Here is a 71,834-nt window from a genome sequence, read left to right on the forward strand (position 1 = left end):
CATTTAATGGGTGGCTAGGGTCTTTTTGTGGTACTTGTTGACAAGAGAAAACACAGATTAACACAAGATTTAATCATTGTCTCTTTTAATCCATATCTTATTTGTTTTTTTAACACAAATGTCCCTTTGAGTGTCTTTCAGTTAGTCTTAGCTACGGCAATTGATGTCATCAGAAATGTGACTTACCTATTCATAATGTTGCACTAATCCAGTGGTTCTCAAACTTTTTCTGTCAGGCCCCCCCTTTGGAGAAAACATTTTTTTGGGCCCCCCCAACACAAATAGTTCGGCTCAGTGGCGGCCAGAGATTTCTTTTGGGGGTGCAGTGGGGTAGCTTGACGTTTCATAGAGGGTGCTCAAACATTTAGGGTTTCCCATTAATGTACCGGTCGCTACAGTGGAATTTTTTACTGTTACAATGAAGGCTCGATAATCAGCTCACGGCATATAGGTGTAAGCAGGGGTAAAGTGCTATTTTTATAGGACCTCACATAGGGGGGGTCCGGGGGCAAGCTCCCCCCCGGGAAGATTTATTTTTAAATATTGAAGTTAAATGCATCAATCTGGTTGCACTTGAGAGCACAATTAAGAGATCTATGGATACATTTCTCAACACGTAATAGTACTGTACTGCATCATATTATTTTTGAATCAATAATTTGTCAAATTATGATTTTTTTTTTTTTAACCATTTTTCCTCCTGGTCTCTCGCGCCCCCCCTGGCATGCCTCTGCGCCCCCCAGGGGTGGCGCGCCCCCACTTTGAGAACCACTGCACTAATCGAACAAATAATGCCAGTGAGGAATGTCAGCTCAGAAAGATATAGGCACTTTCCCACTGGTTATGGCTGTCCAGGGGTTTAAAGTAACTAAGTACAATTACTCAAGTACAATTTTGAGATACTCGACTAGTACTTTACTTGAATATATTTATTTGTGGCTACTTTGTACTTCTACCCCACTCCAATTCAGAGATAAATAATGTAATTTTACTTACTTATTTATTTAATACCTTTAGTTACTTCACGGATTTGGATGAATGATGTGAAATATAATCAAGTGTTAAATCAGACTTTAGTTCCACCTGGAGTAAATTCACAAGCTACCCTGCAGTATACAAAGTCATTCAAACTAGCTGCACCTTTAACAGCTTTGAGAACACTTTAATGCATCAATAATTATATTTAAAACATTTACTATATATTATAATAAAATGGTCCAATCTGCATAATGAGTACTTTCACTTTTGGTAATTTATGTATGTTTGGCTGATAACACTTTTACCGAAGTAACATTTACAATGCAGGAATTTTAATTGAAATAGAGTATTCCTACACTGCAGTATTTCTCCCTTTACTTAAGTACAAGAAACGAGTACTTCTTCCACCTCTGTGGCTTTCCCATAAACCATAATATGAGTGTGAACAGTGAGTTAGCAACACAGTGCTGGAAAATCAGACCCTCATCGGGACTGACTGTATGACACTGTTCTTGCACGCTAGCTAGCTGGCTAGCCAACCAACACAAACACTACAAACTGTGGCCTCAAAAAAAGCCAGACCACTGACAGTTTTATGAAAAACAGGACATTATTGTGTTATTTCAACGTAAAACGTTTTCCAGCAGCAGGTAGCCTAATATAATGTACATAAGCCATGTATGTTATGTTGTTTTGTCTACCCCCTGTCCAAGCCCACGCACAACATTCCGCCTTTAGCATATATTCAGATGTTGAGCTAAGCTAGCTGGCTGCGAGCTGGATGCTAGCTGTTATTGTAAAGCTGTTTGGCAGGAGACGTTTCCTCACCGTCTTTTGAACTGGGGACTGGTTTCATCTCTGCCTCCACACACTGGCGGCTCCCTTGGCGGCTCGCTGGGCTCGGCCTCCGAGTCCACTGCTCCGTGCCACCTTCGCCTCGGCACGTCCGACGCTTTGTTGGTGCAGGAGCTGGCCCAGCGCTTCAGCTGCTCCCGCCGCTTGCTCCTCGCCGAGTCCCCCATTATTTATCCGAGGAGGACTATGTTTTTAAAAATAAAACATTTGCTAACAGGGAACGACACACCCTCCATGTGTACACTTTCACTTCCTGGTTCTTGCTCTCTGGATGTGGAGGAAGGAAGCCTCGGCTCGTGCTCGTGGGGGTCGGGAGCGCGCAAAGCTGCTGATCAGGCCTGTATGCCTGACGTCACCACTTCTGTCCTGCAGTAGAGTAGACCCCAGAGGGGAAACCAACCAAAACAGCTCCGTGCCTTGGCACTGTGCACATACAGTTAACACTGAACTTCCTGTTATTGTGCTTCTTGTGGAATTGTGGTCACTTGTAGATTACAATAATATCTAAACTAAAGGAAAGAGAGCAACCAAAACAAACTGATAACAAGGCAAGGCAAAGCAAGTTCATATAGCACATTTCAGCAACACTTATTTTCAAAGTGCTCTAAACAAAATATCAGATGCATCAAGACAATGCCCAGAGAAACACACTAAAGGACATTGAACAAAGAGCAAAGCAAACACATCTCTTAACGCTGGCATATCCACCCTGATCACATGACACATCCTCTGTTCCTATTGATTATATTGTCTTGTTATATAAATAAATAACATGTATTATTAGGGCCCGAGCACGGAGCGCTAGGACCCAACGACGTCCTAGCACGAAGTGCGAGGAACCTATTGTTCTCCGTGGTATTATTATTAGGGCCTGAGCACGGAGCGCTAGGACCAAACGGCGTCCTAGCACGAAGTGCGAGGAACCTATTGCTCTCCGTGGTATTATTATCATTATTATAAGGAATCATATTTCCTGTTTTTGAGGGCTTTAGGATGCTGAGAAAGTTGTATAATTGTGCAGGGGCGCCAGGATCGGTAAAAATTGCAACATTCTGGAGTCAATGGGTTAAAATATTACAACGTGCTCGCTAGCGCCACCTATCAAAATCCCATTTCGGAAAAGATTTACAAAGTCGCACCGTAACTCCGAATGACCTGACATTTTGCACACATATCCGGGTGGACCTGCTCTACAAATAATCCTCTTGGAACCCTAAGCTCCGCCTACATTTTTTTAAAATTTAAATTAGCATAATGTTCAAAACAGTTAAATATTCACTTAAATTTAAATTTTCAGTTTTTCTACACCAAACTTCGTATACAGCATCGGTGGAGGGTCAGACACATTAGCGTAGAAAATGAGCATGTTAGAATGATAAATATTGTCGCCGTCAATCAAAACGTACTCGCAAAAAGGCGAGGCTTAGAAAGAAATGCTCATAACTCATCAACCATGTATCCAAACATCATAGATTTTGGTAAATAGGTTTAGTCTGTCTTGGGGAATAGGCACACCAAAGCATTTTCATTTTGGACTATAGGGGGCGCCAAAAACACCACCAATTTATAACTCAAGAGCGGATGGACTAATCTTTTTTTATTTTTTTTACACATACTCTCGGGGTGACTATGAACTCAGATTTAAAGTGTCGCAACAAATTCAGAATGTGGGCGTGGCCTATACATTTTTTTAAAATTGCGATAGCATAAAATGAGCTGAACTTGGGACACATGGCCCATGACCTTTTCGAGAATGTAGAAAAAAATGTAATTTTTCAAAAAAACTGCTCACTAGCGCCCCCTATTGTGTGGTAGTCACATATAGTTTCTCAGAACTTCACAAATGTTGGCAAAGACATTCCTCATGGAATTGCGGACATATTTGTATATAGATTCCATTAGCCCCGCCCCCCAGGAAGTCGGCCATTTTGAAAGATGTGCGTTTTTCATGCATTTTAAGCACATTCTTGCGAACTCCTCCTAGGGGAATGATCGGAAAAATTCTAGTCCAGGACACGTTCAGCCCCTATCCAATATGATGCTAAATTGAGAAGGACATTTTTGATAGCTCAATAGTGGAGGTCGTAAGCTAACAGCGAATACACCATTTTTCGCGATTTACATGTCGCAAATTACTCCAAACTACTTGGATATAGTTATTCCGATATTCACGAAACGCTGCATACATATTTCTATTATGATTGCACACATATTTCAAATTGCCTTCCATTAGCCCCGCCCCCCAGAAAGTCGGCCATTTTGAAAGATGTGCGTTTTTCAGCCATTTTAAGCACATTCTTGCGAACTCCTCCTAGGGGAATGATCGTAAAAATTCCAATGCAGGACAAGTTCAGCCCAGATCCAATGTGATGCTAAATTGCGAAGAAATAGTTGATCGTTCAAACGAGGACTTCGTAAGCGAACGGAGAATTTTCCATTTTTGACGATTTACATGTCACAAACTACTCTCGTATAGTTTTTCCAATATTCACGAAACGCTGTATACACATTTCTCTTATGATTGCGGACATATTTCAAATTGGCTTTTATAAGCCCCGCCCCTGACAAAGTCGGCCATTTTCAAAAATGTTTGTTTTTCATGCATTTTAAGCACATTCTTGCCAACTGCTCCTAGGGGAATGATCGGAACAATTTCAATCGAGGACACCTTCAGCCCCTATCCAATATGATGCTAAATTGAGAAGAACATTTTTGATAGCTCAATCGTGGAGGTCGTAAGCTAACAGCGAGTACACCATTTTTGACGATTTACATGTCGCAAATTACTCCAAACAACTCGCATATAGTTTTTCTGATATTCACAAAACGCTGTATACACATTGCTCTTAGGATTGCGGACATATTCCAAATTGCTTTCCATTAGCCCCGCCCCCGAAATAGCTGGCCATTTTGAAAAATGTGCGTTTTTCATGCATTTTAAGGACATTTCTGCGGACTCCTCCTAGGGGTATGATCGGAAAAAGTCCAATCCAGGACAAATTCAACCCCTATCCAATATGATGCTAAATTGCGAAGAAAATAGTTGCTAGCTCAAACGGGGAGCTCGTAAGCTAACGGAGAATGTACCATTTTTGACAATTTATATGTCAGAAAACCTACTGACACCTGCCTGTCTGCCTGCAACATCAACTCACACACACACACACACACACACACACACACACAAACACACACACACACACACACACACACACACACGCACGCACGCACGCACGCACGCACGCACACACACACACACACGCACACACACACACACACACACACACACACACTGTTAGTCAAACAACGCCCTTTGCTGGGGGCATATTCATTACAACAGACACCTATACACTCCCTAACCCTAACCCTAACCCTACTGTTTATTTGTAGATATCTCCTAAAGCCTACAAATAAAGTGTGAAATGTGGGCTGCCTGTTACATATATTATTGAGCGATATATATTATACACACTGTTCTGTTTCTGCACTGACCTCAGCAGCTGTTCTCACTGTAAATATCGCGTCACAATGAAAGCAGTTGTATTAAAAAAAGAAATAGCCTAACATCCAGGGGAGATGTAATTAGTGAGTAAACAAACGGTAAAGGGCAGAAAGTCTGATGCACATTTGATCATCTCAAATAACTTATAATCACAACGGGAACAGTTTGCAGAGCTGTGCTTCGTTGACATAAGTCCAGCCATGCGTCACGCCTCTTTTAAACATAATTGTTGAAATCGACTCCGGAGGATACATCCCTCGGTTATAGCTCCTCCAGAGAGACTCCTCTCTCCTCTCTCCTCTACATCGTTGTACCCTCGGTTATAGCTCCTCAAGAGAGACTCCTCTCTCCTCTAAATCAGTGTATCCTCGGTTACGGCACCTCCAGACAGCCTCCTGGAAAATTGATCCTCGACGAGCCTTTAGAGAAATTTGTTTTCCTTCGAGACGGCGCGCCAACATCCGTTTCCGGGTCGCTGCCGGAGGACCTGGGACGCGAAAATTAGAGAAATGACAAACGGCTCATTTCCGAGGACTCGCGCGCGTCTGCTTGACGCCGGGACGACCGGCTGCCCTCCCCGACAGGCGCACAGACGCGAAGGCCCGCTCATCACTGCGCGCACAAGTGCGACCGCAGTTTTAATTATTGTTGTTATTAAAGCCAATACTCAATTAAAATCAATCTATAACATTTAGAAAAAGATAAGAAATGTATTTCATTGGTCTTTATCCTACATACTATGTTAAAAACAATTATTCGGCAGACAGGAAGCCAGTGTATTGAACTCAAAACTGGTCTTACCGAGGAATCAAGCAGCATTGTTTTGAATCAGCTGCAGTTATCTTATTGACTTTTACGCAGAATTGCAAAGAGGCTGCTACAGTATTGGAGTCTAGTATAGATAAATGCTTGAACCCATGTTTCTAAATCCTGCTGAGACAGGGCTAACAAGGCCATAGAAGCCACTACCTACATGTAACCTTTATAAAGGGTGCCATACTAAAAAGTGAGACTTAAGAATAACTCGTCATCTGACTGTCTGGTGGGAAGCTGAGGATATTGAGCAAGCATGTACAGAAGTGTACAGAACTTTGCTTCCCCATATGGAGACAAAGGGGCCAGTTTATTGAGATGACAGTAAGCAGCATATAATGTTTTCCCATTCAGTTTAAATGGTAAAATATACAACCTCCTGCCTAATGGCAGATAAGTTAAGTCCTCCCACTTTTTGGGAATGTCTCCATTTACAACTGCTCCTCCTGATCCATGCAGTGGCTGCTAGCCTGAGGGAGAGATAACCCGTGCTAATAACAAGTGTTTCAAAGAATGCAGTTACGACTGTTACAATGAAGGCTCGATAATCAGCTCACGGCGTATTATAGGCAGGGGTAAAGTGCTATTTTTTATGAGTGGGGGGTGGGGAAACGGGGTTCAGGGGGAGTGGCTGTACGGCTGTACCCGCTGCCCATAGGATAGAAAAGGGGGAAGTGACGTCTGACTCAGAGGTCGCGCGGCTGTGGAGAAGAACGTGTTGCCCACATTCTGTTACTGAGTTTAGGCTAGTTAGCTAGCAGGTTTATTGTTTTGGGTGCCTCCACTTGCTGTTCAAATAAATGTTGAAAGAAAAAGTAAATCTGTTTACAGTTCTGTTTTATATGGGTGTTGAAGAAGAAGAAGAAGAAGAAGAAGAAGAAGAAGAAGAAGAAGAAGAAGAAGAAGAAGAAGAAGAAGAAGAAGAAGAATTGGAAGGGATGAAACCCTCTTTAATGGTCACACATGCAGAGCAAACAGCACACACAGGGAAATGTGTTCTCTGCTTTTAACCCATCCTAGTACCAGGAGTCTAGTACTAGGAGCAGTGGGCAGCTATTTTACAGCGCCCGGGGAGCAATGGGAGTGAGGGGGGAAGGGGGATGTCCGGTGCCTTGCTCAAGGGCACCACGGCAGGGCAGGAGGCGAACTGGGACCTCTCCAAGTAGAAGTCCACACTCCAAATATCTGGTCGGGGACTTGAACCGGCGACCCTACGGCTCACAGTCCAAGCCCGTACTGACTGACATAGATTTAATCCCTAATTTAGCTCTCAAAGTGAACCAGATTGATGCATTTAACTTCAACATTTAAAAAGAAATCTTCCCGGGGGACCTTGCCCCCGGACCCCCCTAGAGGAGGTGAGGTCCACCACCTAACCACACCCCCTGTTAAATTGTCTCACCCACATTGAGGATGCTTCCTATGCCCATGTTTTATTCCATGTGTCAAGTCAGGCAAATTGGGTCAAAATGTTATTGCATCAATGATCTGTTAACATTAAAATCACTAAATATATGCTGTTATATGCAAAATATTTTGCTAGGCAACTCAAGGGCTCAGGTAATGTGATTACTATATGAATAATTGTCCAAAATAACATAAAATGCATAGTGTTTTTTGTTAAGTAACATACTTTCGTCGCCGGCTGGCCGATACATGCCGCGCATTGAGTGGGCCTGTCTGTCAATTAATCCCCGGGCCACTTTTTCCCCCCAGTCCGCCCCTGTCCTCTGGCACTTGCGGGCCGCCGAGGGGTGGCGGCGGTGTTTGGGACAACAACGAACTCCGTGGGCGAGGAGGACGTGAGTGTCCACGACAGTGGCCGCGGTTAACGTAATGTCCCCATGATCTGAACTGTTATTACCTGCAGTAGATGCAGTGTTACTGCTGGCGATAAGGGCTGGTTGTTTTAACCATTTTCTGATGTCCATCATTGACTGCTGTGTAAGCACTTTGCAAATGACGAACACGCATGGGGCACAGGTCACGCGCACCTGACATAATAACGTTATTTACCATTTAAATTGACCAAATAAATGCAGCAGACAATGTTATTTAACCACAATTACAATGTATTTTATTTCAACTATATTCTTCTCATTATTATTATTATTACTACTATTGTTATTATTGTTATTATATGTAATATCTTTCATTTTTTATATTTTTTTTTTCACTTTCATTTTTTTTTTTTACTTTTCCTTTTTCAAATGAGGGTGCATAACAACTCAACTGAGGGTGCAATGCACCCTTATGCACCCCCGTAGAACCGGGCCTGGGTTACCCCACCTATAACATATTGAGTAACAAGTTTACCACAAATCCTTGCACAATGGTACCAAATGACAAGCTTCTGAATTTACTAGAAAATGGTCAACAAAATAGACCAGCTAGCATTGAATAAATGGAGGTAGAAGATATGTTAGCAAGGCCATATAAAACAATGTCAGGCACCCTTAACCATACACATGACAGGTGAAAAAAGGGGAAGCAAAACAAAATGGCAGCAAATCCCTACATGGCTTCCTTAAAGTTACCAGGGCTGCAAAAAATGATGTACTCTTATTTAAACGAATACATGCACAAAGTCTCACCAATAACAAACCCAACAGCAGCACCAGCCTAACAAACAGCTGAGTGGCAGGACACAGTGATTTCTTGATCTGGCTAGCGATCAATGTTGGACCTACAGAATGCTGAGATAGCTTGTAAACATTCCAACATGGTTAGGGTCAAATTCCATGTCACATTTCCCTGTGGCTCTGTGTGACCAGCTGAACAACTCGACAGCCTGTGACCAACAGAGAAAGCAGAGCCATTGCAAGAAGTAAGTAAATGTCTCGTTTTTATTGTTTCATTTTCTATTAATGTTCTCATTTTGTACCAGATATTTACATCTGGAATATTTGTCGTACAGATTAGGATGCAGAACTGACTAGTGGAAGCAGACGTTTAAACAATTCCTTACTGCAGCTCACAGAAGGATTGATGAAAGTAAAGCATATACATTAGGAATAATAGGTTTCTCATCGGTGCTCACTGGAGTTTACTGGGGACTGTGAAGGCCATAACATCATTTTGATATTGATCAAACCATTTAATGAGCCCTTTTAGCCACGTATGGAAACATCTACATTTGTTATGTCTCCCACTTCACGTAGGTTTTTACTTAGAGGGTTCCTATTATGCATTTGAGGGTTTCCCTTTCCTGCAGTGTGTTATATAGGTTTTATATGCATGTAAATGGTCAGCAAAGGCTAACATCCGAGTGAGAGTTTATCTCCAACACACTCCCCCCGAGCCTGAAACGCCTCCATTGGACTCCTGAGTTTAATTCCATAACATAGTGACATCACTATTTAACACTCACACTTCTGGCTCGCGGTCCAACCAATTGTACGTGATAGGCTAAGCGGCAGGACATTTCCGACAAATCGGTTCACCAATTACAGAGGAGCTGCTCAGCTAACCAATCAGAGCAGACTGGGCTCTGGTTTCAGACAGAGGGTGAAAAGAGGTGCTGCAGCACAGGCAGTATGAGAAAAATAAAGAGCTTTTTAAACAACAAAAAAATAGGAATTTGGTGGGTGGGGTGCTTAGAAACTGATATGTTGAATGTACTCTCGATTTGTAGATGTTTGTTCTCTTTTTGTTGCTTTTGTCAGTAATTGTGAGATAAGAAAGCACGTTGAGAGTTGTTTCACTTCATTATCGGGGTTAAGTTTTCTGTCACCAAGTTTCCTTATTAGTTATAATAAATAGTTATTTTCCACAGAATGACCATGCCCTCACACAAAGCAGCACACTGCATCCCGCCTCACACCCTGACCCGGCTGGCACGAGAATGGCTGGCGGAGGACACACCGAACTTTGACCCAGCAGGAGCTTGTGTGGGGTCACAGGAGGTGGAGGCCAGGCTGCTGTGTAAGACCCCGAACAGCGTCCTGGCAGGGAGCCCCTTCTTCACAGCAGTGTTCACGGAGGTCGGCTGCACCGTGGACTGGGTTTACCAGGAGGGAGAGGATATTGGTAGGCATTACACAGTGTCTTCCAAAGCAGCAATATATTAGAATAGATGTAATTAAAAATCCCTCGCAAAGTCTCCAATAACAAAAGACGCTCCAATAACAAAAGACGCACCAGTAACGGCTCACTACAGACCATTATTACGATCCCGCCCCTAAACCTTTCACGGAAACAAAAAGTAGGGCCTCTCTTATATCTTATTTATACACCACTGTATTTATATTATGTATTTTAATATACAGCTTATAGTACAATGTGCACACTTTTACTTCTTAATTGTAAAAAAATATTCTATATTATAGAATTTATCTTTCTTTTATTGTATATTTGATTGTAGTATAATTATTTCATTTAATGTTTTTCTGACACATCTCATTTCCTATGTAAGTATTTATATGTATATGTTTTCTTTCTTTCTTTAATTCTAAATAGGGCAACCGTCCCAAAAACAATCCCACCCGGATAGATAAAGAGTTCTATTTTTGATTCTGATAAAAATCTTATGAAGTTACGGATTGCATTTTAAAGGCCTTTTTAAGAAGGAGCATTGCAAATAGGCTATAAATGCTGTGGTTTGTTGCATCGGTTTAAGCAACAAACTCCCTAAAACAATATGCACTGTCAATCCTCCATGACTCTCTCTACCCCCTTGCAGGCCCAGGTGCCATCACGCTGACTGCTGTTGTGAAAGGCCCAGCCAGGTGCCTCCTCTTGGGGGAGCGGTCTGCTCTGAACTGCCTGGCCCGGGCCTCTGGGATCGCCACACGCTGCTCTCAGCTCCAGGCAGCAGCAGCAGCAGAGAGAGGCTGGCATGGAGAAGTGGCTGGCACACGCAAGACCACCCCGGGCTTCCGTCTGGTGGAAAAGTACGCCATGCTGGTTGGCAGTGTGTCCATGCACAGACAGGACCTGAGTGGAATGGTGATGCTGAAGGACAACCATGTGTGGGCATCAGGAAGTATCACACAGGTGGGCAGCTGCACCACAGATACAGTTATCACTCTGAGACTGTATGTTCCTACAAATCATTACAAAATATCCACCACAAAATATTAAGCTGTTGAAGAAAAAGCTACATTTCCTTGCAATGGTATCACTTAACGCCAGTGGTGGAAGAAGCACTCAGAGATTTTATTTAAGTAAAAGTAGCTATACTACAGTATAAAAAATACTCTGTTACAAGTAAAAGTCCTTTAATCAAAAGTACAAAAGTATTGGCATCAAAATATACTTAAAGATGTTCTTATACATTCCAACACTTGCTTGAGGCAACATGAAAATCAGGCCAGGGTTAAGTGGTGGGGGACAACCTTCCCCACTTAGTTCCCAACTTCTTCCGGCAAAGTTACTAAATCTTTCAGCTCAGACTTCATTTTGACAAATCTATAATGTTTCATTGTCCCATCTTGCGGTTATCACACTAACAAAATCTGACCACAGACAGATATACCGTAAATACACAAAGAACCAAAGACACTAACACCTCCTTGGTAGTTCCCTCTACAGCAGGTGTCTCCAGGAACACATTTTGACAAGATGACATGCACATACATATTCACAAGCTGGCAACAATCCCTATGTAGCTGATGTGGCTGACATTTTTTATTTGTATATATATAAATACCATTCTTTATGTATCTAGTTTAATTGATGTAGTTACAGTTCCTAATCCATAAAGACATTGCAGCCAGTAGGTCTACCTATAATATAACAATCTTTATTGTATATGTATTGTAACATTGTAATCCTTCTAGTGAGCCCCACTGTTTTTTAAATGTACCAGTAATCTGATTACGCCTCTTTTTAATTTAATTGTAAAGGGAATACTCCCTCAGCCTGAATCTAATGTAAGGTTATCTTGGATAAAGTGTCAACCACACGTAGAACTGTAAAATGTCCCAAAATGGAATGGCTATTGCGAAATTGTAACAAGAATAAGAGGAAATGTGTCCGTTTATGGCTTCCTGCATGAGGCCCAATGACACCGGTGACCCGAGTCGTGAAGTCGGGTATGCTCACAAGACGTTCAACACAACAGATGTGTGTGTGTGCAGGCTGTGAGAGAGGCCCGCTCAGTGTGTGGCTTCAGCTCTAAGGTGGAGGTGGAGTGCCAATCGGCAGACGAGGGCCGAGAGGCGGCCGCAGCAGGAGCAGACATTGTGATGCTGGACAACTTTCAACCTCAGGTGAAGAATACTAAACTCACATAAGCCTTCGTCACTTTGCATTTTCATTGGCTGGTTTCCACTCACTCTGCCACTTCATTCCACCCCCCTTCCCCTCCCTCCTTCTCCTCTTAGGAGCTCCATGTTGCAGCTCATGTTCTGAAGGAGGAGTTCCCAGCCCTGTTGATCGAGGCGAGTGGAGGAGTGACTCCAGAGAACTTAGCTATGTATTTCTCCCCACATGTGGACATCATTTCTCTGGGCTGCATAACACAGGGCTGCCCAGTTGTGGATTTTTCTCTCAAGGTTCAGAAGCCTGCTACACCCCAAGCCTTCTAGAAAGATAAACACAACAAGTGTACAAACAGTCCCACGATGATTCAATTAGAAAATGTGAGTGGGAACTTTTTTAACATGTTCATTTATTTCCTTTCACACCTGCAATATCAGTGGTTTACTGTTGCTGAAACTTTAGAACTGACATCCTGTTTGCTCACTGTGTACTAGATAAGCATCAAATCTTCTTTGCAGCACGATGACTAGGTTTTCTCAAACTTGAAAAGCTAAAAAATGGAAAAATGCATTCCGATAAAGGAGCACGTTTGTTTTATTGATGAGCAGAGACATATAAAAGGGTATTTAAGGTCAATTGATCTGTATTATTATAATTTACCTATAATATGGAAACAGAAAATGCTACAGCAACTTTTCTCTTGTAGAATAAATAATGCCCTCATTGTTATTTTCCTGATTTTGTTACAGAGGTAAAAAAAAAACACATTACATTTATTTAAAAAAGGTGAGGCTTATATATTTTTTAAAACAAGTTATTTCTTTATCAACTGATTACATGTTGCCAAATTATCCACTGAAATAAATAGTATTTTGTAATATTTATAATATTAGTTACTAAGGTTTCAAAGTAAAAACAAAAAAGAGGACTTATAAACAGGATAAGAACTAACTGATTAAATAGTGCAGAGGCAAATCTGATTGAAAGAGTATTTCTTTCTTATTCTTAAACTGGCGCATTGCTTAGTCTTACCATTCAAATGAACCATTCCTATTTTACAAAATGTTTGAGATTTTCAAGAATCAGAGCACACTGTTCTCGCAGCTTTCTCCAAAATGTATTGAGCCAGATGTGTTTACTCAAGTGTCCAATGACTTCTAACATTAAAGATCCTGTTGTGAATCAGTGTTTTTCAATGAACCCCTCTATCTTTATTCTGGGGTGCCTTTTTTCTGAAAAGCACAACAAAAAAAATATTTGCAAAACAATGGCTTTAGGAATGACTAAAGAAAGAGGAAGCACAAGGGAATAGAAACATTTAGCTTAGAAGCTGTTAGAGCAGAAGTGTCACAACCATCTGTTACGGAAACGCCCTCCTTCAAAAAGCACACAGGAAGTATGATCACATGTCTCAGGAAACACCAGCAGCACACAGCAGACAGAGGGTGAAGGATGCTTGGGCGACGTCGCATCTTCCTCACCTTCATGGTGGCTGCTGGTAAGATCTAAAATGTTGCTTTTTATTAAAGAGACTGTATTAGTTCAGAAAAGGACAGATAAGGTTTCCTTTCCGTGTGGGGAAAAACAGAAGTTCATTTTGAGACTAAAAACCTTGAGAATGTTGCTTGATCTTCTTATTTTGGGAGAAGAACAAGTATTGCAATTTTTTTTACAATTATTTTACTTTATTATTATTTAGTATTATTGAATGTTAACTATACAGATGTATTTGATTACATTTTATATATCATAATATAATTTTCTCAGTTGCTATCCTCAGTTTGATATACAGAAACAGTGCTGAGTGCAAAAGCACAAAAAACTCACGGTTTGACCACAAACTCATGCCAGGTGCAGTTCAAATCTTTCACTGCAGCTTCAGGCCTTACAGCTTCAAGATTAGACATTTGCAACATAATCTCAAACTGTTTTAACACAAACAAAACATGTATTACCCATAGAAACATTGACTATTAAAGAAATGCATTTCTCAGCACTGGTTATTTCCCTTAGCTGTAAGGGCGGGAGTTGGATATTTCAAAACTTTAGCAAAAATACATTTCAAACTATCAATATGTACAAGTAATTGTGGGATTTGTTCTAAGAAATAACCAGCACATATCTCCACAAAGTAATTAGGCATTTGATTGATGTGGGATGGATTTGAAGCAAATTTGGCACACAGTTTGAGGAGATTCATGGGGTGGAGTTTTTAGTTATGTAAGCTAATTGTTACCCTGGGGAACTATGTGAAGTCGGATAAATTGCCTTAATTCCTGCCACTTGAGTTGGTCGGATCTGAATTAAAAAAAAAAAATAATCTTGGGGAGGGGCGAATAATTGAGTTTAATTCTTTAGCCAACTGCATTCCTGCGACGTGCACAGACATTTGGAGGGGCTATTGCTCTAAACTGGAAAAAGGGCCTCCCCCCGATAAAAATAACTTTGGAAAATTGTAACTTGTTTTTAATGTAAAAGAAACCAAACTATTATTACATCAACTAAATTGAACAGTAATTCACATCTCATAAAAAAATAAGCTAAGGCAACTACTTGCATTCGGTAACTTGTTTTTAAAAATGAAAACCAGGGACATTTTTTGTTTTGCGGTCCATATCTCATTAAAATATCTAATGTTAGTAACTATTAAAGACAAAATGGGGACAATTCTGTTCTAATGTAGTTTGACCATAGTAACTGCTGTGCAGTCCAGACATACTGATAAAATACGGCCTCTAACTAATTACCTTAAATAAACTCACTAATTAATGAAACCAGTTCAATACTCATTATTCTTATTCTTATCATTCTCTATGAGCGCAGACAGTAACGGTAAGGTATCTAATTACTTATTTAGCCTATTTAGTATTCCATAACTTAGTAACAGAGATGGTCAAAGTGGTACATTGGACATGGACATTGAACTGTTCACCCGTGAGAGGGCGATCAAGAAAAGAGAGCGAGCGGCCCCGTTGAGGGAGCTTACAGATGAAAAGACACAGAAAGACAGAAGCACAATAACAACAAGTAGGCTATATTTAGGTGTTTTTTTGTAAATAACCGACGGTATCAAGAGGAAGTAAAGTCCCCTGGTTAGTCCCTTATACCCTAACTGCCATGAGAGAACTCAAAAGCAAGTTTCCAAAATCCGACACTGAGGTGGTCTTAACGCACCGGCAGATGACAGCGCTGACAAAGTGTGTTTCCCGCAGCGAGACGCTACAATACTAATTGTGAGCTCATCATGTTGATTCGGCCACAACAGAAAAAAGAAAAACAAACTCTCGCTCTCTCCAGAGGGGCAGGTCAACCAAAAAGGCCAAACGGGCCGTTACCCGGGCAACATTAGCCCGTACCTGTGCACGTCCCTGGGTTCAGGCTACATTAGCTGCTACCTATGGCGCTGGCTGCTACTAGAATGGATGTATCAGAATCAGAATACCTTTATTAGTCCCACAGAGCGGAAATTTTCAATATAGAAAACTGGATACAGCCTTGGAGGCGGGGCCATGTTCATTGCTATGGAAGTTGTTCAGTAGCACAGGTAGCCAAAATGAAGTCACTGTATATTCAAAAAGTACCCAGGTCATCTGAAGGAAATATACTCTGGATTCGGCTTTTAGCGCATTTACAACTTTAAGACACTAATCATTTAAATAAGGGCTATAAAAGTGTTTATACTGGGGAGTTTATTTGGCAAAACTGCGCTGATTTAAAGACTTCTTTTTTTCCTGTCAATAGGAAAAAGTATTTTCAGGCCAAATGACATCACAGACTAGAACAGAAGTCAAGTACCACCGTTCGGCCACTACGAACAGTTGTTTTAATGTCCGGTGAATTAAGGGCTTATGTGTAATGCACGCAGATTTTCCAACACACTGTTGCAAACAAATTATATTTTGGTTACCGAAAAGGCTAGAAAGCACAGATTTGTTCAATGTCCACCCCGTTTGACAATGTTATAGTTTGACATATTTGCCTCGATTTAATTGACAATGAGACACAATATAGCCTGCAAATATATCCACCAATGCTTTTCCATGTTTCTTTAACCAAAAATTCACCAAGGACATTTGCCCATGAAGCAATTTAAATCATTTTTTCCCGCCACATTTTCAGTGTATGAGTTGAGGCTCTTTTGAAATATCTGCCAAATAACCGCATCTTTTAGATATTACATATATGCTATTTCATATTTTTGATTTATTTACCACTGATAACTTATTTGGCAACTCTTTTTATTAAGGTTCATGATATTTTTTTATCTCTTAATTTCCCTTCTAAGATTGACGTTTTTGTATCATATCTTATTATATGTTATAACACCTCTACTAATATGGTATACTTTTTTCTTTTTACAAATTGCAGCCACCTATGTTTCTTTGGCTTTCAATATTGACATGACAAAACCTGTTGTCTATGTTGGTGAACAAAAGGATTTCTTTGGATATAAAGTACTTCAATATTCGTCTGGCACAAACAAAGGGTAAGTTTGCATTTGCTTGGTGGTCCTGATGGTATTTAGTGTCGCGATAGATGTCAAATAACTGATAAGTTAAATTGCTCAATACTTTTATTTATTTTTTCCAGCGTGGTTTCCTTTTGCATAGAACTTAAAGATAATTCTGGTTTATCAATAAGGAGCTTCTGAGAAAAGCTCTTGTGGTTTAACACTATGAATGACATTGCAGCCTAAGACTTATCTTCCTGTTGCATTACAAAAGATGCGTCTAACGCCCTGCTTGCAACTGCAAAAGCATTGTTTCACTTTAGTTCAAACTGTGCTAATGATGTCAGCCTGGTCCCTAAAATGGTACCACATCTACAGGATAATCGCAACAGCACCACTGCGGCAAAACGGATCTGGAGCAATATGCAAATCCCACCAAAACCAAACTTTTCGGTGCACCAACCCTCAAGGTATTTATTTCAATATTACACTTTAAATCACACCAAAAACAAAGAAATATGAAAGGTTAAAAGTAAACATAATAGCTGATAAATGTTATGTGTCTTCTAAAGAAAACTGAATTAAATGCTACTGTTTGCAGATATTTCTCTAACAAACACATCCGTCAAACACCTTGGCCTCTCGTTAGCGAAAGACTCCAAACGATCCCAATTCACAGTAAGAAAATCCGCTTATTGCGCAATAAAAAAATCAATATGAGGAATATGAAATTGATTTGACTTCATGTGCTGACCTAGGTCTGCAGTCCAAGTGTAGTCCATGAGTGTTATGAGAACTCCTATATGAACAGCGTGTGCTTCAACATCGCAGATAATCTTCAGCAAACCTCCTCTTTCACATCTGCTTTCCAAGGTAAAATCATTAGAAAGGAAACTTCTCCAACTCTTCAAGTAAAAAAATATTCTCATAACTTTTTTCCTAAATGAATGTTCTTTCAATGTTAACATTGCGTATTTTTTTCAGACTGCACAAAAAAGACAGTGGATCTTGTCTTTCTGTTTGATGGATCCGGGAGTATGACCGAAGGAGAATTCAACAAAAATAAAGATTTCATAGTGGATATAATAAACAGCCTTAAGAACTCATCGATCAAGGTCGCTGTGCTACAGCTACATTAGGGCGTTCATGGCATTTATTTAAGAAATTTCCCAGACATAATGTTGAATAACGTATGATCTTGTCTGCTTATTTTCAGTTTGCGGCGGTTCAGTTCTCCTTTACTAACAGGAACGTGTTTGACTTCAATGACTACCAAGCTGGTAGTTATCTGGAAAAACTCATGAAAGAACCCCATATGAGAAAACTCACCAACACACACAACGCTCTGACATATGTGCTGTAGGTTCAGTAACATTACACAAGCCGTTCTCCAACTCTAAACACATTAAATAACAGCTTTTGTTGCATGGCAATCAATAGCTATAATTTCACAGTACAGCTGTAATATTATGAAAGTTTTATTTTTTGAAGTAATTAATCATAGTTTAGAAGACTTTTTCTTTTTTTCAAGGATAGTTTCACATTTGTTTCAGGGACGACATTTTGAAAAACCCAAAAGCAGGCGCCTCTCCTGATGCAACTAAAGTGGTGGTACTAATAACGGATGGAGATCCCAGTGATAGAGACAGAGGGATTATTAAAAGATATGATGATCAAAACATCATTCGCTTTGTCATTGGGGTAAGTTATGATGTTCTAAACATGTCTCATCATTTTGTCTGTCTGAGAAATGTATATATTTATCTAAAACAGCAACACCAGGGATCATTTTCTTCTAATGGAAAGTTCATCACTATGCAGATGATACACACTACTACTTTTCAGAAAAAAACTATAGTTTAGACTAGAGCTGTCAATCAATGAGAAAATGTCATGTTAATCATAATTGTATTCTGTGATTGATTATAACTCTGAAGTTTAAAATACTAGTATTCCCCTGTAGTTCTGGAGGAGATAAACCAACGTGTGGTGTTGTAATAAAGAAATGCATGACAAACTTGTGGGACAAATCAGAGAGTTTTTTACTTTATTATAACATGATTTCTGAATTATTGGCATCATGTCCGAACATTTTCTAACACTTAGCTAAGCATCGACAAAGCTGCTGTCACAGAGAGCCGTTGTGATTCCCCACTGTAAAATGTCCACTACACAGGGCATATGCTCTTATGTTAGTATTTTGATTCCCCTTTCTACAATGCGTGCTACACATTATGCTTGTATGGTAGTATTCTTGGTGTTGCTACAGTATACTGTCAGGACCATGTATTCCTACATTCCTAGATGTCTAGTGCAACCTGGACTGATTCAAGTTTTGAATTCAAGATTGTACAACTTTGTGTCTCTGGAGGAATTCTTAATTTCAAGCTTTGGTTTCAGGTCAAAGATGCTAAACTGGAGAAATTCAGAGCCATTGCTTCAGAACCGAAAGACAAAAATGCCTTCAAAATTGAGAACTATGACGGACTCAAAGGAGTACTGGAAAGCTTTCAAAAAAAGATCTTTCAAATGGAAGGTGAGTTTCAATTGTGTTTTTTTCTTACGTTTGTACAATATTGTTTTTACAATGAAGAGCTAATGTATTTTATGTTTAGGCTCCAAAGTGTCTCGGGCTGGAGAATTGACCAATGAAATGTCTCAGAGTGGATTCAGTGCTGCCTTCTTCAACGTGAGTCAAGTCAAAAAGATAAAATCTAAACGCAATTTAAAAATCTACATCTTTTATCCAAGCTAAACCATGACATTGCTAGCTAACCATTCATGTATAGGTCAAAACACAAGACGTTTAGATCAATAATTAGATCAAGCTCATAAAACTAAAATAAATTACTACCGTGGCCCTGAAGGTCAAAACACAAAATGAAAAAAAACAATGACATTTTACAAAATACAACATTTCAAAACATTTAATTACAGCAAAAATTAGTTTTTTGATCTTCAATCCATTTATTTTCTTTTAAAAAAAACATGTTCACGTGAATGTAAATTTAAAAGTATTACACATTGATTTTGTGTAAAATAAAAAAGTGTAACCACCACTCCTTAATGGAAGTAATCATGCAGATTAAGCCTCCATAGCACTATCTAACACTTCTATTGGATAGTGCTCCAACTCATCGTATGTGATTTGCTTAGGGCCTGGACATTTCCACCACATCATTAAGCAGTTGACCAATCACAACAGAGCCGGCCAGCTAACCAATCAGAGCAGAGTGGGCTCTGGTTTCAGACAGAGGGTGAAAAGAGGTGCTGCAGCACAGGCAGTATGAGAAAAATAAAGGGCTTTTTGAACATTAAAACATGTCCCAGTAGAGAGACACTACATACTAATGTGAAGCTGAAAACATAATTCGCCTCTTTGACAACCTAATCCTGCTTTTATGATATCTTTGATTTTTGGACCAACCAGCCAAAGTCAAAACAGTCTTCCTGCCGCGATTGATCTGTCTACTTCCAACATACCTAGTGTTGGTAACTCTACTCCTCTCTGAGCTGCACATTTCTGTCTACAGGATACCCTGATTCTGGGCTCAGTGGGATCAAACAGCTGGCGTGGTTCTCTCCAAGATCGCCGTGGAGAAATAGAAACACAAATTGAAGATCCACACATGCTGGATGACTCCTACCTGGGTACTGAACATAAAGCTGTTTCTTTCTTTGCATCACTCTATTGAGATATTGTTTTATATTGGCTTAAGATGTTGATGTTCAGGTTTCTTTTAATCGAAAAACCATTTGACTCAGTAAATGATTCCTATCAGTTTCCAATCTGCAATATGGGTGATAATGGTCTTTGTATATAAAATGTAAAAAAAAAAGCCAGGATGGAAAAGACACAAAATCAGTGGGATTCTGAAAAAGGAAATTATTTTAGAAACATCCTCCTATTAAACCTCTTACATACGATAATAACCTTTTCAATGTGAATGAACTTTTAGCAGATAATGTCATAATGTGGCTGGCTTTGTTGCAGGATACTCTATTTCTGTTGGAAAGAAGAATAATGCTCCAATTTATTTCGCGGGGGCACCAAGATTTAATCACACAGGACAGGTCGTACTTTTCAGACATGAAGGCAAAAACTGGACGGCATCCCAAAGAGTTAACGGGGAACAGGTTGGTATATGTCTTGAGTTTAGTTTTAAATAAAATCTGATTCATCATATGTATTCCAGACTACATTTTTTTAAACCTCAATCTACTACCATTGCCTTTTTGTTGTTCCATCATTCATTCATTCACATGTACCTACTTTAAACTTGAAAATGGGAACCTGTGAAAGAGGCAGGTCTATATTTGAACTTTGAGACAACTTCTTAGCTCAGTAAACCTAAAAAACCCTCACATTTACATCTTCTCTAAAAAGACTACATGTTTTATTTTTGCACTGTTACTCAGAAAAAGTCATTAACATGCTTCTTGGAACAGGCTGCTGCTGTGTCATGCATCTTTCTGCGGTTGCAGAGAGGAAACCATAGCACTTCCTTGCAGTGGCACTTCGCTTTCCTTGAAGAAAAACCGTGAGAAAATGATGTCTGTTCAAAGTATAATAAATGTCTTTATCCCAACTTCACTTTTCAGATTGGCTCCTACTTTGGCGCAGAGCTGTGCTCAGTAGACACAGACTCAGACGGTAACACTGATTTCCTGCTGGTGGGAGCTCCACAGTTTTACCAGCCTCAGGAGAAGAAGGAAGGTCAGATCTACATCTACACACTGACTGATGAGGTGGGCTGTGACAAAGATTCAGAATCAAAGTTTGAGTTTCAATCAAGCAAAACAATGCTTTTATTATCTGAATAAGTGAATGTTTCCATTTCCCATAGATGCAACTGAAAGGTGAACTGACTGTGACTGCACCCTCCATGGGGAGATTTGGCACCACCATATCCAGCCTTGCCGATCTGAATGGAGATGGACTGCGAGATGTTGCTGTTGGAGCTCCTCTTGAGGACAATAACAGCGGGGTTGTGTATATCTATCTTGGCGACAGAATCAGAGGGATACGGAGCGATTACAGCCAGGTGAGACAAAGAAAACCTGACAAATGATGTGTTTTTCTCAGGGTTGAAAAGATGAATTCATCATGAACTGGTCTCTCTCCCTTATTTCCATTGCATAACTCTATCTAAGTTCCCTATAAAATGATGATTGATAATTTTTGGATTGAAATGGCTTTGTTGAAGATTTTGAAGTTTACTTTTAAAAACCTTTATCTGCCAACCCTGGGCATCTACCCAAACTACTTAACATGAATCATCCTCTCGAATATGCACATTAAGTATGTGCAAACCATGTACCATTTTAATTGTTCAATTTCTATTATTCCAGAGAATCATTGGTCATAAAATAGATCTCCGGCTGAGATTCTTTGGACAGTCCATTGATGGGGACATTGACCTTGGAGAGGATGAACTCCCAGATATTGTGGTGGGATCACAGGGCATAGCTGTTGTGTTAAGGTAGGGCTATTGTATGTGGTTTAAGGAATTGTGGATGTGTAGTGTAGAAATTGTGTATGTGGTTAAGAACAATTGCTATCTCATCAACTCAAGAATATGTCTCAATGCTGAATGAAAGATCTATCTATATGTCTATCTATCTATCTAATTTACCATCTTAAATTCACCACTGCTAAAGTTCATATTTTACACTTTTCTTTAGGGGCATCTTTCCAATCAATCAATCAATCAATCAATCAATCAATCAATCAATTAATCAAGGGGCCCTATTATGTTTTGGGGTTTTTTCCTTCTGCAACATAGTGACATCACTACCTAACACTACAGCTTCTATTGGTTAGCGCTCCAACACAGTGGACGTGATAGGCTAGGGGCATACATCTCTGAGCTGTTGACCAATTACAACAGAGCCGGCCAGCTAACCAATCAGAGCAGACTGGGCTCTGGTTTCAGACAGAGGGTGAAAGGAGGTGTTGCAGCACTGGCAGTATGAGAAAAAAAAGTTATCTATCCATCTATTTATCTATCTATCTATCTATCTATCTATCTATCTATCTATCTATCTATCTATCTATCTATCCATTCATCCATCTATCTATCTATCTATCTCTATCTATCTATCCATCCATCCATCCATCTATCTATCTCTATCTATCTATTTATATATTTATCCATCTATCTATCTATCCATCCATCCATCTATCCATCTATCTATCTATCTCTATCTATCTATCTATTTATATATATATATCTATCCATCTATCTATCTATCTATCCATCCATCCATCTATTTATCTATTTATCTATCTATCTATCTATCTATCTATCTATCTATCTATCTATCTATCTATCTATCTATCTATCTATCTATCTATCTATCTATCTATCTATCTATCTATCTATCAATCTATCTATCTATCTATCTATCTATCTAGGGCCATATTCTGCACATTTCCAGGTCTCATATATAGTCTTTAGTTTCTCTACAGTGACATATCTCCATGCTTTAATGTTCAAAAAACTCTTTATTTTTCTCATACTGCCAGTGCTGCAGCACCTCTTTTCACCCTCTGTCTGAAACCAGAGCCCAGTCTGCTCTGATTGGTTAGCTGGCCGGCTCTGTTGTAATTGGTCAACAGCTCAGAGATGTATGCCCCTAGCCGATCACGTCCACTGTGTTGGAGCGCTAGCCAATAGAAGCTGTAGTGTTAGGTAGTGATGTCACTATGTTGCAGAAGGAAAAAAAACCAAAACATAATAGGGCCCCTTGATTGATTGATTGATTGATTGATTGATTGATTGATTGATTGATTGATTGATTGGAAAGATGCCCTTAAAGAAAAGTGTAAAATATGAACTTTAGCAGTGATGAATTTAAGATACCGTTAAATTAAATCAAAGTAAACATGACATTTTTCAGGATCAATAGTCCAACTGTATATCTTTATCCGACAAATGTAATAATCGAAGCATTATAATGACTATAAAACATATAACACTCCACTTTGATTTTATGTTCCTGAAATGTTAAACATATGCTTGCTTCAGTTGGACAAAAAATGTGTTGACAATGAATTTAGATGTTTTTCTGATCTTGGTTGAAGTGCATCGTAACCCCCTTGAAAAATGTCTGAGTGAGGAGAGAACTGTCAATCACCTCCTATAAAACGTACACAAATCATGGGACTGGTGTCTTGTTTACACATCCTTCATAAATGTGTACACAATTATACCATAGGAATCATTCTAGTGCAAAGTCTGTTAACCAATATGTTTTTTGTTTTTTTATGAATGTCTTTCAGGTCCAGGCCTGTCTTTAATGTCATGGCTTCTCTGTATTTTCAACCTAAAGAGATAAACACGGACAAAATTGAGTGCCTTGGCAACACAGATGCAAATGTACCAATGGTAAACCTAACAGCCTGCTTTGAAATGGTAGAAACAACAAGTAAAGCAGGTAAGACCTAACCAAATAATGTGATTTAATAACATGTTCTTATATTTCACAACATATTAACCTTATTTCAATCCCTCTGTTTGCCGTTGCAGAGGAAATGAGCTCCACGTTGAACATCTCGTACTCGATCGACGTGGATCCCACGAGAACTATGTATCGAGGTTTCTTCAGTGAAACCAACCGGAAAGCTAGAAATCTCACCTCTACCCCCGAGCTGAGTAAAAAAGACACCTGCTTCAACCACTACATCTACATGCAGGTATAGAGAATAAGTAAGGACTCATGTGCAGTGAGGCAATCATCAATAAAATAAGGACACCGACAGATGTTGACTCCCTGGGTGTTCTTTCCTCATTAATGACCGCCTTGCTGCACATTAAGCAGCTAATTAGATGGCTACATACTAAATAAACAATCTCAGAATATCAGATTGGTGTTATTGATTTAAAAGCTATCATATTGCTTCTGCTAAGAAAATTATTATTGAATCCATTAAACAGTCTTTAAACACTGCCAGAGCCCATACCGTGTTCCCTTTCGTGTTTACTACCTGTCTGTCTTGTTCTGCTGCTCCCTTTAGTGTTTACTACCTGTCTGTCTTGTTCTGCTGATCCCTTTAGTGTTTACTACCTGTCTGTCTTGTTCTGCTGTTCCCTTTAGTGTTTACTACCTGTCTGTTTTGTTATACTGTTCCCTTTAGTGTTTACTACCTGTCTGTCTTGTTCTGCTGTTCCCTTTAGTGTTTACTACCTGTCTGTCTTGTTCTGCTGTTCCCTTTAGTGTTTACTACGTGTCTGTCTTATTCTGCTGTTCCCTTTAGTGCTACTACCTGTATGTCTTCTTCTGCTGTTCCCTTTAGTGTTTACTACCTGTCTGTCTTGTTCTGCTGTTCCCTTTAGTGTTTACTACCTGTCTGTCTTGTTCTGCTGTTCCGTTTAGTGTTTACTACCTGTCTGTCATGTTCTGCTGTTCCCTTTAGTGTTTACTACCTGTCTGTCTTGTTCCGCTGTTCCCTTTAGTGTTACTACCTGTCTGTCTTCTTCTGCTGTTCCCTTTAGTGTTTTCTACCTGTCTGTCTTCTTCTGCTGTTCCCTTTAGTGTTACTACCTGTCTGTCTCGTTCTGCTGTTCCCTTTAGTGTTTTCTACCTGTCTGTCTTCTTATGCTGTTCCCTTTAGTGTTACTACCTGTCTGTCTCGTTCTGCTGTTCCCTTTAGTGTTTATTACCTGTCTGTCTTGTTCTGCTGTTCCGTTTAATGATTTCTACCTGTCTTTCTTGTTCGGCTGTTCCCTTTAGTGTTTATTACCTGTCTGTTTTGTTCTGCTTTTCCCTTTAGTGTTTACTACATGTCTGTCTTGTTCTGCTGTTCCCTTTAGTGTTTACTACCTGTCTGTCTTGTTCTGCTGTTCCCTTTAGTGTTTACTACCTGTCTGTCTTGTTCTGCTGTTCCCTTTAGTGTTTAATACCTGTCTGTCTTGTTCTGCTGTTCCCTTTAGTGTTTACTACCTGTCTGTCTTTTTCTGCTGTTCCCTTTAGTGTTTACTACCTGTCTGTCTTCTATTGATTTCTCTGAAGACCTCTTAATGCCAGTCCTTCAAAATTGTCTATAAGTGATGACTTGTGATGACTTCACTTTAATCAAAATCTGCTTATATTAAACAATTGTAAAAACGGAAATCCTTTCCGAGCCAGCTGTATCATACACTTAGTTTGTTAAACTATAATCGCAAGTTATTTTATAAACGTATTTGTCTGGACTTCAACAATATACAGATGACTCTTGTCTTTTTCTTGTAGAAATGTGTGAAAGACACACTCATGCCCATCAGCATCAAATTACAGTTTTCCCAAGTTGACAGTGAGAGCGCGAGTGCCGTCCTGAATGTGGACAGCAAAACGCAGGCTGCTGTTGAGGTATGTATGGATTCAGCTTTTCTGTGTGCATTGATTTGTCGAACTCAGTTGCCAGTACATTTACGAATATAATATAGAAAATGATAACTTTTGTTACAAACGATCTGAATGAGCTAAAAAAAAGTGAAGTTTTTTTCCAGATTAGTAGGGTGGCCGAAAGGTGCAAATGCGCTACAATGGCCCAAAAAACGTCCATTAGGAGAAACGCTTTGTTAAAATCTCCCTTGAACTAAAACATAAAGGTTGAGTTTGTGGTACGAGCAATGGCGCTGAAATAAAGAGGGTAGAAAGTATGGGCTCAGAACAGTCTCATAATACACACATGCACACAGAAGGATTCACACTTGTATTTCATGATCCGCAAAAGGATTCACACTTGTGTTTTTCAATGCACACACAAATGTGTTCCGTTTCATATACATGTAAATAAAATCCAAATACAGAAAAAAGTTTTTAATGTGTATTTTTGATCCACACATATTTGTTTTCCGTTTAAAACCTCTGCACCTGCAAACACAAACCGCTTTCTGTGCACGGATCGCTGTGCCTTTGTGTGTTGGTTTTTTGAGACTCCCATGACGGTCAGCCGATTCGTACTTGTAATTTTTTCTATCTATAGCCAATCAGATGTCTCCTCAATTCTAAGCCAATCACATGAGCGCGCCCCCACGAGGGTAGATTTATTGCGTTCATGACGTAGCGCTTCATGTGCGCATTTTGCGCTGTCCGGAGCTGACAGGTCCATGGAGCCTGCCTGCAGGCGCTAATCTCAGGACACCTCCACTCTCAGTACATTGCCACTTTCCGAACAGGAAATGCACGCAAATACAAGCCTTTATATTATTAAGGTTCAGCGCCACTTTCCGAACCATTGATGAATGCTTGTGTGTACACAAAAACGGCAGTCAAAACCGTTTTAATTGTGTGTTTCCTGTATGGCGAATACAGCTGCTTTATTTATGTCTGTATGAAGTTGTTGTGAGTGTGGAGGGAGCAGCTACAGGTTAGCTTAGCCTAATCGATCAGTGCACTACGAAGCCAGTGCTAGACAGTGAACTGTCAACGGGGGGAGACGAGACACGCAGCTCTGCATGATCACCTGATGCTCCGCCCTCTGTTTAGCGAGCTGACCGGACTGCGCAAAATGCGTATATGAAGTGTCATGAACGCAAGAAATAATACCCTCGTGGGGGCGCGCTCATGTGATTGGCTTAGACTGGAGGAGACACCTGATTGGCTATAGATGAGAGAAATTACAAGTGCGAATCGGGTGAGCGTCAGGGGAGTCTCAAAAAACCCACACACGAATGCACAGCGATCCGTGTACAGAAAGCGGTTTGTGTTTGCAGGTTCAGGGGATTTAAACGGAAAACAAATATGTGTGGATCAAAAATACACATTTAAAACTTTTTTCTGTGTTTGGATTTTATTTACATGTATATGAAACGGAACACATTTGTGTGTGCATTGAAAAACACAAGTGTGGATCCGGAAATACAAGTGTGAATCCTTTTGGGGATCATGAAATACAAGTGTGAATCCTTCTGTGTGCATGTGTGTATTATCAGACTGTTCTGAGCCCATAAGAAAGTGATGAGGCAGCCATTGAACTAACCTGAACTTTTGTCCGTGACACCATTTTTTGGCTTAGGTTGTATTTTTCAAGAATGACACAAAGACATATTTCCTTTTGTCACAGGTTCCATTTGAAAAGCATTGTAAGAAAAATGACACTTGTGTTGCGCAACTTGAGGTGGATTTCAACTTCACGTAAGTCATATCATTCACAGCAACCGTAATAATAAAATCATACGACCAAATGTAAGCATAACTCTCTTTCTCTTAGGACCGCAACATTGTTGGTGGCAGAAGATAACTTCCTCAACGTGTCTGTCAAACTATCCAATAGCGGTGATGACTCATACTACACCAGCCTAACAATGCACTACCCTCCAGGCCTCTCCTTCTCCATGATGGTTCTTACAGAGGTGATATAAAAGTTAAAATTATAATTCCGTGATAACTTTATATATCCATCTGTACACCTGCTTGTTAAAAGAGTCTTCATCGGTTCATTGAGATAACACATTTTAAATGAAAGAAATCTAGGTGTGTGCCTGCTCTTCACATCTGCTTAAGGCCAGCAATGCCAACTACATTAGCCGCTACTAGCTTGACACCAGATTATCAAACTGAACTGTCGCTAGTGTAGTTGGATTGTGGGTAATGTAGGCGCCATGTTTTGACAAGGAATACAAAAAATTTAATGAAAAGAATGATGGTTCTGTTTTGTCAACTTTGATGGTGGAGTGGTCCTTAAATCCAAATGATCTGCCATTTGACAAAAATGCAGACATTGTCAAGAGTTAAATTGTACGGATAAACAAAATATGAAGGAAAGTGATATGTGACTTTGAATGTGGATTAATAGTTGTGGTTGTTTTGAGTATATCAGAGTCTGCTGATCTCTTTTCAACAGACTGGACAGTAGAACGATTGGGACCCTATGACATGTTCCCATATGCACATATTATACCAAATGAAAATTATTTGATTGCTTCAGCCTGCTTGAGTATTTTTGTTGACCATATGGATCTTTTGAAGGCTGCAGCCGTCTACAGTACACATATTCTAATGACTACTTCCAGCAGGGTAAAGTGTCATGCCACAAAGTAAATGTTATCTTAAACTATTTTCATAAATAAACTCTAACACATCCACCAGATCACCGTCCAATGGAGCACCAAGAGCAAGCGATTCACAGCATGAAAATGCAGCCAACAAATGTGTGGCAAATGCAAAAGCCTGGACTTCACAGTAATACCCTCTATTCTGTAATTCAAGTGCATAACTACTGCAAAGCTTTCTTTCACATTTCCTGTGCCACTTATGCGGCCTTCACACCAGCGATTTTCCCTTTCTAGCTCCGAGTGGGAGCTTTTCTGGTTCAGCTCCGGTTTCCCTTTTTTGCTCCCGCTCTGTTCACACCGCCCAGAGCTGCCGCTTCTGCGTCATGACGTCACCGTTTACATCGCTGATTTGCTCCCCAACGGCGTTCACAACAACAACAACAATGGGGGACTGCGTCGGGTCGATGATCGTGTTGCTTTTAATCACACGAAGCCAGATTAAATTAAATAACGACTTCTCCAACCTTATGCTTTTCTCCAGAGTGCCGTGGTTAATTGTTTATTAATGTGTCTCAGCGGCATTTACCGACCGCTGCAGTGCTGCATGCTGCTCTTCCACGGGAGTTTATTCTCCCGTTAGCTCCCGGTTAGCTCACACTGCAGCGGCCGCTCTAAAGTATTCACTGTCTGACTGTCACACAAGCAGCTGATACATATCCCCAGTTCCCCTTAAGTTAATGTATGTCAGTCTGAATTGACGCTGTTTGGCATCACAACGCTGTTATGAAAGTTTCTCTGCTATAAAATGGGTGATGTTAGCATAGCAACCGAAGCTAAACTGACTACTTGCTATTGCTATCCTATTGTGGCATAAACTGTTTTCTACAGGCACATTTTACCGGCGTATTTTTATTATGATTCTACTTGTGATAGTCGGACACGACTGTGCAGCCCATGTACTGTATTGATTCCATCAGATAGCTGCTATAATACAAAACAAAACGTCTGCCTGCTCTCCGCAATGATCAATAACAGTGAACGGATGGTCAAAGTAAGGTACAAGTAAACAGAATCACACGAAGCCTGGTTAGTGTTGCCTGACTTTATAAAGTGTGTTTATAAGCACTACATGCTTAGGCATGACGAGACTCTTCAGTCGACCCATGTTCAGAGGCCTGTACTACGAAGCTGGTTCAACCTAACCTGGATATGTTTGAGTTAGCCGGTTGGCCTAATCCAAAACATACGCGATCTCGCTAAACGGTACTAGTATGAAGCGGGTTATCAAGTGGATCGCTCAAGCCAGCCGTGTCCTATCTAGTTAGGTGCGCGTTCACATGAAAGGGGTGGTATTTGGAGCATTTGACCAATCACAAACATGGAGAAACATAGTGACAGCGCAGCGTCATACTTCCTGAATGAAAAGTCAACTATAATATTAGACATATGAAGAAGTTAAACTTTAAACATCCATGACTTAAACACTTTATCCAGGATAGAAGCCACATAGTTGCACCTGCAAGATGAATACAGCAGGTGAAAGAAAAAGTGTTTGAATGCCTACATTAACAGGTTTATGATATCACTGCCCCGTCTAAGACACGAGTGGATCTGACTTTAATTACATTTGTCTCGAGTGTTTCGTCAACTTAATGTGTTGCTTAAAATAATACTTCTGCATACAGTATGTGACACTGTAAGTGTTGCACGGCCAGCTACGGCTCAGCAGACTCAGATAAGGAAATATATGATACATTATGATGTGATATGCCGCGGACTGTAGCCTACTTAATGTTACTCTGTTACTCTGTTAAGCTTTCTTAACGCTAATATTTTAATAGTCAGATTGCTCTAAACATGGGAGGTGATATTATATTAATGTTCACGTTCACACAGTCGGACGGTGATTTTTGCCGGCTGTCTTTCCTGCAACGGCAGCTTTTCTGTATTTCCTTTCTCCTGTAAAGGCCCAGATACACCGGCCAGTCACCTGAGAAGTCGCCGACGCCAACACCGACTGTTGCGGCGCCGGACTCTTCTGCGTATTTGCCGACTTCGCGCACTGGAACACACCGCAAATCCGAGCCGAGCACGTATGAACTGCGCGTATGCGTGAGTGGCAATAACTCTCCTTACCAGCAGGCGGCGGTAGTGTGTATTCATCATTCAAAGAGGCAACAACCGGAACAACCGGAAAACAGAGAAGAAGAACAGACTCCGCGATATAAACAAACAACAAATAGCGTTTCTCTTTCCATTTTCACTCTCGTCCATTGAAAACATGAACGAACAGGAGCTCTATAAACCGATGAGGTGAAATAGCCGTCCGTGTGTGTTCCATCTTCCATTTTAAATCATTTGTTTACCTCCCTCACTTCCGTTAACGCTTCTCATGCACTGATTCGCTAGCTGAACAGTCAATCAGTGTTATCCCTTTGTCCGACTTCCGGTGGTGTTCCCGATTGTGTTACCGATTCAACATGTTGAATCAAGAAAAGGCCTCAGGTCGGCAGAAAAGACCAGACGGTGCGGCGCACACCACTCCGAATAGGGCGTCCCCACGCTCATGTTCGGCCCGACTCCCATAATGGGAGTCGGGCCGAACATGAGCGTGGGCACGCCCATCGGCAGTAAATTTACTGCCGATTTCGGGCCGGTGTATCTGGGCCTTTATATGACTTGATCGCTTTAAACTCCGCACACTGAGCTCTGATTGGTCAGCAGGCAGTGCTTTCACTGAGTTGAGCTCTTAGCCTGCAACCTAACCAGCTCCGGGGCAGGTTAGCCGCACAGCATAAGTTACCATGGAGATCAAGCCTGCTAAAAAGAGAACCAGCTTCGTAGGACCGGAAACCCCAAGTTTTCCCTGAAGTTAGCCGGCTAAGCGAAGATCCTGCTTCGTAGTATACCCCCCAGGGGAGGTGGGTTTAGTTTCCTGCAAGCCTCGACGTAAGAGAGACGTAAGCGACGCCGCCTCTTAGCTCCGAAGCTCTTGCCTCTAGACCAGAGGTGCCCAGTACGTCGACCGCGGTCGACCGGTCGACCGCGGGGGCAATGCTGGTAGATCGCGAGTCATTCATAAATTTAAAAAAATCCAGCTCCGTTAAAATAGACAAAACAGGTCTCCTTTGGCCTCCCTGCCACTTAATTCAGGAGTTGACTTGATTGACAGAAAAAGCGACCTATTGCTTTCCAGTCTGTTAACACAGAATGCAAAGCGATACAAAATCAGTCAAGTGCCGGGAGAGACAAACAACAAAATGAGTGCGGGAACGAACAAAAAGCTAAAGACATACCACTTCCACACAGAATGGGAGGGAGAATCTTTTTGTGTGATGTCACATTCAAAGGTTATTTGCCTTATTTGTAAAGCAAGCGTCGCTCTGCCAAAGAAAGGCAACGTGGAGAGGCATTATCGGAGTGTTCACAAGGTATATGACAGCGACTTCCCTCCGAGTAGCGAGTTGAGAAAGAGAAAGGTCATGTATTATTGCTACACAAACATTATCTCTTAGTCTTAGTGACGCCAACTCGTTTCTAACATGCAAAAAGACAAACAAATGCGTCTATGGTCGGTGTATTTTCTATCTTTCCAATCCAGAAGAGATCTCTCTCTCCCCCGTCTGTTTGCAAGGGGGCGGGGCAGTTTACACACACGCATCTGCTACATGCAGCAACACACGGAGGAGATGGTGGAGAGAAGCGCTCCAAGGTGTGGTTACATGTTACCCGTCTTGAGGTGGACAATGCTCGTCACCAAAAGTGTTTAGCATGTAAGGGCGGTAACACGAGCAATTTGTCTAAACATTTAGCAAAAGTGCACCACATTCAGACGGAGGAATGCACCGGGTTCGACTGTCTTTCGAGTAGCTCTGTAGCCCCATCCACGAGTAACGTTTCCACGTCAGGTGTTATGTATGCTAGCAGCAACACACGGAGTTAACTACATTATACAAACATGGGTTAATGATTAGAGGTAACTGAGTTATTTATTTTGTTAAAGTTTCAGCTATTCTGTTTCCAGTTCTGTCATCAGATTATTTAATAAGATTTGTTAAAACATTGTTGTTTCTTTTGATGTGAAATATTATTTATTTAATTCAAATAAAAAGCAATGTTAATTTTGTTCACAATTTGTTAAGTTAATTTAATAATATATGTATTTTTGAATCAAGTATTCATCTTTATTGTCATCATTGTTAGTTTCCACATGCCTAAAACAACCTCAAACTAAATCTAAAAGTTGATGGCTAAATAAGAGCGTTTGAGAAATTGTGCAAGGCACACAGTAGTAGTCCGAATAGTCGATTAATCGTTTCATTAATCTATAGATTAATCGATAATCAAATTAGTCGTTTGTTGCAGCCCTATTGTAGTTATCCCATGTAAAAATAAAACGTGTTATTCAGCAACCCTTGCAATTTGGGTTTTTATTTTTGGTTGGTAGACCTCGGTTAGCTGGTCATTTCAAAAGTAGCTCACCAGCCAAAAAAGTGTGGGCACCCCTGCTCTAGACCGACAATTTTTTGGAGCTGGAAGTGAACCGGATTCTGGAGCTAACAGGCGGCGCCGCTGCGGTGTGAACAGGAAAAAACTGTACTTTTCAGGCTCCAGCTCCGAGCCGGAGCTGAAAACGCGTTGGTGTGAAAGGGGCATTAAAGAGAAAGTGAAATTAAGTTTTTAACCCAATGCAGGATGTGTTGGTTGTCAGAGCCAGGAGAGCAAATAGACAGTGGCGGCTGGTGGAAAATATATTAGGTGGGGCTGGAGAAGATGGAGACCGAGCACTACTAGGAGGGTCCGGTGGTATGCTCCCCCTGAAGAACATTTTGAAAAATAACCCCTTAATTGATGACTTTGTGATGTAGTCATCAAAATTACTTAGAAGGAGCAGTGAAGTATCACACAAAAATAGTTGCTATGACTCAGCTGTTTGATTCATCCATAATCCCCAGTGTGGTGAACTATGAATCAAATATTCCAAACACCTTGTCCTGGACATAGTTTATACAGTATAAACGGTTTAAACTGGGACCAAAGTCCAGAGTCTCCAGAAGTACTTTCACAAGCAGCCCTCTTCATCAAATATTGTAACGTTACCTCAAAGTATTCCCATGCACAGACTGCCTTGGGCGCTGAAGTTGTCGCCTTTTGGACATCAGATCTGAGGACGGTGATTGGCTGAATTTATGTTTTACTTGCATAGTTTTCGGGTAGCAACTTTTCTGAGCGCCCAGGCGAGAGGGTAATCAAACATATAATAATGGCGGCGGCGAATTATCGATTAATATCAGCCAGGGCTGTCCGATTTTCGAACTTGATCATGGTCAGTTTCTGGCATCTCTAATACAAATATATATATAGATTTTTCTCATACTGCCTGTGCTGCAGCACCTCTTTTCACCCCCTGTCTGAAACCAGAGCCCAGTCTGCTCTGATTGGTTAGCTGGCTGGCTCTGTTGTGATTGGTCAAAACAAAGGAGGAGGAACTCCCTCTGGGGGAAACTTTGGAATTTTAGCCTTTGCAGACCATTTAATAATAATAATAATAATTCATTTATTTTATATAGGCGCCTTTCAAGGCTCTCAAGGTCGCCGATTTACATGCACAGAAACCGATGGAACGCACAAAAGGAAAGGGAATACCCCAAAATGCAGAATAGGGCCTCCTTAACACTTATAGAGTATATCAAAGGTTATCCATAGTAAATTGACTGCATTATTTATACAACAGCAGAGGCTTCCAAACAAGATGCCTCATGATCACCAGGACAGACTAACATTCACAAACATTTAAAAGCAATTAAGGTTCCCTATCTTTCCCAAAGACAGATTGACCTTGTTGACTGCATCATTCTCCGATCACGACTTTTGAATAGTAAACAGTATTGAATTCATAGAAAAGCTGGATGGTCTCATTTAAAACGTTTTTTGTTCTACCTTTTAACAGTCAACCAGACCAACGCTCCACAGTTGTAATGATCTAGAAGGAGTTCTCAACAAAACAATATGTGGTGTCAGCCGGCCCGTGTTTCGCAGCAGATCCTCCGTGAGTCATACTGCACCCAGACACCCTCACACCGGACAGAAGTGTGAACTTTCATAAATCAAGAACTGAACCTTTGCCATTTGCAACTATGGCAACTTCTCTCATGTAGATGTTTTATATTTGTCTTTGACTCACATCTACCATGTTTTTCCTGTCAAGGCAACATTTAGAGCTTCTTTCCGCATCATAAATGAGTACGAGTGGAATGATACAATTGTGATGACCATAACTGGAAAAAGGTAGAGGTTATCTTGAAAAATCTAACACAGAGCGAAACCACACAATTTCTTTGAATATTCTTTAGTATCGTTTCGTTGTTCATTTTTAATATTCACATGAAATCCTTTTTACGTTCCTAGTGAAAACACAAACTCCAACCATACCAATACGTTGACCAAGGACATCCCAGTACAGTTTGAAATCAAAATGGCAGTAACAGTGTAAGTGCCACTACACATGTTTTATTTTGTTACTGTAGTTTTTATATATGCCTTGTCTTTTTTATGTTATTTGAATTATTACATTTATTTGTATCATTAAGTCAGTTATTACATTATCCCAAAACTAAGTATATATTGAGATCATCTTGTATTCTTTTTAGGAAAGAAGACCTTATTAGCTATCTGAACTTCACAACAGAGGACACTGGACCTAAACAAATAGTTACTACATATAAGGTGAGCCGTTAATTACTCTGCAACATGCAACCATCTAGCCTCAAGGCACATTTTAACCAACCATTAGCACAGAACAAGCTGCCATTTTAGACCAGTCAGAAGATTTAGTGGCATCTAGTGGTGAGTCTGCATACCGTGTTTCTGTTAACCCGACACACTTAAGTTGTAAATATTCATAGGTGTCAATTATGTTGGGGATACTGGGGACAAGTACCAAGCACTTTTTGTGTATTTTGTGTTATAAATGTTCTGAAAAATTGCCTGCAAGTAAAGCTGGAAGAAGTACTCAGATCGTTTACTTAAGTAAAAGTAGCCAAACTAAATTATAACAATACTCTGTTAGAAGTACAATTCAAACGTGCAAAAGCTTACAATACTTAAGTAAATGTATCAAAGTAATAGCATCAAAATGTACTTAAAGTGTGAAAAGCTAAAGTTTTTCAGTAATGGCCTATTTCAGAATCACATATAAATGACTTGATTATACTTATTGATGCATGTATGTGTTTATCACAGATAGTGAAGGTGGAGCTCATTTTAAATCATTTATATACTGCTGCTGGATAACCTTGGGTTATCCCACAATTATTTTTAAATGATTTTGTATTAACTAAGAATATTAATTTATAAAGTAACTAGTAACTCGTAGCATCATTTCGAGAAGGGTTTATATGTACAGTCTTGAGAACTGTTTGTCCACTCATACTTGGTGGGTGTATTTCTGGGAACCCAAATGGTGCAATTTGAACATGTGACACATTTATATTAGTAATCTCAGAATAGAAAATGTAAAAGCAAACATCTCCTGTTTTCCAGTAGGTGCACAACCACTACACTAGTAGCCAAAATAAGACATGTAAGTTCAAAATAATTACTAAAAAACACTAAAATGACCCAAAAAACATTCTAACATTCGGTCCACTTTTAGCTCTGTTTGGTCTTTACCAACTCTGGGTGAATTAGCTGCTTCTTGCGATGTTAGGTTCACCAGCTAGGTGCTTGGTGGTGGGCATTACCAGTGCAGTGTATTGATTTGTATGGCCAAATAATTACATCATGGTACTTGGGCCTTAAATGTGCTTGTAGGCATTTTTGGCCTTTGGACAGTCAAATGAGCCTTTTCCCCTTGTTTAAAGTGTTGCTAAGCTCAGGTAACCACTATGTCTTCATATTTAACTAACAGAGTTTCACAATCTTATTATCTTAGAAGGTGAATTTAATTTTTAAAAGATATTGAAATGTTTTTTTTAAATGAAACAACTTTCTCTCACTGTTTGCAGATAGGTAATCTTGGTTTTAAGGACTTTCCTGTTAATTTGTCCCTGTTCTTCCCAACCAAACTGGGACATAACTTTGAAATGACAAACTATCAAGTCATTGTCCAGCAGGTAAGATCACTTAACATTACTTTTACTGCTTCAGTTTATAGAATGACACAACAATTAATGCATTTAACAACTTTTTGAAGAAAAAAACTCAGTGCTCAAGGAAAACTGACAAAGAATCGGAAGTAAGTAACACATATTTTCTATCACAATATTCTAACTGAACATGTTGTCGAATAACAAATCCCATAATACAATGACCTGCTGGTGTGTTACAGTACTGCTCACCAGAAGAACAGTGCAAAGTCATTTTATGTGACAGTTTCATCCTGGAGAAAGAATCACCCACTGAGATTACATTGATAGGAGATGTACAGTTTAGGGATCTCAAACAACATGCAGCGGTACGTTGCAACAACGTACACCAAATATAACTTAATAAGCGGTGAATATACAGTATAATTAATTGACATGCTCTTACTTTGCAGAATATTGCTTTTCTTAAACGATATACTGGAGATTCTGCAGAGGTTAAATTTAAAAGCTTCATAGAGGTTGACTATGACAACCACCGATATGTGCTCAGTTCTTACAAAAAAGTGGTAAGTTGACATTAGACCACAGTAATGCCATTTCAAAGGTATGGCTTTCTTTATTTTTTCAGGACACCCAATTATTAGTTTTAATTAACCACAAATTAAATGTTTTTTTACACAGGAGAAGTCTGACAACGATCCAACACGGAAATGGGTACATCCAGTCTACACGAACAGCCAAAACAATTTGAATTATGAGACATTTAGATTATCTTTCAAATAAACTCAAACCCACTTTGTAAACTCACATTTTCTCTGCCAACAGATGGAAGTTCGAGTTGAGTTTATAATCCCCCCGGATGAACTGCTGATCATTTTAACTGGATGTGGAGTTGGACTCTTGCTTCTGATCATAATCACAGTCATCATGTTTAAGGTGAATTTTCCAACATCTATTTTGAAATTCAGAGTTTAAATGTTAGAAACTGAAACAAAAAAACATTTAAATAATGCTTTTCTAGTGTAAATTGGGTCTCCCTTGTGTTTGGCCTAATTGGTTCTTCTTATGTTTGTCATAAGTTGGGTTGTTTTAAGAGGAAAACGCTCGAGTATTACCAGGAACAGGAGGAAGAAGCTCTTCAGGCTGCCCCCCTAGCCCCCACCAATGAGACAGTCAGCCAATCAGAGACTGACGACAAATCTGACCAACTGGCAGAGGAGAATATGCTTCTCGATGACGGTGAGGCGAGCGGCAGCTCCCCACCCACTGATACAATGGAAGTACTGGAATAATGGTATCTACACCCAGCCTTCTATTAGGAGCAGAAGGCTGTTACCCTCTACTTACATTGTTAATTCCCTGTACAAATAAAGAAGTACCAAAAGGTGGTTGGGGTGGACTGTATGGTAAAATGAATACAGGACTTTCACCTACAGTACACAATGTTTTAGTTAAATTGATCACAAAACTAAACCATTAAAAAAACGTTTTTTATTTATTCAACTTTGCGAATTGTAATTTAATGTGGCATGGTAAGAAGTGGTCCTTGGGTTGGTAACCATACCATACAGGACAACAAATTGGAAGGATCAAGTGAGGATCAAATCAATGTTTGATGTTCTTAAGCCATCGATGCCGTTTATTTGCTCTTTGGGTAAACATGCAGTATTTTGAACAAACCTTTATACAACATATACTATATACCATTTTCTGTGCGTATATATTTTACTTTTTCTATTAGACTGTTTTATAGGTGCAATGTTTAATGCAAAAATGGTCGCATTAGAGCTTGAACATATAATATCATTGATTGTCTTCTATTTGCAGTTAAATGTATAATATATGTTCAAGGTAACATTATCCTAGTACAGTTTTATATTGTCTATGTTGCTTTCTTTAAAGTCTGTTACTGTTGTTGTTGTTGTTGTTATGGTGTTGTAATTTTTTTTTTTTAATATGATCAACTGATATATATATATACACATACACATTATGTCAATATATACTTGCTGTACAATGTATTTAAATATTTAAAATATGATCAATAAAAAAAAAAAATCTAGCATCATTTTATTGTGGGTTTTTGCTGGTTTTAAACAAATAAAGACACACAACACATCTTTGTACTTGCTCAAACTTAGAATATAATATATATACCAATTTACACAAAAAAGAACAAAAGTATAATTTATAAGTATCCTAAATTCGTGGATTAAATTAAATGAATCCAGCTGCCCCCTCTACGGTGGCTGACAGGTGCAAATGCACTACAATAGGCGCGTTCACACCAAGTACTTTTCCCAACTAAGGTTCATAAGAACTCTTTAGTTCTCATGAACTAAGTACAGATCGCGTTCACACCGGAAATTAGTTCCTGGGGGTGGATTATGCAAATGAAGCTGCTGACGTCACTTCTTCTTCTTCTGCTTTGGATTTACTGGCAGGCCGCAAACAACTTCACGGCGTATACTGCCGCCCAAAATCCCCGGCCGGAAGTCCCCGGAGTTAGGGACTGGCTTCTACTGAAGCCTTCCGAGTAAACGGCCAGAACGCCGACACCTCCTCATCTCCACCGCTCCCATGTTTATTTTGAGTTGTCATAAGTTAGTCTCTCTGCGTTTCTGCGCTGGGCTAATGCTAATAATGCAATGCGAGGATAATAAAATGGCGGCTTCACAACATTTTTTGGGAGTTTGACGGGGTGTGGTTTGCATTCCGCCCAGCCAATCAGACACAGGAACCTTTTTCTCCCACGAAAGTCCCTGCTCTCTAGCAGGGACGGAAAAGGGGGTAAAAAAGGTTCTCTAGAACTAATTTAGTTCCTGGGACTTTTTGGTGTGAACGCAACTAAATCGTAGTTCTCAGGAACCTTTGTGGGAAAAGTACTTGGTGTGTACATTAGGAGAAACGTGCTATCGCTTCAGAACCAATGTAAATATAAAACACAAATGTGCCAAAACACATGCAAAAGACTACCTAAAAACAAAAGGCTGCAAATAAAAAAAGAGATGCAAATAAAATAAATGCTATAAATACATTTGCAGCATTTCTTTTTTATTGGAGCCTTTTTTGTAAATGCTGTGCATGTTTCGTGAAGTTGGTGAAGTTGTTTCTTCATTTGCATATGTTTTGGCACATTTGTATTTTTTATATATTTGCATTGTTTGTTGAGATCACAAAAGGCTCAGTCAGGACCCAAATGCACGTCACCAGAACCAGGTCAAGATCAACAAAGGCTTTAAATCAAAGGGTAAAAATACAAGAAAAACACAAAACGCTCACTTTGAGGATCATAACAGAGAAACATGGGGATAAAAAATGCTAAACAAAACAAACTTTATATAAGAGTCAACAAACTAAGGAGTCAATCAAATAACACTAGTCCCTAGCATGGTCGCAAGGGATGGCTGGCAGACTTGAGCCCTTTCTCATTACAAATGTTCCCCTCCTCGACTCCTATCCTCGCGTCTTAGTCCCGCCCACAGGCGATGCGAGCGGAGGAGTCGAGGAGGGGAACGAGGAGAGAGGAGTGGAAGCAGCAGGCGGTTAGAGAAATGAGAACTCCTCTCCTCTGAGCGGTCATTTTAAAGAGACGTCAATCAATGATGCCCTCTGTCTGATGGACAGAACTGTGTTCATGAAGACTTATATATTTACTTTTAATTCATAGACAATGTGGTATAATGAGACAATAACAGGCTACAGATGCGGACATATACACTAGGGCTGTGCATCTTCACTGGTCTCACGATTCGATTACGATTATCCTGTCACCGATTCGATTCAATATCCCGATGCATCATGATTCATACCAATGCGTTGCATCCTCAATTTTAGATTACTGCACATGGCTTCTTCTTCATCAATGAATACATGCAGTAAATACATATGAACTCTCTTTTTATTATTTAGAAAGTGCTTCAGAAATCAATAACATAAATGTCTTGACATTAATTTATAAACCAAAATAAATCAATTTTATAGCTGTAGCATCCCTATACAGTATCTGTGTGTGAAATTGTTCCATCCTCAAAAACAAAAAACTAATGCTTCTGCAGTCTAGCTGCAGCTTCTAGCAACGGCCTTCTGTTAAAGAAAGGACACTAACATGACTTGAGTCTGAACACAGCAGACAACAGGAGTTTTTACAACAGCATATAAAAACAAAAATGCTGCATGTGGGTTCACACTTACATTCTCAATCAGTGATTAAGTGAATAATAACGTTTATATCAGGTTACTATCAGCCTGTCACTCATTATTTTCAGGGGGGGCGGGGTTTGGAGGAACAGAGGAGACGGGGATCGCGGAAGCTTTTTCCTCCTGCCTTCACAAAGTTTACACACGTATCGTCTGAAAATAGCAAGAGGACATTCATAATCTGCAATCCAAGACTTAACTAAATCCACCAAAAACCTGACATGATTGTAACGCGAGTATTTTTTTTAAAACATATATCCCTGGACCCTGTGTGTCTGAGCCGCAGCTATGGAGCTAATTTCCTGCCATAACTCCACAAACAAACTAAACAACTTTTACAAATGCCTTATGATTCACTAACAAACACAGTGTGGTTAGCAAATACAAAACACCATCTACAAACTAATGCATTTAGTTTTGCAAATAAAAAACGTATCTAACAAACACATTACATTTGACTAATAAATCATGTTTCAGAGATAAATTCAGCATAGATTTTACAAGTACAACACTTTTTATTATTACCTTAGGCCACTGGTTTCCAACCTTTTTTCCCAAGAGCCGTGGGGCTCTTGGGAAAAAAGGTTGGGAACCACTGGCCTAAGGTAATACACATACACACAAGGGGGGGGGGGGGGGGGGGCAACAGCGGTAATTAAAGTTTAAAAGTCTCAAAAATGCTACAACTAGTGTCACAAACTAGATGAATGTGAAGTATTTTGTTAAAGAAGGATGAAAGCGTAATTAAAGAGCTTACGAAATGCTTTTAGCACCTGTTAGTGGGCTTAGTATATGATAGAGGCTGCATTTGTATTGTGAAATGTGCCATTTTTTTTTATTATTGATGTATTTTTTAATAAATCACGATTATAACAGCATACAAATGTTGTCAGTTAGTAACGATCGTTCGTAGCTCTGGAAACAACAACTTCGGTCATTTCCGGCGGTGACGTCATGAGTAGAACACAGCTGAGCAGAACACAGCTGAGTCACCACTGTTTAAATGCCTTGAAGCCGCAAATATTAAAACAAAGGATGCACAACAACAAAACGCAAAGAATAATCGGCAAGCGATGTGTGGTATGGGGATGTGGGGCCGTCTCCAAATCTGGCTATGGGATGTTTTTGTGGCAAAAAAATTATCAAATGTCGCGTATATGGACCAAACAAGTGCGTCGTACGAGGGCGGACTTTGCTGGTCCAGGTAACCCGGGGTCGATGAAACCTACAATTTGTGGACAGCACTTTGAAAGATCTTGTTTTGACCAGTCCACAATGCTCGCTAAGGAAATTGGATTAAAAAAGAATTTCAAACTGAACAAAGATGCTGTTCCAATAATACTGCCAAGACCCCAAATGCCAGCACAAGCCACCACGCCGATTCCTACACGTCCCCCGATGCAGAGTCCTCCTCTAAAGAGACGGCGAAATGCATTCGCCAAAAGGGAGAGAGCGAAGGTAAGCCGCGCTACTTGCTTTAAGCATAAAGCCTGAATCAAAATGACACAGGGCCGTGGGAAGTAGGGGTGCTGAGGGTGCTGCAGCACCCCCTGGTGGAGGACAGGGGATCTGCACTTCCACAAGATTAAATACAAATATAATACAAAAAAAATGAATTTTTAGCCTTGATGTAACAACATTCATAATTAAGTAAAGATAACACTCTTTTCACCCCGGTTACATTTTCCATTTGCCCTGTACGATGGGCGCTGTAAGTGATGAAAGTGGGGGATTTTGGCTTATCAGGCTTCCGCTCCTCACAGCCAGCGTGAGAGAGAGAGAGATAGATAGATAGAGAGAGGGGGTGTACCGGTACCGGCGGGGAATGTTGTTAGCTTCTGCTGCGCTAACGGATATAAGAAGCTGTTTCTACAATAATGTGGAGGGAGAGCTCTCCTGTCAGACTGAGAGGCACAGTGAGGTAAAGGACTCTGAGTGTTTAGATAGTTCACTTTAGTCTAAATTATCTCAGTGGGTCTCAAACGTTTTGATCACAATTTATGTAAACAAATATTTCCAAGGCACTCCTTTATAATTATTAGGATAAATAAAAACAGGTTTCAAATCATTCTAATGTATACTATAGGACAGTAAACCAAAAATATTGTTTAAAACTGGAGATATTTAAAAATATGCATAAATAAATAAATGTTAACTGATAAGATAAGATATAAATGAACCACAAAAATAAAACAAGTTAGCCTACATTTAGTTGTTATTGGCTATGGTAGGTTATTGGATATGTTCACATAGTTATTTGATTATTAAAATGCAAACCAATCTTTTTCATATGGGTGTTTTAGAGTTGTATCCCCTAGATCAGTCTCTAGTTTGGGTGCTCAAAGTGCACCAGATTGAAGCATTTTACTTTAAAATGTAAAAAAAAATCTTCCCGGGGGGGTACCCCCGGACCCCCTTGAGGATGTGACGTCCACCCACCAATTAAAACATGTTCATGCAATACTAAATACATTTGAAGCCTTTTTCTATAAGCTGTCCACCATATCAATACGTTTCTCTGTTTGTAGTGTATTGGTCTTTTGTAGAGGTTTTTCATTGCCAGCTAAAATCTTTCCTAGGGCCAAATTGGTCAAAACCGGCCCTGGTGTCATCCCCACAGCACCCCCCATGTGAAACATGTTCCCACGGCTATGAAATGACATGTCAAATCTCAAACATTTATGAGTTGATGAAGTCATGATGTCATATATGATTGCATGCACTTTGCCCACAGCATTTATAGTAAAAGTATACCTCATAGGCCTAAAACCGCTTCAAATTATGAAAAATGTCAATATTATTACATAGGTATTGGAAACTTTGTTCAATGAAGCCACTGACAGAACTGAGGATAGCGACAATCTATTGGACATCCACACTGGGGAGGAAGCTGTGTCTACACCATTAAGTATACAGAACGGACTGTGTAAAAATACAATTTGTATCTTCATCACATGTATGTACATAATTCATATATTTAATTGTTTGATTTTATAGCATTGCTCACTCAATCAATTCAACCACATGTTGTATTATGAATGTTATTAGATATTATATTATGTATAAACTTGTGTTACCTTATTTACTAACGGTATCTCCAGTGCTTGAATTGGGCCGGTACTCATCGGTACGCAGTACCGGCACTTCTGATTTTTACCCATGTGGTACCGGCACTTCTTACTGAGTACTGGCAAGGTGCCGGTACTCAGTAAAATGCCGGTACTCAGCCGCCGGCAATATACGTATATATTGTAAACGCAACGCAGCGCAAATGTGGGTCTGACTCTGCCTCACAGAGGGTGACTGGCTGTCTACATGACGTGGCCTGCCGACATTGCCACTTTCATACAGATCATACTAATGCCCTCGATTGGTCTCTGTGTGTCATTCAAGCTCGGGAGGGTGTGTGTTGGTGTATGTGTGGCGCGAGCGAGCGAGAAAGCGCGCGCACCGGTTACGTGTATTGTTGTTAGCATCTGGTGCTAGCTAGCTGCGCTAACGGATATAAGGAGCTTTTTCAACAACAAGGTGGAGGGAGAGTCCTTTGCTGTCAGACTGAGAGGCTGATAACTACAGCTCTGGTGAGGTAAATTACTCTCTGAGTCTTTAGATAGTTAACTTAGTTTAAGTTATCTCAGTGGGTCTCAAACGGTTCGGTCACCATTTATGTAAACACATATTTCCATTTGAGGGGGTAGTGATTAGTAAAATATGCATGAATAATACAAACAAAATGTTAACTAGGTGAAAAAAGGTAAGATAAACTTGTTGAGAGCTAAAACTAGTCTTTGCTGTTGCCTCAAAGAGGAGCAGGGGGAGAGGAGGGAGACAGGAGAGGCCGATTCAGGAGCCCAGACACACTCACAACTATAAATGAACCAAAAACAAATAAATAAACAAGTTTCAATGTTTTTTCATATTGGATATTGTATGTTATTGGTTATGGCCATGTACTTATGATTTTATGATTATTTAAATGTATACATTTTTGTTTCATATGGGTGTAGTCTCTTTATTTCCCCCTCAAAATGCACCAGATTGATGCATTTAAGTCCAACATTTAAAAAAAAATCTTACCGGGGGAGCATGCCCCCGGACCCCCCTATAGGATTTGAGGCCCGGCCCCACTGTTCCCAAATAGATTTGCAATTTTTTTAAATAGTAACCCATCTCCATATGTTTCTTTTTGGGTAGTGTTAGAAATTAAAATCAATGTTTTGATGGTATAATGTAGCTTAAACATACCGTCAGTTCAAACGCTCTTTTATACTGAAAAACCAGAAATTCTTGTGCACAAGCAGTTAAGCTTTTATTCTGAAAATCCTTCATCTACGGTTAGCATGTAGCATGTGGCTAATATACGATTTCCTAAAGAGGTGAACTGAGGAGCGAAATGACTTGGTGTGGTGAAAACCGAAACCTACTGATTTAACACTACAACGATAGATGTCGAGATACTACCATGTTGAATATTAAATGAAAGTACAGTTTATTTGAATACATTATTGTTTACAGACGAGAGTAGCATGTGACAACATCCGGAATGACCGGCAACCAAACGAGCCGAGAAGTATTGTTTAGAGTATTGATTACAGCGTTTAGAATGTGTTAAATGAAAAGTGATGAAAGAGAATATGAGGAGAAACGGCGTGTTAAGCATATATTGAATGTGAAAAGAACCTATCCTCTGTTTAAATGCAATAACGGACATTGGAGACGAGGTGAGCCGGCTGGCGGGGAGGAGCCAGCAGAGGATATATATAGCAGCGCCGGAGGAGAGATCCGCTGTCTTCTTCTTGCTCAGGAGAACTGGATCACAGCTGTTTGTCTGACGGAACAATATTCTGTCTGTAACACAACCGCGCCTTTTTTAATTAAAGTATCCCATTTGAATCTTTTCAGAGACTCCATTTAGTCTCAGTTTAAAGCTTCTCTCCTGGACGCGAGAATAAAGAACACATTTAACAATTGGCGAGCTAGCCCAGGATCTCGCAAAACCGGGAGAGACTACAGCAGGCTGCTTGCTGGACCCGCTGGCATCCGTTCAGCACACAGAGAGCTCAAATCAACTAGGTATGGAGAAACCTGTTATATCGAATTCTTCAATAGTTAATGTAGGACAATGTTAGTTCTGTGTGTTTGACGGCGGCCAGCGGATCCTGAAAATAGCTGTGCAATTTAAGTTAAAACAAGCCTAAATTGATAAATATTGCTAGCATTACCACGTGGCGTTGCTTTGTTACAGGCAGGGTGAGTTCAATTTCTTTTTTTCTATTTAACCCTGCATGCTATTCGTTTGTCTGTTAGTACATGTCGGCTAGAGGCCAATCACTATATGTGTCTTTTGTGGCGTTTTACGTTTTACGTGAATGGTTTTAGGCCATTAAGCAGTCGGGACTGCTTGAGGCAAAGACACAGCCAAAGTTTGAAGCTAAGGTTATTGGAGTGAGTGTTTTGTGTAACAACAGCGTGAGGCTGTTTTTAAAAAAGTCCTATTTCAAGGGAAAGGCCTGAGTAGTTTGAAGCTCTCAGTGGTTACACCATTCTGTTTTTCAAGACATTGCGTTGTGGATTACGGCAGGAAGTGCGACATTCGTGCGTTAGATAGACGATATTCTTCTAATTGTGTTTGCTTAGCGTCCTATTTGTCCCATAAATAGCGTGTTTAAACAGAAGAAATGACCATACTGGCTCTTAAAGTCAAAACATTTACGTACATGGGTAGAGGGCTATGACGTAAGGGTATGAGGCCCATTTATCATTGTAAACTAAATAGAAATGTTATTTTAAACTACAGTGTTGTGTGTTGAATTTACTAGACAAAATATCACCTCACCAATTTCAACTCCAGGTGTTTTCTCAAATCCCTTTGTTCTTCAGGTCAAAGGTTGGAAAACCAGTTGCCATCTTGTCTTGACCTCATGTTCACGGTGAGCCACACGGCAGTCACCATTTCATGAAATGCTAATTGAAGTACTCTGTTTGCTTTAACACACTGAGGGTAGGCATTCCATCTTCTAAAGAACATCATACTTCTTGTTAGAGTTAGAACTATTGGAAGTACTTCTACTGGTAAATGTGTATTGGCGGTTTTGTGAATATTCTTCTTTGCAAATGTGTTTTGGCGCTTATGTGCTCTGTTGTTTAACCATAGTGTAAATTCCTATTTTAAAGATATTTTTGAGGAAACTAAGTTTCTCCTTTGTTAAAAACGAGTCAGTTTTGAGACAGCTATTCCCTAGTGGATTAAGCTGGAATTTAAAATAGCGCACTCTGGTGGTAGTACAGAATTATTACCCAAATAGCGGAAACACCATAGCATTGTGAATATTCTTCTTTGCAAATGTGTTTTGGCGGTTATGTGTTGTGTTGTTTAACCATAGTGTAAATTCCTATTTGAAAGATATTTTTGAGGAAACTAAGTTTCTCCTGTGTTAAAAACGAGTCATTTTTGAAACAGCTATTCCCTAGTGGATTAAGCTGGAATTTAAAATAGCGCACTCTGGTGGTAGTACAGAATTATTACCCAAATAGCGGGAAACACCATAACATTGTGATTTTGAACCAAATTCATATTTCAAAGTCAAAACCATACACGGTACAACTTTATTTTAACATTTCATATTTTAATTTTGCATATTTTTTATATATTAATTAACTTTATTAATATTTTACCTTAAACTTAAAAAAAAATAAAATAAATAAATCTATAAAAATAATAAAACTTTGAGCAAAAAAAAAAAAAAAAAAAAAATTTTTTTTAAAGTTCGGACGAACAGCAACGAAGGTGCTAGTCAGAAGATTAGTGCTTCATCTTTGATAGGTTAATACATAATTAGAGAACATGTCACCAAAACAAACTAAGTTGAGACTAGACGCAGGGCCAGGCTCAACTGCAGATATCAAGGAAAGGGTAAAAATCAGATCAGATGCCATAACAGCTCCAAATCTTAGACAAAAAACATGGAACCACATGGAGAAACTGTTGGAACAATGGCAAACAAGAGGACTGTATCCAGCTGATGATCAACCAGCACCAACGAAAGCCCATAGAAAAGCAGTAATTGACCATGAAAATGGAGAATACCTGCGAGAACAACAAGCATGGATCAAAGCCGGACAACCCTCTTGGTATGGACCTGCAAAGATTGCTATGAACAAAGCCGAAATAAGGAAAGCACAAGTTACAAGTCTGATGCTCCATTTAAAGTATTCTGCTAGTGGGATGGCAAACATGTGCGTCGCCAAAGAAGCAAATTCGCAAGCAGAAGAAGAAAAAAAAATAAAAATGGAAGAACCAGTAATCCAAACTCCAAAGCTCTATCCTAACTTGGTTGAAGAACCTCCTCCCTACATTTCAGATAATAAAACTCTCCTTCAACCCTCAATACAAGCCCCAACTTTTGGTATTTCGGGAGGAGTATTGGAATTGGAAGGAGTCCCCACAGAAAGAAGTCTCCAAGAATTGAAATACGGAGTAAGAATGCTCACGATTCAATCAAATCAGCTGCTGGAGGAACACAAACGATTAGCCGAAATGCAAGCATTAAGAACTATGCCTAGAGATAGACAACTTCAGCGAGACATGCTACAAACACCTATGTCATTCCAGTCAATCAACAGATCATCAAGTGCAGATCCAGGAAAAATGGCCGCTTATGAGAGAGCGGCAGAGCCTATCTTCTCTCTTCAACCACAAACAGCAGAAGAATGGAGACAACATCTCATTCACCACGATACCAGACACCAGGCGGCTCTAAAGGGACTTGATGAAGACGATCAAATCCAAGCAAGGAGACTCGTGAAGATACAAATAGCTGAGAAAGATGCCGAAGCTAATAAAAACAGGAAAGTGGCAAGGCAAATGACAACTAAAGCAGATAAGACCATAGAAACAGAGACAGTAATGCAGACACCACTAACAGTTCAAGCTCAGGTGGCGCCAGAAAATCAGACGCAGTACCAACAAAGAGGTGGAGGAAGTTTCAGAGGAAAGGGCAGAGGAAGAAGTTTCCAAAAAGCGGGATGTTACACATGCGGTCAGGTGGATCATTGGGCCAGAAACTGTCCGCATCAACAGATGCCATACAATCCTACACAATTCCAGCCCCAGACACAGCAGTATTATCACCAAGTACAGCAACCGTTTCCGCTTGTGTATACTCCTGTCCAACCAAGCCACGCCCCCCGCAGGATCCTCTACATTGTACGTACAATTATATAAGGCGACCGGATGAAGAATATCAAGATGCATGGATGGAAGATAAAGAGGGAAGGATGGAAGATTTGACTGTAGACATCTACGTCGGACCACAGGGTGTAGCAGCCGCGGTAAAATTCACACCAGAACAAAAACAATGGTACAATTTATCTGAAGAAGCTGTTCCTCATGTCACACTCGCCATGACCATAGGAGCTGAGTCCAGATCATTGGGTCCAATGATAAAGACTGCATTGAACACAGAATGGTTGGCGACGGAATCACCTATTCTGTGGCAATCAACAGACCAGACCATCAGGTGATGCATCTTCAGCACTAGAGTATTTGGAAATCCAGCTACATAGAGCCACATATGTCACCACAGGAGGGAGAGGTTGAATGTTATTTAAAAGATAGTGAGTAGAATATTGCATTTACACAGAGCATCCACAGATTAGAAGTAGCAGAGTAGAACATTTAGTAGACTATTTTTGTAATTATGAGAAGGAAAATACATTACGAGTGATGTTGTTCCCCACACAGAAAACTATTGTGTCCACACAACTAGTGAGGTCAAGAAGACGGGCTTCCACCCAAAATATGCAAGGGGCGGCGATACACCTGACGTGAAGCTGTCCAGACCTGAAAACAGAAACTCGATTCTGCTGTGGTGAAGTCTGGCTACAAAGGGAGGTGTCCGATAGGGTCGCTTGTCTCAAACCAGTGAAGAAGTCAACAAGAACCCAGCTGAACTAGAGAGTGACTGTTAACGGGAGAACAGTGACGGAGCGACGGAGACTGGCCCAACATTTTCCAGCCAGTACATAGATGGACCTCGTCAGAAGACCGGGGCTGTGTTTAAAGGGGAACTTCATTTATTGTTAGCCAGAAGTGCAGTTTTTAATCAAACAATTATTTGATTTATGGAGTCAGATTACATTTTTCTCATAAACACAATTTTATAATCGGTCTGAAGTATCTGTTTTAAGGCGTGAGCTGCAGATTAGATAACATAACACTGATTGAGAGCTTGGATGAAGAAGTTGTAGGGTTTTTACAACAGTTTCAAGAATCAGTCTTTATTTATTTATTCTTGAGTAACTTTACTGATTTGTGGTGTTGTGCGTAAGGCAATATCTCGTTTGAGTGAGGGGCACCAGCCCTTCATGCAGGTCACTCTCTGAGAGAATAGTTCATATTTTCCCTCCAGTTTGGAGAAATATTATTTTATCATATGTTAGTTCAGCAGTGTCAACCAATCCTCTAATCCTAGAATTATTGAGACGCATTAGCGACACCAGGGGTATTGTTTTTCGCAGCAACGATGATGCATAATACCATGACAAAAGCCATTATTGAAACAAGTAAACTATTAGAAGTGCTAATTGCTGATTTTTTTATAGTGAATATGCATTTATACCATCAGAAAACCATAAATCATACGATATTTTTGTACCCCTTGTGGGTACACGGAGAAGTTATATTTCTTTAATGCAACGTTATGGGTTTTACATGTCCTGTTCAGAATAGGGTAATCATTGCAATATTAATTGAGCATTTTATGCTCAAAGGAGGGAGTGTCATGATTATACAGAGATGTTGATTTCAGTGACGTTGTAGTTAATAAATAATAACATGTAGTCAACAAGAGGTATGCCGAAGCTCGGGCCTTCTCCAAGGAGGGAGTGGTCCAGTTTGAGATATTAGACAAATAGAAGTGGATGAATATGTCAGAACTCTGAGTAATATTATGCAAGTTTTGTCTACACAGCAGGCTAGGAAAACTACAGAGATACCAGACGAGACACCAGAAGAGACTCCCGTTCGGCCAGGTGATTGGGTGAGGGTGAAAGTTCACAAAAGACAGTGGGCTGATCCCCGGTGGACGGAAGCGTGAAAGGTTGTAACAAACTTCACACGCGCTCCGGTTTAAAGAACGCTACGACCCCATCGTCCAAGCAGACAAAAGACCTCACCACGGAAGACTCCTCCTCCTCCATAGAACAGACAGAGAACCAGAGCTGAACCAACAACTCCAACGCTGCATCCAGAACTATCTCCACCTGAGGCACCAAGAACCAAAACCAGGTGACATAAAAAGCCACACTCTCATCGGTCCCCCACAGGACATGAAGTTCCAAGCTGAGCCACAAGATTTGGGCACAAGAGCAGAGTGTGGGACATGAGAGCGGAATACGCCCTCCATGCAACAAAGTAGAGACTGTAAAGGAGGAGATGAAAAGCAAAGCAGATGGGACACTGAAGAGAGTTACAGCGGAAGGATCCAAGAGCAGATGGACTGAGGAGAAGGTGGACGGAGGAGAGGAAAGAACGGAGGAGTTGGCATGGTCCGGCAGAATGTGAGGGGGTCGTGGCTTGACAACCAGAGGGGGAGAGAAGGAAAACGGGAGTGAGTGAGTTTACACATAAACACACTTATTCACCAATGAGAAATACGTAAAGAAAAAGATTTATCAGAAACTATTAAATAACCCTAAAAACACACTGAGGGTAGAACATATTATTCAATCTTTTCATCATATGAACAAATTATTCTTTAAGAGTTTTTTTATTCATGTGTGAATTTGGGGAAGATTGAACTTGTTACAGTATAGACCTACAGTTTAAAGGGATGGTTTTAGTAACCACTCTATAAAAGCAGACAAATCTTTATTTGTATGGAAAATGTTAAAGGTAGAGCTAGTACCAAGCCAAAGATGGTGTTCCAATCTAGAGTATTGATTTCTCCATTGTAGCATGGTTATTACCTCAGGAGGGAACATTAAGGTGGAAATAACATTTGTTTTTCGTCCAAGATGTAGAGTTTTAAAATGACACTGGGCAAAGAGCGAAAGCAAAGTTTAATTTAAAAAAAAAAACTAATGTAGTTGGGAGTAATACATGCGGGGCCTTGGATCACTCATTGTGATGGTACATATTTGTTACAACAAACATCGTTTAGGGAGAAGGGGTCGCTCAACCCACCCTGCAGATGTTTTAAATCTTACTTGCAGCTTCAGAGGGAGCGCACGGCACCAGAGTATGAGTTTTAAAAGACAAGCGCCACCAGCTCCTAAAGGTCATCCATTCACCAGATGACCTGACTTTTAGAGATGTTATTTAAAGGAGAAACATATCTGCCATAGGTGTAAATTCCTGAATTAAACTACAAACCATTAATGAAATGACTTCTGTTTTTAAAATCCTTGTTAAAGGAGGGAGTAATTATCACATGCTCGGGCACCCAAGGTTCCACACACTGTAAAAGGGGTTAGCATAGTTATTTAAGTAGACCATAATTGAAAATAAATTAGTATAATGAGTTATTGATATTCCACCGGTTTTCACACCATTTCAGGGACTTTATCACTGCATTAGAACAGACCACCCAAAGGTACTGAGTAGGAACTTTTAAGTGATGAAACTCTACAACTGTTGTAACTGACCAAAATCTTCTCCCAGAAATGACTGTCTAGAATGCCGTACCCCAGAGTAGAACGCACAACGGCCCCTTCTAGAGAACATATTACTTTCATACCTTAAATGGTATGAAAGGAGGGAGGGTAAATTTCTCAGGAGGAGACAGTTACAAATGCTAGCAGAACAAGACGACCCACCCCGTATACAGATGTGGATGACAATGATGAGTTAGTTTAAATGATATGGATGTTCGGAGATGAGATTGATCAATGAATGTCCAGCCGATGTGATTCTTCAAATGATGAAATCATGTGAAGAAGTGAGCAAAATTAAAATGGAGTGAATCCATTTCAATTTACTTCATACTATTCCAAGATAGTATATTTTTATTATTCCAATTAATTTTACACTATTCTAAGATAGTCCATTTTATTTGACTTTATTATTTTATACTATTCTAATATGGTAGATTTCATGTTGTATAAATCATTGCTATTCTAAAATGGTTTGTTTCTTTTCACTTTGTAAAAACAAGTGCCTTAACACTGAGCGTGGTATGAGAACGGTTTCTGTGAAAGGAGGGAGGAAGAAATGTTCTGATACCAAGCCATTGCTGCTATTTTGAAGAATGATATTGAATGTAAACACTAGAAGTTATGCACAAGGGAAAACATTTATGTTTGAACACAGACAATAATTTATTTTGTATTTTTGTAAAGCCGGCTGTGAAACCATTCCATTTGATTGTATGTTTGTTAATATGAGATATGTAATATGCAAAGTTCAGATGAAGAACTCATTGATTTCAGTATTATACACACCTTTTAGGTGTGTAAGGAGGGACTGTTAGAAATTAAAATCAATGTTTTGATGGTATAATGTAGCTTAAACATACCGTCAGTTCAAACGCTCTTTTATACTGAAAAACCAGAAATTCTTGTGCACAAGCAGTTAAGCTTTTATTCTGAAAATCCTTCATCTACGGTTAGCATGTAGCATGTGGCTAATATACGATTTCCTAAAGAGGTGAACTGAGGAGCGAAATGACTTGGTGTGGTGAAAACCGAAACCTACTGATTTAACACTACAACGATAGATGTCGAGATACTACCATGTTGAATATTAAATGAAAGTACAGTTTATTTGAATACATTATTGTTTACAGACTAGAGTAGCATGTGACAACATCCGGAATGACCGGCAACCAAACGAGCCGAGAAGTATTGTTTAGAGTATTGATTACAGCGTTTAGAATGTGTTAAATGAAAAGTGATGAAAGAGAATATGAGGAGAAACGGCGTGTTAAGCATATATTGAATGTGAAAAGAACCTATCCTCTGTTTAAATGCAATAACGGACATTGGAGACGAGGTGAGCCGGCTGGCGGGGAGGAGCCAGCAGAGGATATATATAGCAGCGCCGGAGGAGAGATCCGCTGTCTTCTTCTTGCTCAGGAGAACCGGATCACAGCTGTTTGTCTGACGGAACAATATTCTGTCTGTAACACAACCGCGCCTTTTTTAATTAAAGTATCCCATTTGAATCTTTTCAGAGACTCCATTTAGTCTCATTTTAAAGCTTCTCTCCTGGACGCGAGAATAAAGAACACATTTAACAGTAGTAGATTTAAACTAGAGGGCTATCACTTTGTGCAGCAACGCTATTGACAAATAAATACAGCAAAATGGCACAAAAAACTGGTAGTGGCCTCAGGGACGAGGAGTCATTTAACCAGCCAGTAGGAGTCAAGCTTTACTTTCTTTTATATCCATAAAGAAAAAGTGAATCTGTTTACAGTTGTTTCATTAAGGATGTTGTTGGAGATTTGGAGGATGTTGAAAACCAACCTCGTCTCCGCGTGTCGTTTGATAAGCTGGGTAAATTCGTAAAAAGGAAGGGATTAAGAAACACCAGAATACAAGTTAAACAATAATCTTGCTTTAATGATAAACAGTAACAATACAAATACAAACACAAAGGAAGTACTTCCTGCTCTTTCTCCTGTCCTACTCTCCTGGTCAGCCTGAAGAAAAAGAGGCTCGTCTAAAGAAAACATAGGCTTATATCCAAAACCCCAGGAGGAGCTATGCGGCTGCCCCCCCCCCCCCCCCCCCCCCCCCCCGAGGGGTCCTCCACTTAGAAAAGACAGCCAATCAGCGCGAGCCAGAGGCGACCCTTACATTCGAGATAACAAACCCCTCCTTGCAAGTTTCACATACTTTTGGCATTTTATAAAGATAGTTTTAAGATATAGTTGGATTATACAAATAACACATGTGAGTTACCTTAACCTCAAACAATAATAACAAGAGGAAAACATCAGCTCTGATCTCAAGCAGTAAAAAGTACCGCACACTCATTTAGCCTGCAGCTCTTCCAGACACTTGAGCTATTGTTCTTTAAGAATATTCCCTGAAGAATCTTTATTTCAAATAAAAGGTTTCACATTGCATATTTCCAGCTTCCTTTACACATACTGCTCTTATTAATACAAAGTAATCAACCACACACATCTATTTAAAACAAGTAGATTTCCCTGATCATTTGACATGCTGCTTCCATTTCCCATAGAGTAATAAAACATGTTTAAGCTAATTTCTCCACACTGTTTGTAGCCCTCCAGTACCCACATATGAAAGAATAAAAGCAGAGGAATCAAATAAAACACTAATACAGGAATAGTTGATAAATGATTATACAGGACTTCAGATCACAGTAAGAAATACACACACATATTCTCTAGGAAGTGACCCTTGTTATAGGTCCGAATGTCCTGTCCCCTGAAAGTCATGAGTTTTGGTTGATTAACAGAAGTTTAATTGTTCTTGTGGCTTAATGGCTTCCCTGAACTTCCCTTCACCCCAAAGTCAGCTTACTAGGAATGAATACATTTTATTGATAAGCTCAAAAGGATGTTTATCTTGGTTACTGCTGGGTGACCCAAGTCTCCAGGCCTGCAGGATGTGTAGGAGATAAACATTAATTCTACAAGACTTTAACTACATTATCTGAAAATGTATCTGGGACTTCCCCTGTTAATTGCAAGGACTATTGATAATTAACAGAGAGACCCTAGGGGCCTCTTCTTGGTATCTGCTAGGCAGAAGTCACTCAATGCAGAAATCACAAGTTTAACACATATTCTATATAAGGTGACATTAAAATGAATATACCAGATTGAACTTTCCTGCCATAACACGTTACTTTAATACTTCAAATAACTCAAATAATACTTCAATCCCCCTTTTGGTCTCCCCGCCACGAGACCAACACACATAAGACATTTGAAACAAAAGTACTGTCATTCTTTGATACTGTGTCTGTCCCCCTTCATTAAACCTTTGGGAACAGAAAACAACCTCCAATGACAGTTAAGAAAGACCAAACTATGTTAAAAAATTGTGTCCTTGTTTGCCGAATCATCATACTCGTCCTCTCCCTCCGCATATGCCAACAAGGGCATTTGGTACAGTGGGGGAGGAGCAGCTTTTCCTTCAATGGTGGAAATGATAAGTTTGACACACAAGGAGCGGATGCACGGCACACAACAACAACCACATGTTATTAAAATGGCCACAAAAGTAGCTACAGAAATAAAGAGAGACATTATTAAACCTTTCCATTGACCAAACATGTTAGCAAACCACTCCTCTAAGAAATTGTGTACCCCCGATTGTTCATGCATAGTTTTAGATAGGGTGCGAAGGCCTTCTAAAGCCCTTGTGACGGAACCGTCCGGAGCCGTGTTATTGGGAATAAATGTGCAGCACATCTCCCCAAACATTGCACAAACTCCACCCTTCTCTGCAAGAAGCATATCCAACGCCATCCTATTTTGCACAGCCATAAGGGACGTTGGACCCAATTGTTCAGCCAGGCCGTCTACCGCGTCCCTAGTGAGATTGGCCAATCGGAGTATGTTGTAATGTACATAGTTGATCCTTTCTACATTTTTGATAGGGGTCACAGGGAAGAAGGCAGAGATAATTGGCAAACTTTCAAACCCTGCAGCGATTTGATCCGCTAGTTTGTATTCGTTAGGGACCCCTCGTGGGATTCCGATGGAATCGATGTAGGTGGGAGAGTCGACAGACAAATCGAAGGAGCCCGGGGCGTGGCGTTTGGACAGCGCGTGTCTCCTACGTCGAGTGATTAGGTTGGTATTAAGTGTGTCTTTAGGGTCCGTGGGCCCCAGTTTTTTTGCCTAATAACATTAGGGGTGCCTGGAGGCGCACCATAGCACACAATCCTACAGATAGTTCGGGAATACGGGTGAACAGGCGGTGACCCCCACAATAATAGTAGAGCCCAGCTCTGGCCCAATGTCCTATATTAGTGCTAGACAGGGTGAGGTTACACCAATCCGGAGAGACATTTCCTAGGTCAAAACGTGGGGATTTTTGAACCATGGAAAAACATGTGTACCCACCGGCGCCTTTGTCAGGCGTAAATGGGCCTGTCCTAGTGTCATTATCAATTGGAGGGAAAACTTTGGCTAGGGTGGTACAGTTAGGAGGGCTGGCCATCCTAGTCAGTTGTAACATACAGTTGTACCCCCAGGTATCTGTGGGAAACAGGGGCGCAGGGTCAGTGGCTAATTGCGGGCGGGCCGTAGCACAGGCTAGACAATCCCCGGCCATTTGTTCTTGGGCTGTTTGGGCAACCCATTTCAACCATAGGTTGTCATCTGTGTATCCTGTGGCCATTTGGATGACGTCTAGAGGTTGAAGTTGGCTATAATCCCCCGTGCATTTATCCGTACATGTAATTTTAGACAGGTATTTAATATTAGATGCTGCCCGAGGAAGGTTTCGTTCCACCTTTGGTTTAACTTTAATTTCGAAGAGGCCTTGTGGCGAACCCCCCCCTGCATGTACCGCGAGGACATAAAGTCCAGCGTCGGAGAGCACTACATTTTTTAGCGTTATGCGTACGGGATTACAAAACCTGACAACGCATGGGACGTTTGGGTTTCTCCTAATCACTTTCATTCTATGTTTGAGGGATCTAACGATTTCCGCCGATCGGTAAGGTGGCATGTATCCCCAGTCATCAGGACCCGAATTTGCTAGGACACCGGACCAGGACTCGCAGGTGCACCCGTATGTGTATGTGACGGACACATAAGGGTCGCCTTTGGTCCTGTATGTACTGCCTCTGTAAATGTAAGGAGCACCTTTAACCGTATCTGTGACGGTTTTGTTACATACCGCAGGGGCTAAGCAGACATATTTGGCTAGGTAGGAATAGGTACGGTCGAGGCTTCTGCAGGGGGCAATTTTGCACAAGTCGAGTTGTATTATTCCATCACTACCTGCATGGAGAGTGAAGGTTTGTCTAGGAGACATTGGGGTAACTACTGTCTCATAATGGCCCCGTTTGACTCTAGTTACGGATTCATTTGGCGGAGGAGTGGAGTCTGGGTGGTCAATGGAATCACATAAGATTAAAATAATGGTAACAATCACAGTAGAAACCAGGGCTAATCCTGCCAACCATTTCCAGTTACCATACATAGTTATACTGTGAGCTCCAACCCTTCTAGTGTCAGTATACGTCTATTCTAACCCCCAAGTTATTAAAAAATGCTGTGAACCACTGGGTCACTCAACCATGATTTTAAAGGTTACAATGTACATACAGCAGGGCGAACAAGTAGATTATTACTCCTAACACTAGTAGTGACCAACAGGTTATCAGGAAATTCAGGGCTCCTTCAGACATTTTCTATTCTTCTCTGAGAGGTTTTGGTCCCTGTGTCAGTATCACATGAGGTAAAAAGAAAGACAAATCCCTTAAATATAGATTTTTTAGAAAACAACTCCCTAAATTTGGGTTTATAAATGGGGTCTTCTTATAGGTTAATAAATGACTTTAACCTGTGAATTAAGATACCACTTCCCTCAAAAAATGGGTTATTAAAAGAACTTTAAACTGTGGGTTAAGATACCACTTCCCTCAAAAAATGGGTTAGTAAATGAGGTGCTATGTGTAGCTTATAGCAACCTGATCAGAGGGGAGCAGGTTCCTCTGTCTTCCCGTGAAGTCCTGTGTCTTCGTGCTCCGGCCTGCTGATGGCGACTTCTGGGCTGTCGGTTGTAGGGATGTCCTTGTTGTCCTTCTCCTCCAGTCCGCTGATGCCTGCTTCCAAGTCGTCTGCTGTAGGGATGTCCGCGAGGTCCTTCTCCTCCAGTCCGCTGATGCCTGCTTCCAAGTCGTCTGCTGTAGGGATGTCCGCGTTGATGATAGCCAGGTCCGTCCGGATGTCGTCGAGGGTCCTTCCAGGTGATTTCCCCGCTGCACACTGGCTCCAGTGGTACCAGATGTCCCCCTTTCCTTCTAGGCGGACAGCATGGGATGTCCGCTGGGTCACTCTGTAGGGGCCGGTGAACCTGGGGTTGAGCCACTTGGGCCGGATGACCTTCAGCCAGACGAACTCCGCTGTGTTGGCCTCGTGATTTTCGGGTCCCCCTTTGGCATCAGCAACCTGTCTGGAAAATCCTGACACCAATCCCTTAAGCTGCTGGAAATAAGGTTTCGGACTCAGGACCTCTACTTCCTTTCCTACACTCAAGGCTCCTGGGCCAGGAAACTGATGGCCATGTGTCAGCTCAAATGGGGAGAAGCCTGTCCCTTTGTTTATAGAGCTCCTAATTGACATGAGAGCCAGAGGCAAGGCCTCTAACCATTTCATGCCTGTCTCCTCACATGCTTTGCTGAGTTTCTGTTTGATGTTCTGGTTCATCCTTTCTACCTTTCCCTGAGATTGGGGGTGATAGACAGCTCCAAAACTGTGTCTTAGTCCTAAAGACTGTTCTACTGTGCGTAGGTCGTGGTTCTTGAAATGGCTGCCATTGTCTGACCTCACTTTCCTAGGAAACCCATGTAGTGGAATGTAATGAGTGACTAAGAACTTGATCACTGAGTCTGTATCTTCTCTCCTGCATGGCATAGCTTCTGGCCAACCTGTGTATGCATCGACTACAACTAGTAAGTATCTGAACCCTCTTACTTTGTCAATCATGTCAGTGTAGTCAATTATGATTTCTTCTCCTGCCATCTTAGGTAAAGGAAACTTTCCCTGGTGCGGTTTTACAGTGGGTCTGATGTTATGGGTTAAGCAAATTACACATTCCTCTAGGTAATTAGCTATCATGTCAGGTAGGTAAGGGTGCCACCAGTGAGTCAGGTGTCTGTTCATTTGAGTTTTGCCGCAATGTGTTGGGCCGTGTGCTTCTTTAAGCATTGATCTTATCCATCCTGGGGGTATCACTGGTCTCCCATCTGGGGAGTACCATATCCCGTCTTTGTTGGTAGCTCCTCTGTCTAACCATACTGTCTTGTCTTGAGGAGACCCTGTTGCTTGAGCTTCTTTAAGAGTATCATCTGTTACTGCGGGCAGTAAGTCAGCAGATTTTAAGACCAGCATTTGAAACTGGGGCATATACCCTGCTTTGGCTTTAGCTGCCTTGTCTGCTGCATTGTTACCCCAAGCCAAATAGTTGTCCACCGTGCTGTGACCTTTACATTTAAGTAAAGCTAGTTTGTTGGGTAACATTACTGCTTCTGCAAGCCTTTTGATCTGTTTCTCGTGTTTGATGGGAGTATTGGTGGATGTTACAAATCCTGCTCGCATCCATTGGCGCATCTCCACATGTATGACACCATGAACATATGCTGAATCTGTATAGATGTTTACATCTTTTCCCTTTGATAGCTCTAATGCTGCAATGACTCCCATTACTTCTGCCTACTGTGCTGAGACTTTCCCTGTTACATCTCCTGTTGATCTTTCTTCAAACTCTCCCTCAGCTTTTTGACTCACGACTGCGTAGGCCGCTTGGAGCCCTTTGGTGGGGTGTCTAAAACAACAGCCGTCTGTGAACAGGTTTTCTGCATGTGGCATTGGCTCGTCTCTGAGATCTATTCTTAGCTTCACATCCTGGATGATTCTTTCCTCACACCTATGGGGTTCTCCGCTGCCAATGGTGTCTGCGCTGTTAACTCCTTCATGTGTGTAGGTGATGTGTGCTTGCGTCAGAGTTTTCTCTAACCTGGTCTGTCTTGTGGAAGTCATTGTGAATGCACTTGAGTTCACAAAAGAGACAATGCTATGTGTTGTCAGTACTGTCAAAGGGTGTCTCATCACAATGTGTGAAATTTTGTTTAAGATACGTGCTGTACCTGCTGCATGTCTTGTGCATGGAGGTTCCCTGTTCTCCACTCTGTCCAGTGTGACACTAATGTACATCAGTATTGACCTACATCCCCCCTTTTTCTGAAATAGAACACCATTTACTGTGTTCTCATTTTCAGAAACATCAAGGAAAAATGGCAATGCATAGGATGCAGAGGCGAGAGAGGTGACCTGGGACATGGATTGTTTGAGAGAAATGAACGCAGCTTCTGCAGCTTGTGTCCAGTCCAGTGTGACAGTGAGATTGCGCATGCCTTTCTCATTGATCAGTGTCCTCAGTACAGCTGTTCTTGGGTTATACTCTGGGATATAGTGTCTGCTGTAGCCTGTGAGACCCAGAAAAGATAACATGTCTTTGACTGTCCTGGGTTTTGGGTGATGCAATATAACCTCCTGATGTGTTGCTGACATGCCCGTACCTGCTGGAGAGATAACTCTGCCCAAAAATGTCACCTCTTTACGGGTGCATTGTAGCTTTTTCTTGGAGACCTTGAACCCTGTTGCATGGAGGCGAACCAGTAGGTTCCTGGTGGCCTCTAAACAAGAGGCTGCGGAGGGTGCTGCAATGAGAAGGTCATCTACATACTGGATCAACACCACCCCCTCTGGTAATGAAACGCCATCTAGCTGTTCCCTGAGTATTTTGTTAAATATTCCTGGAGACAGACTGAAGCCTTGGGGCAGTCTCGTGTACTGTAGTTTCTCCCCTCCCATTGTAAATGAAAAAATAGGCCTCATCTTCTCCGCCAGGGGTATGCAGAAGAAAGCGTTGGCCAGATCAATACAGGTGAACCAGGTATGTTCAGGTGTGATATTACAAATAGCCGTGTATGGGTTAGGCACTGGTACCAGAGCTGTAGTTGTAATAGCATTAATGGTCCTTAAATCATGAGCCATTCTGTACTCCCCGCTAGGTTTTGATACCGGGAGTATTGGAGTGTTCCACTCGCTTTGTGAGGGTTCCAACACCCCTGCTCTCTTCAGACCCTCAACTGCCTTGCTGATTCCCCCTTTGGCCTGTGGTTTAACAGGGTACTGTGGTTGATATACAGGCATAGTGCTACTCACTTCAAATGTTATTGGTGCAGCCTTTGAGCAGAAACCTACGTCATGAGAGTCAGATGCCCACAGGTCAGGTGGGAGGTCACGCAACATGTCTTCAGTAAATGAATGGTCAGTCTTTTCTCTACCGTGATGTCTCTCCACTTCGTGTCTCTCCATGAAGATGCATTCTTGTGTGCAGATTTTTAGAGCATAAGCCTTGTGTGAGGGAGAGTATGTGAGTGCTGCTATTTGTGTTGGTTCCCAATCCTCGACTTCTAGCAGTGTCTTTACCATAGGACCAAGTTCCCTGGCTTCATAGCCCCTCCCGATAGCTAATGAAATGTGTGGTGTGGCTTCAGCTGACATACGGTACCAATAGAGTTGCTCATCAGTGAGTTCAACAGATGCAGCCACCCCCGCTTGACCCATAAATAAATTGGTTGTGGCTACGTCCCAAATGGACATAGCCACCTCTGCGTCATACGCATATGCATAACTTTGGTCGTCCATTCTATCATAATTCAGCGTCAGATGGGGAGGATCTGGAGGGGAACCATAAGGCCTGAGGAGGTTAATCCACGGCTTCCATTGTTGAAAAATGGAAAATAGTCCTGGTGTCTTGTCTTGGGGCCGGTCGAGCAACCCCCAGTATATAGTGGCCTGCTGAGTTGCTTCTGCTGCAGTGGATTGGGCCAACATCATTTGAGAAGCTGACTTTATGGTTGACAGTGAACAATTGAGGCGAGTGCCATTTGGGAATGATATTATTAGTCCGTCGGGGGAACAGAGGATCGAGGCGTTAGCTTTGATAAGAACATCCCGCCCCATGAGGTTAGCCGGACTTTGGGGTGCCAAAATGTACTGATGAAGAAATAGCTGGCCCGCTATTCTGGTGGTTAATGGCGTAGTGAGCGGCACCTGCTCTATTTCTCCCGAAAACCCTATGACTGAGACCGTATTACTGGACTTGGATGTGTTAAAAACGGGGGAGTTGATAGTTGAATATCGAGCTCCTGAATCAACAAGGAACGGTAATTTTGCGTGTTTTACAGTCATGTCCATGTAAGGGTCCGCCAGGCCCGTACATTCAGGGTTCCCTGGGCGACCTCATTGTGGTGGGTAACAGTCTTGTTCGTACTGGACAAACTGGCCATAGGGAGCAGCCATCACATTTGGTGCAACGTGACCCTGGTCTTGGTGTTGGGCCTGTGGGGCTGCCTCATGGGGTTTCTGGACATACTGCATGTCTGCTCTGTTCCCTTGTCCCTGCCCCCTCTGTCCCCGCCCTCTCTGTGGGCATCGCCTGTACCAGTGGGTGGCCTGTCCACAGATGTAGCACCCGTTCTGCTGATATTGGATCACTCCAGGAGCTGTTCCACCCCTTCCCAAACCTTTAGCCGTGCCTCTGAACCCGCCCCTCCATTGCTGAAAACCATTATTGTAGCCGTATTGGGGCTGGTTATAGAATGGACCTTGGTTGGGAAAACCCTCCTTTGGGTTTTGCGGACCCGGTGCCTGCTCTGCCGGCCCCACAGGATGAACAATCAGCTGTTTGGCACTTTTCTTCTCATTTTGAACTGTTTTACGGGCTATTTCTAGCTGAGCACGGAGTAGTTGCACTCTTAACTCTTCTTCCTCAGTTTTATTCTTTGTAAGTTGTTTGTTAAATTTTCCTACATGATGGCCCAGATGACGCTCCCATGTCTGCGTGTTTAGTAGATCAACTTCTGGGTTGTCCTCCATAAGAGCTTTAATCTCGGCAGGTACTGCTGCTAATATTGCTTTACGGAACATCTGCATATGTTGGTCACTATTTTCTGGACTACAGTCAGTAGCTACTATGTATTGTTGACGTGACCTGAGCAACATGGTTGCTGCGGCCTCCCCAGGTGTGAACGTGAAAGACAGTGAGCCGTAACCTCCTCCCGTCTGTGGGAAATGTTCTCTCATTGCCAAGCTCAGCAAGCTGTGTATGTTGTTGGAAGAGATAGGCTGGTTATCGTTCATTGTTACTGTTCCTGATCTTTCCTCAACTTTCTTTACGTCATGGCTGGAAGTCTGTTGTGCTAATATCCTCCTGAAATCTCCAAGGCAGATTGTTTGTCCTACTGACATATCAGCAAACTTTCTCATCCAATGTCTCCCTCCCTCAGTAGGTAGCGGCATTTTGTCAACCAGTGCATGCACATCTCCTAGTGAGAAAGGGTGGTAAGCGGTATTCCCATTGGGGAGTGCCACCAAAGGAGCCTGTAATACTGGAGCAATAAAGGGAAAAGGTGTGGGGTCTTCTGAGGTGTGTTGGGATCTCAAACTCATACGGGGAAGTGCAAGGACCTGTGTAGCAGTCAGTTCAGAGATTGTTCCTGTCATAGTTATGTACTTAACCTTGCTCTTGCACACCCTGCCGTTGACATCTCCCTGTTTTGCTCCAGAGGAACACTCACCACTCTCATCCCCCGATGCCCCTCCCTTGCTGGTGTAGTAATGGCCTGTTTGTGCCTGCCGTTCTTGGAACGGCAGGTCACTCAAACTGCCCTCGCCCTCGGGAGAACTTTCCCTGTACCCTTCCCCACCTGCTTGTTGTTGGCTACCGCCCTCCTGCTCTCTATTCATTCTGTCCTGACGTACTTGTTCTATTTCTTCCTTCTCTCTTCTCAGTAATTCTTCCGCTTCCTGACAATGGACCCCCTCCCTATCCTGATGGTCCGCACCACCATAAGCTCTTTCCCTCTCCTCATATTTTTCTACAATGGCGATCAATTCTTCCGGTGTGGGGCTGCTCTCGCCCCTTTTAATGGAGGTCTTCCTTAAAGGAGTTAGCGAAACATTACCCACTATTTTAAAGTTACCCCCCCTTACACCTGCTTGTTCTTGGGCTGACCCAGAGCCCACTTTTTCCAGTGGCATTTGTAGACTATACCTGGGGGGTGCGTTCGGGACAGGGGAAGAGTAAGGAGGCGGTTGTGTAGATACACTGGATAAATCCGGATAAATCAGGGGGGATTGAATTGAGACATCCTGATCCTCTACATTTCCTGTCTGAGACCCCTCTCCTGAACTAGCCGTTCTTGCAGTGCACCCGTTATTTACAGCACGACTGAGATTTCGTCTCCTCCTGTCTGAGGCCGAGGTGTCCTTTTGAGTCATATCCCTATAAAATGCGATACGTTCTGCAACATATTGATGTATGTCGTCATCTGTGGGTGGTGGTGTCAGCACGCATGCGTCCCTACTGTCCTGGGGGAACAGGAGAGTGCCAACGTCACTAGAGCGTTGAAACTCCCCCCCCTGTGTTTGGGCTGCTACCATGACTGGGGGATTGTTGACTGGGGGGCGAACCACAATCATCCCCTTCCTGACAATTGCTGCGTTGTGGCAAATCCTCCTTAATTTATCAACCGCCTCTTTCTCTTCCTTTAGTTTCTGAGGGGCAAAAAATCTGGGCTTCTGCTCGTTTAGGTTACCCAGTTTCTTTACCAGCTGTCGCTCATACTGATTCAGAGCTGAGCCTAAATTTCCTAGAGGGTCATCCCCTCCCACTCTATCTTCTTTTATCATTTTATCATGGAGGAACCTAAGGTCGGCACAAGCCTTCTTCTTGTCTCCCTGTTTTGTTCCACTTAGAATCAATCCCTCAATCTGTCCCCATTGTTCTTGGAAACTTCCGGGAATTGGGACGTCTAAATCACTTTTTTTGAACTGCCCTTCCATATTGACTTCGCGTGTATTTATCTGACTTGGTTAATATGTGTTCACTAGTAATTTGTGATATACAGGACAATGGTCGTCGTCACTCCTAATGTAGTTATTGTATTTATTTAACTGCCCTGCCTTTGTCTAGACGTGTAAATAGTTTGAGTGTATAAACACATGTATTTGAACTCCACCTTGAGTGATAAATGCAGTAACAGAAAAGTACCAGTAAAGCAGTTATATAGGAGCAGCGGACTGGCTTATTGAAAGCCAGTTGAGTAGCACTCGAAATGTTTTGGCACTTATAAAACCTGATTAGTTTAATGATCCTGTCTTCTTTGATTGTATGTTCCTGGTGAAACGCAGTTATTGTGAGTTGCTTTGGATTAAAGCGTCTTCCAGGTGTAACGCAATATTGCAAGAGATACTACAAAATACGTCCAGCAGATGGAGCCAACAAACTATACTATTAAGCAATACTCGAACCGCTAGTCTGTCTTTTCTGTGCCACACCTTGTTTGCCACCAGATGGCGGCACCTGACCAGGAATGAGCTCCACCTCACTGAGAGGAGAAATGATTTTGGAAGCAGCAGGCTTTGCTTCTTTATCTGACTAGTAAATATTCACAGAAAAAATTCCCCGTACAGTCTATTCAGCTTTTATTGTCCGATGTTTATTTCAACAAGTTTAGCAAGCCTCTCAGCGCGCTTCAACACCGTCTTTCAACGATGTGACGCTGACATGGAGCCGAAACTCAGGCTTTACAGAACTCTTTATCGTGACGTTTGGCTTTATAGATTCAACCCCACAGAACAAAGGATTAATGAGGTCCGGTCACTTCAAAATTGCTTTTTGAAGGTTGCGTTACTCTCCTTTGGATTTGACTTATAACTCAACTTCGATTCCTATGAACCTAAGAATTGTTATTCAGATTCGTCTCCTGGATGCCGTCTGAAAACGGTCACTGGACGTCCCCCAACGAGTCTTCAGCCGTCTCCTTTCTGAAAAAAGTACGGGGCCTTTCACCTTCGTCTTACATACCTCGTTGATTCACTTTTATGTTATATAACTTTCCTACCTATCTAAAATATGTATCTGTACTGTTACTATAAAAACACTGTAAACTTCGTCTGACAACCCTAAAATGTGGAATATGGTCAAATCATAGATTTCGAATTAAACTGGCATCTGTTTACCTGTTATTGTCAGAGCTCTGTTGTTAGTTGTCAGAAGAAGCCGAGATGTTTAGCCCTGGACTATTCCGTCCGCTTGCTGCTGGTGGTCTCTTCCCCGAAAACACCCCACTCAGACACGTCGGGTCACCACTTGTTGGAGATTTGGAGGATGTTGAAAACCAACCTCGTCTCCGCGTGTCGTTTGATAAGCTGGGTAAATTCGTAAAAAGGAAGGGATTAAGAAACACCAGAATACAAGTTAAACAATAATCTTGCTTTAATGATAAACAGTAACAATACAAATACAAATACAAACACAAAGGAACTACTTCCTGCTCTTTCTCCTGTCCTACTCTCCTGGTCAGCCTGAAGAAAAAGAGGCTCGTCTAAAGAAAACATAGGCTTATATCCAAAACCCCAGGAGGAGCTATGCGGCTGCCCCCCCCCCCCCCCCCCGAGGGGTCCTCCACTTAGAAAAGACAGCCAATCAGCGCGAGCCAGAGGCGACCCTTACATTCGAGATAACAAACCCCTCCTTGCAAGTTTCCCATACTTTTGGCACTTTATAAAGATAGTTTTAAGATATAGTTTTTTATAGTTGGATTATACAAATAACACATGTGAGTTACCTTAACCTCAAACAATAATAACAAGAGGAAAACATCAGCTCTGATCTCAAGCAGTAAAAAGTACCGCACACTCATTTAGCCTGCAGCTCTTCCAGACACTTGAGCTATTGTTCTTTAAGAATATTCCCTGAAGAATCTTTATTTCAAATAAAAGGTTTCACATTGCATATTTCCAGCTTCCTTTACACATACTGCTCTTATTAATACAAAGTAATCAACCACACACATCTATTTAAAACAAGTAGATTTCCCTGATCATTTGACATGCTGCTTCCATTTCCCATAGAGTAATAAAACATGTTTAAGCTAATTTCTCCACACTGTTTGTAGCCCTCCAGTACCCACATATGAAAGAATAAAAGCAGAGGAATCAAATAAAACACTAATACAGGAATAGTTGATAAATGATTATACAGGACTTCTGATCACAGTAAGAAATACACACACATATTCTCTAGGAAGTGACCCTTGTTATAGGTCCGAATGTCCTGTCCCCTGAAAGTCATGAGTTTTGGTTGATTAACAGAAGTTTAATTGTTCTTGTGGCTTAATGGCTTCCCTGAACTTCCCTTCACCCCAAAGTCAGCTTACTAGGAATGAATACATTTTATTGATAAGCTCAAAAGGATGTTTATCTTGGTTACTGCTGGGTGACCCAAGTCTCCAGGCCTGCAGGATGTGTAGGAGATAAACATTAATTCTACAAGACTTTAACTACATTATCTGAAAATGTATCTGGGACTTCCCCTGTTAATTGCAAGGACTATTGATAATTAACAGAGAGACCCTAGGGGCCTCTTCTTGGTATCTGCTAGGCAGAAGTCACTCAATGCAGAAATCACAAGTTTAACACATATTCTATATAAGGTGACATTAAAATGAATATACCAGATTGAACTTTCCTGCCATAACACGTTACTTTAATACTTCAAATAACTCAAATAATACTTCAATGTTGAGAGGTATCCATATATCTCTTCATTTTGCTCTCAAATTGCACCAGATTGATGCATCTAACTTCAATATTTTTTTTAAAATGTTCCCGGGGGAGCATGCCCCCGGACCCCCCTAGACTAGAGGGTGTCAGGTCCACTCCCCACTTATAAAAAATAGCACTTTACCACTGCACCCCCTCTAATCTCAGATGCACCCTGAGTCATTTTGTTTAAGTACAGTGAGCCTTTCTAAAATATACAGTAAAGAGACAAACCCACCAGCATTATAGGATATAGGCTACTATGACTTTGTGCGAAATACTTGTTGCTGATTTAGAGTACTGGCACCTTTTTTATTCCAATTCAAGCACTGGCGTATCTCCGTAGTAAAACCGTAGTTTCGGGTTTCTGACTTGGCTCGTTGTCAGTCGGTGACCTGCTGCCCAGACATTTCGAGGGGAAAAAGCATGAAAACGGGGCTTCGGGTGCCGTGGGAAGAACCTCCGTGTATTCACGTTCTTCACAGTAATCAGTTACATTGACACTGTATTGGATAGGCCTACAGACCAGCGCCATATAGATAGAATACAGACTACGGGGCTATTGATAGGTTGTCAATCTTATGTTTTTGAAAGTAGGCTAATGCATTAACTGAAGGGGCTGGGCCGGGAGAGGGCGAGGCCTGCGTCAGAGGTCCACTCATCAGACAAGCTCCCTCTTTCATATTGCCACACTTGGTAACCGTTTTATAAAAGCAATAGCTCACTTCAGGCCGTGATATATGCTCATTATATCACAGCTAAGGGGGTTGTCGACCCTCCGCTTCGCGTCGGGCCGAACCACGCCCCTTAGCTGTGATATAATGACCACGGCCTGTCGTGAGCTATTGCTTAATTATATAATATTATATATAATATTTTCAGGAATTGAAGTCAAACCAACTGGGTGTACTGTTGGGACACAAACACATGATGACACAAGTACTGTGGATGCTGGGATTCAGTGCAACCTGCAGCTAAACCTCCCTGAAAGGGACATAATTGATGAGGAAAAAGAGCTTGAGGCCAACAATAGCCAACATGAAGAGGATAATCAAAATGATCATCTTTATAGCCCATCAGACGTGGAATCTGATTCGTCAACTGATGAGTATTGTCTTGTCATGTTTTTTAAATGTTGCTACATTATCATTATGCAGGGTCGGATCCAGCCATTTATTGCAGACTTGATCATTTTACTCTTTGTCCATTTCACAGGGACAGTGACAACCAGGACGACAATGATCCTCTTAGGAGTAAGCTTCTGCTTGTGTTCATGTCTTCCCTGATGTCACTATTCACCCATTGTCCGATGTGTAAAGAGAACTCGCCAGGTCGCCTTCGGAGAACACTGTGCACATTTGTGGAAATCGATCAAAACTGAAAACATTGTGGTTTTCAAAGGTAATATTTTTAAATGATGACCATGCGAAATATGTATTCGAGAATGATATTTGTGGCCATGATTGACAGGTGGTCCTATTCATGAGATACTCATACAGGTTGTATAGTATGATAGAAATGAATGAATATATTTTTGAATGAATATATTTTTCTCACAGGTCATGGCAGAATCAACCTTTAATTGATAAAACTCCTGCTGGAAATCTGCTGTTGTCAGCAGGAATTCTTTTTGCGGGTACATCACCAACAAAAGTGCTGAGGGTACTGAAGTCCATCAACTGCTACACCATCACAATAAGGACATTTCTGAATCATCAGAAGAAATTCCTTCAACCTGCAATCAAGACAGTCTGGACCAAGAATCGGAACAACATTGTGCAAAAACTGAAGGAGACGAACAAACACAAAGAACTGGTGTTAGGAGGGGATGGACGCTGTGATAGCCCTGGTCACTGTGTCAAGTATGGATCCTATACCATACAAGACCTCACAATAAACAAGGTGTTGGATGTTCAATTAGTGCAGGTCAGTATTAGTGAATGTATCCTATGTTATGAATAGCCTCCTCCAAATACTTTATAGCCAAACACAGCTGAGAATATTTTCTATCGAACCCAAGACAATATAATTTCAGGAGTGTTTTTTTTTGGCCGATGCATTTCAAGCTCAAAGCATTAACCATGTTCACAAATATGACCGCTGAAAATCAAATGCTCTATGATAGCCATCTTTATAAAATATTATGTGTGTTCTGAATGTATTTCCAGAGTAATGAAGTCCCTTCAAGTGTCCACATGGAAAAAGAGGGGCTTGTGCGATGTGTCCAGTTCTTGGAGAGTGAAAACCTTGTCATGAAGACAATTGTGACAGACAGACACACACAGATCAACAAATGGCTGAAGGAAAACCAAGAACATGTGGACCATCGGTTCGACGTTTGGCACCTTGCAAAAAGTAGGTTAATTTTTTTAATTATAGTAGAATTAAAATTCTCCAATTTAAAAAAAAATAAAAAATACTGAACTTTCTATTTTATAGACCTAAAAAAAAAACTGGTAAAGCTTGCAAAGGACAAGCAATGTACCGATATTGGGGAATGGATACAATCCATTCTGAACCATTTGTATTGGTGTGCCGTATCAACTCCGGATGGAAATGGAGAAATGATTGCTTAAAAATGGCTGTCCCTCAACAACCACATTATAAACATTCACACCAAACATGGCAGAGTGTTCGAGAAATGTGCCCATGGTCGGCTGTCTGCAGCTCAGAACCGCAAGAAAAAATGTCTCAAAGCAGGTAATAATATTTTCTATGACAATGGAACACTCATCAAATGTTGTGTTGGAATATTTTTGTGTCTTCAGTAAAGAAAAATGATATGCAGTGAAGAACTAATATTTTTTCTATTATCGTATATCCTATATCCTTTTTTGATTGTGTATTTTCAGATTCAGTGCCAGCACTAAAGCTGAATAAAGTTGTCAGCCAGAAAGCTTTTGTCAGAGATGTCAAGAAGATGTCACCTTCACAGCAAACCTACGGGGTGGAAGTATACCACAGTATAGTCAACCAGTTTGCCCCAAAGATGTATGCATACTCGTACACTGGCATATATTGCAGGTAAAGTATAATTTGAATCTCATCAGAAAATACTAGAGACTTCAACTTTATTTGCTTATTTATCTATTTGCCAAGTTCTTCTTTTTTGGGGGTTTCCCCTCTCCTGTAGTGAGATCTATGGGTTTGTGTGCATGTAAATGGCCTGCAAATGCTAAAATCCCTATAAAATCTCTCTCTCTCTATCTCTCTCTATACAATAAATGTATTTATTTTGTAGGTTGATCCTAGCAGCACTGCACTACTATGAGAACTCTGGCAGGAAGCATGCCAAAACCAGTACAGGACAACTCCAATACACTGTGAAATTCCCCAAAGCAAAGAAAGGTGGTCATGCAGTTAGACGTGTGAATACAGCAGCTACATATGGTAAGAAAGTGAAATGAGAGAATAATAACATTAATT

At 40.9% G+C, this 71,834-nt stretch overlaps 4 protein-coding genes across 5 annotated transcripts in view; 3 read left to right on the forward strand and 1 right to left on the reverse strand.

The window, feature by feature from the left end:
* The first annotated feature begins 8,493 nt into the window (after positions 1-8,493).
* On the forward strand, positions 8,494-13,534 carry LOC307022288 (nicotinate-nucleotide pyrophosphorylase [carboxylating]-like). The gene is made up of 5 exons (XM_079655003.1): positions 8,494-8,975; positions 9,924-10,177; positions 10,830-11,143; positions 12,229-12,360; positions 12,475-13,534. The coding sequence occupies exons 1-5, from the start codon at positions 8,890-8,892 to the stop codon at positions 12,676-12,678; spliced, it is 990 nt and encodes a 329-aa protein (XP_079511129.1). The 5' UTR covers positions 8,494-8,889; the 3' UTR covers positions 12,679-13,534.
* Positions 13,535-13,760: 226 nt separating this feature from the next.
* Positions 13,761-38,936, forward strand: LOC307018431 (integrin alpha-X). The gene is made up of 31 exons (XM_079648665.1): positions 13,761-13,850; positions 16,721-16,838; positions 17,181-17,272; positions 17,404-17,480; positions 17,561-17,675; positions 17,787-17,917; positions 18,019-18,161; positions 18,356-18,503; positions 19,203-19,338; positions 19,418-19,491; positions 20,336-20,453; positions 20,797-20,939; positions 21,405-21,551; positions 21,650-21,847; positions 22,155-22,285; positions 24,088-24,242; positions 24,335-24,501; positions 26,040-26,156; positions 27,856-27,926; positions 28,003-28,144; positions 34,737-34,835; positions 34,995-35,074; positions 35,195-35,275; positions 35,437-35,512; positions 36,793-36,900; positions 36,981-37,022; positions 37,116-37,241; positions 37,326-37,439; positions 37,555-37,587; positions 37,699-37,809; positions 37,953-38,936. The coding sequence occupies exons 1-31, from the start codon at positions 13,805-13,807 to the stop codon at positions 38,163-38,165; spliced, it is 3,552 nt and encodes a 1,183-aa protein (XP_079504791.1). The 5' UTR covers positions 13,761-13,804; the 3' UTR covers positions 38,166-38,936.
* Positions 38,937-63,012: 24,076 nt separating this feature from the next.
* On the reverse strand, positions 63,013-67,253 carry LOC307021783 (uncharacterized protein). Its single transcript, XM_079654212.1, has 2 exons — positions 66,825-67,253; positions 63,013-66,629 (listed from the first exon to the last, which is right to left on the reverse strand). The coding sequence occupies exon 2, from the start codon at positions 65,643-65,645 to the stop codon at positions 63,042-63,044; it is 2,604 nt and encodes an 867-aa protein (XP_079510338.1). The 5' UTR covers positions 65,646-66,629; positions 66,825-67,253; the 3' UTR covers positions 63,013-63,041.
* Positions 67,254-69,315: 2,062 nt separating this feature from the next.
* LOC307020310 (uncharacterized protein) overlaps positions 69,316-71,834 on the forward strand; it is a 3,915-nt gene continuing 1,396 nt past the window's right edge. Inside the window, exons 1-5 of one of the 2 annotated variants that reach the window (XM_079651559.1) lie at positions 69,316-69,809; positions 69,968-70,334; positions 70,577-70,763; positions 71,261-71,432; positions 71,650-71,798. In XM_079651559.1, coding sequence (XP_079507685.1) covers positions 70,604-70,763; positions 71,261-71,432; positions 71,650-71,798 — 481 coding nt within the window. In that variant the 5' untranslated portion in view covers positions 69,316-69,809; positions 69,968-70,334; positions 70,577-70,603. Of the gene's footprint in view, positions 69,810-69,967; positions 70,764-71,260; positions 71,433-71,649; positions 71,799-71,834 lie in introns of both variants that reach the window. The other variant, XM_079651558.1, reaches the window with a different exon arrangement.

The sequence above is a fragment of the Notothenia rossii genome (genome assembly GCF_949606895.1).
Source record: "Notothenia rossii genome assembly, chromosome: 1".
In the NCBI taxonomy this organism is placed as follows: domain Eukaryota; kingdom Metazoa; phylum Chordata; class Actinopteri; order Perciformes; family Nototheniidae; genus Notothenia; species Notothenia rossii.

What these genes read in the sequence shown, in the direction of transcription:
- LOC307022288 (XM_079655003.1), top strand. Translation starts at nt 8,890, where the DNA reads ATGTCACATTTCCCTGTGGCTCTGTGTGACCAGCTGAACAACTCGACA. An exon ending in CCAGGAGGGAGAGGATATTG is followed by an intron (nt 10,178 to 10,829) that starts GTAGGCATTACA and finishes ACCCCCTTGCAG; the next exon opens with GCCCAGGTGCCATCACGCTG. An exon ending in TGGACAACTTTCAACCTCAG is followed by an intron (nt 12,361 to 12,474) that starts GTGAAGAATACT and finishes TTCTCCTCTTAG; the next exon opens with GAGCTCCATGTTGCAGCTCA.
- LOC307018431 (XM_079648665.1), top strand. Translation starts at nt 13,805, where the DNA reads ATGCTTGGGCGACGTCGCATCTTCCTCACCTTCATGGTGGCTGCTG. An exon ending in TCTACACACTGACTGATGAG is followed by an intron (nt 21,552 to 21,649) that starts GTGGGCTGTGAC and finishes CATTTCCCATAG; the next exon opens with ATGCAACTGAAAGGTGAACT. An exon ending in ATCAAAATGGCAGTAACAGT is followed by an intron (nt 35,276 to 35,436) that starts GTAAGTGCCACT and finishes TATTCTTTTTAG; the next exon opens with GAAAGAAGACCTTATTAGCT.
- LOC307021783 (XM_079654212.1), bottom strand. Translation starts at nt 65,645, where the DNA reads ATGGAAGGGCAGTTCAAAAAAAGTGATTTAGACGTCCCAATTCCCGGA.